The sequence below is a fragment of the Betta splendens genome, chromosome 2 (assembly GCF_900634795.4).
Source record: "Betta splendens chromosome 2, fBetSpl5.4, whole genome shotgun sequence".
Lineage (NCBI taxonomy): Eukaryota > Metazoa > Chordata > Actinopteri > Anabantiformes > Osphronemidae > Betta > Betta splendens.
In genome coordinates this window covers 12017356-12088923 of record NC_040882.2, presented here as the reverse complement: position 1 = coordinate 12088923, position 71568 = coordinate 12017356, and the positions used below count along the sequence as shown (strand labels likewise).

At 43.7% G+C, this 71568-nt stretch overlaps 3 protein-coding genes across 7 annotated transcripts in view; all 3 read left to right on the top strand.

The window, feature by feature from the left end:
* The first annotated feature begins 27225 nt into the window (after positions 1–27225).
* LOC114866598 (NACHT, LRR and PYD domains-containing protein 12-like) lies at positions 27226–55460 on the top strand. The gene is made up of 10 exons (XM_055506883.1): positions 27226–27412; positions 28814–28925; positions 29076–29201; positions 29868–29946; positions 30106–30331; positions 30967–32761; positions 32901–33074; positions 52272–52442; positions 54776–54822; positions 54928–55460. Exons 2-10 carry the CDS (start codon positions 28837–28839, stop codon positions 55458–55460), a joined length of 3240 nt encoding a protein of 1079 aa, XP_055362858.1. The 5' UTR covers positions 27226–27412; positions 28814–28836.
* A 2824-nt stretch (positions 55461–58284) lies between these two features.
* Positions 58285–70118, top strand: cd99 (CD99 molecule). 4 transcript variants are annotated; one of them, XM_029139503.2, is made up of 13 exons: positions 58295–58615; positions 59510–59542; positions 59897–59962; positions 60916–60948; positions 61110–61154; positions 61256–61288; positions 61459–61512; positions 61753–61830; positions 63247–63279; positions 64120–64140; positions 67781–67897; positions 68064–68117; positions 68538–70118. In XM_029139503.2, exons 1-13 carry the CDS (start codon positions 58552–58554, stop codon positions 68564–68566), a joined length of 660 nt encoding a protein of 219 aa, XP_028995336.1. In that variant the 5' UTR covers positions 58295–58551; the 3' UTR covers positions 68567–70118. The 4 variants fall into 4 exon arrangements, with proteins under 4 accessions (XP_028995344.1, XP_028995348.1, XP_028995336.1 ...); XM_029139505.2 differs by having other exon boundaries at positions 58298–58615; positions 61753–61824; XM_029139511.2 differs by lacking the exons at positions 67781–67897; positions 68064–68117; positions 68538–70118 and adding an exon at positions 64581–65652 and having other exon boundaries at positions 58285–58615.
* A 684-nt stretch (positions 70119–70802) lies between these two features.
* gyg2 (glycogenin 2) overlaps positions 70803–71568 on the top strand; it is a 6049-nt gene continuing 5283 nt past the window's right edge. Inside the window, exons 1-2 of one of the 2 annotated variants that reach the window (XM_029142919.3) lie at positions 70803–70984; positions 71408–71546. In XM_029142919.3, coding sequence (XP_028998752.1) covers positions 70978–70984; positions 71408–71546 — 146 coding nt within the window. In that variant the 5' untranslated portion in view covers positions 70803–70977. The remainder of the gene's footprint in view (positions 70985–71407; positions 71547–71568) is intronic. The other variant, XM_029142920.3, reaches the window with a different exon arrangement.

The window sequence follows — 71568 nt, the reverse complement described above, 5'->3', positions numbered from 1 at the left end:
ACTGGGGACTGGGCAAAACACGACTGAGCTGGAGACTGGGCAACACACGACTGAACTGGAGACTGAACAGCGCGCGGCTGAACTGGGGACTGAACAGCGCGCGGCTGGGCTGGAGACGGGGGACCGCGTGAGTGCAGGCAATCCTCCCAGCGGAACAACCATGGAGCTGGGCAGGTTGGTGCAGACACGACGGTCCGACGGGGCTGGGAGGAGGAAACCAAAACCATCGGCGGTGCGACCGGCGCTGGCGTGGTGCAGAGCGCGTCGCTTAATTCATCAAACTTCGCGCACAGTCGCTCATAGAGGCGATGAACACTGAGGTGATCTAACGCGGTGTCATCGTCCTCCAGCGTCAATATCGCCACCTCCACGGCGCTGCGCTGGTCCTCCGGGTTACTAGCCCGTCGGTAATCCTCCGCGAGGATCTTGAAATAATCACGTAGGTCGCTGGGTAGCTCGGCGCAGGTGAACTCCATACTTCCGCGGGAGAGTAATATTCGCCGTAAAAAAAAACAAGAAAAAACTGTCACTGACCTGACCGGAGGCTGAGTGCTGGCTGGGTCCAAGTCTGGCCAGATTGTTCTGTCAGGAGCGGCAGATGAAGGACCCACATGCACAGCACAATACAAGGTTTCCGATGGAAAGAGTACAGTTTATTCCGGTATGCAGAGTCAAATCCAGGCAGGGTCATACACAGGAGATCAGAGCGGGCTAAGCAGGATCAGGCAGAGACAGCGTCAGGGACAAGCACAGTCATACACAAGAGGTGAGTATAATACCAAAACGTCAGGCGTAGAATCGTGGTCAGGCAGGCAAGGTCGGCAACCGGCAGAAACAGGTAAATCCAAGCAGACAAGGCAGACAGGGACAAGGCAGGCTCAGAATCCGAGGTCAGAACAGGATACACGGCACACGACAAGATACGACACTGAACGCTGGAAAGTGGTGATCTCACGCAACAATCTGGCGGAGAACTAATGTGACAGGTGGTGGTTAAATACACGGAGTAGATCACTGATACAAAACAGGTGAGTGTAATGAGGACTGGGAGTGAAGCGGGAACTGCTGTGGTGTGATGAGAAACGGAAGTGCTTACAAAATAAAACCAGAAACTGGGATCAAAAACAGAAGAGTCCTTTCAAAATAAAACCAAGAACGAAAACCTGACACAATAAGTGAGTGTCCGTAATGCCATGATTGGGGTTGACTGGGCCCGGAATTCCAGGATAAAAGGGTAGGGGTTGACTGGGCCCATAATTCTAGGATAAATAACTAAGGGTTGACTAGTGTCGTAATTCCAGAGTTGATTAGGATCGACTGGGCTGACTGGAGCTGTAATACCAGCGTACTTGTTAAGACGTTAACAAAACGTGTGAATGATTGTATGAATGGGTCCATGTAGAGTGGAAACCTAACAGTGCTAACACAAACTCTACGCTTGACCATTGTCCCTAAGCGCATTTAACTCCTTAGTGGAAGTCACAGGGATTGTCCTGTTTGTCTTGTTTGTTTGACGTGAGTTTGGATCAAAGTTGAGAGGTTGGTTTGTTGGGACAGCTATATCCGCAGAAAACTAGTTTCTGTAGAAGCCTGGTGTAGTCGATGATCCTTGCAGACACTGTGACCGATCGTTGATCCTGACCAAAAAGAGTTTACACTTGAATGTCAAAAAGATTCAGAATGGGTAACGGGAAAAGCAAACCTGCCACCATGGAGGGTGACTCCAATTACATGGAGAAATTTTCACCTGGCAGTACTAGATTCTTGAAACTGTGGGAAAAGAAGTACGGGTTTGAGGGCAAACTGATGTACGGTCCGTGTGAGAAACTAGTTTAGAGATTAAAGGTTGAAGCTCTTAACACTCGCAGAGCTCCAAACAAAGAAAAACACCTGCAATTGTTGGAGGCTGTGAAGTGGCGAGAGCAAGCGCTTAAGCGGAGACAGGATATTCAGAAAAAGCTACAGTAGATATGAAGCGGGAATGGCTTGCCCCCACTCTGCTAGTGTCTGGCTCTCCTTCTCTTTGACATCAGTCATTATGGGTAACACAAACAGTCTACCATAAATGATCTCAAAAGGTGTTAAACCATTCCCTGTTGGAGTGATTCTCACAGTTTTACTAGGTCCAGGGACTCTGGCCAGTACCTCCCAGTCTGTTCCATAGTTTTCTTCAGTCTTAGTTTAGCCCTGCACTCGGCCCTACCGAGCCGGCATCGTTCTCGGCTCGGTAATCAGTTTTAGCTTTAATCACCACTGGTGTGGCAGTGGTCATTAATCCTACATCTGCTTTCCCTTTCGACCAAAAAGAATCTGGAACCTGCGATAAAATGGGATCAGGCAGTGTGCACGAAGCAAGTTATTCTCCCGTCTCATGTGGGACATCCAAATAGACATGGGGTGAGGTAGTAACCACCCATCCTGAAGGTCTCATATAGATGGAGCGTGTCGGTTCGTCAATCAGCCAACCATCCCTGATGTCCTTCCAACAGGGGATTTGTGCTGCTCTAAAGACGAAGCCCCCAATGTCATTCCACGTTTGCAGTGGAGCTTTGGTTACCAACACATGAGGGGTAGAACCCTGCACTTGGAAAAGTTTGAGTGCCTGCTCGGTGAGCTGAACTGCACACCCTGTCATGCTCTTTTGGTCAGTGTACATGGCATTCACAGTCACGCTCTGGGGGCCCAGATTAAAAATCTGGGTGTCATAATCAAAATCTGGCCCTGGTGAATGTTTGTACCTTAAGGTAATGTGAAACTGCTCTAAAGACTGAGGTGTAAAGGTTCCCTTCTGACACTGAATAGCTAGGGACAACTGTTCAGAAGTGTGTGTGTGGGGTCTGGACTTGGCAGATCTAATGTCCAGTAGTAATGTGGTTCTTCAATGCTGTGTAACGGTATGGTCAGTATTTCTTCGCCCTTGCCTATAGCAACCATACCTTTGGAAGTAGGGACAATAGAGATTTTAAATCGTGTCATCAAATCATGACCTAGCAGGTTTGTAGGACACTTTGGACACAGCACCACTTTGGCACGCTCAGACTCCCCAGTCTTAGGATCAGTGAACATAATTGGCTTTGAAAAAGAATCTTTGGTCACCAGTCCATTTGCTGATTTAACAAAAATGAACCGGGAAGAACTCTGGAGTCCGGGAATCTCATCTCTTAGCACAGTTTTGTCAGTTCCTGAATCACACAAAAAATTAAGTTGCATACCATTAAGAAGGAAATCTCTAGTGGGGAGGTGGTCAGCTGATGTAAATAAAAAGGAGTCTACTGACTGTGTGAGGTTCAGTCTCCCTGCATCATCACCTGCTGGTTTCACCAATGAATTATTTAAATCTAGTCAGGTCATGTGTGGATTTTGTGGGGGTGGTCTGTTAAACTCTCTAGGAGTTCTAAAGACTTTATCTGAGCGCCCAGGTCTATGGGGGCACTGTCTGGCATAGTGCCCTGGCTGGTCGCAGATGAAGCATCTGCCTATTTTTCGGGGGCGCATCCTACCTTTCTCCTGTTTAACCATCTTTCTCTTGTGGAACTGCTTTCCACGTACTGAGTTCTGATAGAAAGCGTTGAACTCTTCTCCTTCACCTTCATCTGACCTCCCAAACAACCCAAACACGGCTGCTTTGGCTTTCTGTTTCTTTCTTTTGATGATTTCAGACGCATGGTGAGCATAGTTCATGGTATTGGGGACATTACTGTAGCTGTGCGGTGGTTTACTACATGCTTTCGGATGAAATCAACTATGGTGTGGTGAAAACCCGCCATCAGCGCTTGTCTTAGCTGCTGCTGATAGGGTGAGTCGTCAGCGGTGTACTCAGTTAACCCGCTGTGGTTTCGAAACACTTCCTCTAACCACGCTCTGTACTCAAACACATCTTCACCTTCTTTTTGTCTGCATTGCGCAATTTTAGCATAGTCAGGGTTTTTTTCCACAGCTTTTTCATGTTTTCATGCACCATCTCTACTTGGTGTTTCAATTCACTGCTTTTAGCTGGAAGATTTGTGTCGCGTGCATCTTTTCCACTAAAGTCACCTTTCACTCTGCCCCAGTTGAAGGTAAGAGACTTTCTGAAAGTTTGATCAACTTCCCAGTCATTGAGTCTCAACCCAGGCATCCACATCTAATTTTGGATCACCTAAGCTTTTGCACGCTTCTGTGCAGTCTGCTTTGGTCCAGGGTCGGAAGACATAAACTGTCTCTGTGTCATCAAATGCACCTGCGGCTGTTGTTGCCCCATAATGTGGGTTTGCAACTTCTACGAGGGGATAGAATTCTCCATTTGCTCCCCCTGGGGTGGGTGGGTTGGGAGCCGGATAATCATAATTACTGTCAATTATGTCATATTGATTTTATTGATTATTTTATTTTATTTATTGATTGAGGGGTTTTAGATCAGGATAATGAATTGGTTCTCCTAACATTAAGGAGTGAAGTTCACTTTTGTGAGTTGTTCTGGTGTGGTTGGCTATGGGGTTAGCTCTAGCAGCTGCACGTTCATTAATGTCCAATTTTTCTACTGCTCTCTGGCAGTCGAGCAATTTTTCTTCGATTTCAGATTTTCGATCTGCTTTCTGTCCTCTCTCTTCACTAATTTACGCACCTTCACTAGCACAGATAGTTTCTTCGTCTGGCTTCACCACAACAGCTGCGTGCAGGGCAAGCCAGTCCCGCTTCATATCTGGTGGTATTTTCAGACCCAACAGATTATTATGATCAGTTGTATCAAATGCAGCACTAAAATCTAACAGTGCTATGATGTTTTCTAAATTCTGACTGAAAATCTTTGTACAAGTTATTCCCACTCAGGTGGTCAGATAATTGTTTAGCCACAGTTTTTTCAAGAATCTTAGAAATAAAGGGTACAATTGAAATGGGCCTATGTTTGGCTAGTTCCCCAGGGTCCAGAGTAGGTTTTTAATAAAGGTTTTACCACAGCCACCTTAAAAGCCCGTGGTACATGTCAAGAAACAACACCACTTCCGCCGAGCAGTGCACTGCAAGTGCAGCTGCACGCACTGATTGAACACAAGATGGTAAAGCGCATGCAACAGGGTCTAAACATTTGGAATAATAAGCTACAGGCTTGTAGCAGCCTCCTGTTTGCTGGGCCAACATAGAAACTGGCAGACCCACATGCACAGCCTCAGGAGACGTCAGGTCAGGAAAAAGAAGTCTTTAATCTACATGTGTGGTCACGTGACTAAAATGTAGAGCAGAAAAAGGCGTGACTGAACAGAAACCGGAAATCCTACAAAAATAAAACCGGAAATTCAGGCAAAAACCCCAGACTGTGACAGTATCCCTGTTAGGGAAATTGTTAGTTTCCTTGTAAATCTTAAATAAAGCAGACACAATCAGTTGAGACCTTCTTCAGGATTTTACTTGCAAGGAGTGAGCAGTTTACAGCAAAGGCAACTTCCTCTCACTGAAGAGAAGACAAGGATTCAGCTCATAATATGTATTCCATTCTGGGAGGTGCATATTCACACAGTATGTGGGAAATATTTTCTACACAAAGCAAGCATTGGTCTCATCAGATAAGGATGCTACACACCGGTACTCCCTATTTCTTGCAGAGCAGGAGGGAGAAAACTTTAAGGCTATAGCATAGCTAACGAGGCTTGAGCAGATCAGCAACATAAATTCCAACAATGTTTCAATGATTAAATGCAGTATTTTTCAGGCGGAGGACAGGCCGCAGACAGAAACCAGACAAAACCCAAACAAAATTCAAAACAGAGTCCAGAACAAGAGTCCAAAATGAAATTCAACTCATACGAGAGTCCACACAAGCGAAAACCAACACAGAGAACCCTCATCCTCTCAGCAAGGAAGAAGGTGATGCAAGACAAGACCCAGCAGCTGCTGGATCGGCATCGGAATTAGTCGCCTCCCGAGCCCCACAAGGTGTGCCAACGTCCTCCAGACAGGATGCCGTCCTGGCGATGGACAAATCAAGGCGGCCGGCAACACAGCAGAGTGCGTCCGGCGGCCCACAGGGACCGGCAACGTCCTCCAGGCAGCCTCCTGTCCATGGAGTCAAAGAATCGAGAAGGTCGCAGACGATGGAGGCAGTGCCACTCCCGCGGCAGGAGGAGCCGGGGGCAAGGCCGCCAAGCGGACAGATGATACGGCTGATCCGGTACCAGAGACGAGGGACTAACCAGGAATGAAGACAGGCGAAGATCCGGGGCCGGAGCCAGAGACGAAAGATAAGCCAGGGACGAAGACGGACAAGACACTGGCACCCGAGATGAACCCAGACGTGGAGGTAGAGCCGGCGTGGACATCGCTGGGTTATCCGGAGTCAGGACGGATGTGGTCGGTGCCGGACCAACAGGAACTGAGGCAGACGTGGTTGGTGCCGGACCACCAGGAACTGAGGCAGACGTGGTCGGGGCCCGACCGCCAGGAGCTGCACCTGCACACAATGAAGCAGAGGACACTGGAACCAGAAGTGACGCGGTCACTTCTTGACTCCCGGAGACTGGACCGCCAGGGGCGAGGACAGCCATGCTTATCCAAGCACCACAAGGCACTCTAGGGAGGACACCTGTACAGAAAAGAACAGAAGACCTGGAACCCCAGGCCGGCAGGAACCAGCCTGAACCCCCAGAAATCCCGAAGTTGTCTCCTCGTGGTCGACGGGAACTGAGACAGGAACGGCCTCTTGGTGGCCGATGGGAACTAAGGCAAAATTGGCCTCTTCGTGGCTGACCAGAATTGAGGCAGAAACGGCCTCTTCGTGGACGACAGGGACTGAGACAGAAAGCGTCTGCTCGGGTCCGCCACAGGGAATGGGTCCGGTGCAGCCGAGTGTCCGACATGTCGGGAGAACTGGGGTAGCGGCCAGGAGCCTGGGGCCTGGAACCAGCTGCGGCGCCAGCCAGGTAATGGACTGTGGTTCTGTGGCAGGACCAGGATGTGGTTCTGTGACTGGATCAGACTGCGGTTCTGTGACAGGCTGCGGTTCTGTGACTGGAGCAAGCTGCATTGCTGAGACAGGCTGGGGTTCTGTGCCTGGAGCGGACTACGAGGTCTGTAGAGTCGTAGAAATGGTGCATGCCAGGACGGTCTAGCCCGCTACCTTCGTCCTCCAGGATGAGCACTGCCACCTCCACGGCGCTCCGCTGGACTCTCGCCGGTAATCCTCAGCGAGAGCCTCAAAGTATGTGCAGAGATCTCCGGGCAAGTCGGCATGGCGTAGAGAAAAAAACCCTTCCATTAAACAAAAATGAAACAGAGCTTGAGACGTACCTGGGTCCAAGTCAGGTCACGGAGCGGTTTGATTGTAACTGGCGGACCAACATGCACAGCCTCAGGAGACGTCAGGTAAGGAAAAAGAAGGCTTTAATGTACAGATTTGTCAGGTACAGGCACAGGTCGAAACGGGTAGGCGAAATTGGCAGAGGTACAAAAGGCGGTTGGTCACAGACAGATAGATAGGTAGAGATGTCCAACTCGAGACCTCCCACTCGACTCAGCATTGATATTTTGAAACGGAAGTGTCGTCAAGCAGAATCTCAAGCGCGTTCCAAATCACGTGACTGCCGAGCGGCTGATCTGCAGTTTGAACGGACTGGTTGTTTGAATATGTCAGAGCTTTATAAACTTGGCAAGCGGACCAAAGATGATCTATAAGATAATAGATGATCTATAAGATAGACAGGTTTCACATTACAGACATCTGTAATGTATTTATGACAAGTTCAAAATGTAATTGAAGACTACAACTACATTTTGACAAGTCGCAATTCCAATAAAAATATCTTTATTAGTCAGACATCAGTGCCGTGCAAACGGTTCTTCTCCAAAGCTGGAGAGGTAGTGAGAATGTGATTAAGAACATTTTCTGTGGAAAAATAAAATGAAATAAAGCTCTTTCATTTAACTAAATGACAAACATGTCTCCTCAATATAGTAATAAACAGAGTTGCAGAAGCACATACAGTAATACAGCTCTTATAACATCGGACTTTTAAACATATTTGCCACATCAAGGCTACTTGTACATTATTATCCACAGAAAAACACACTTACACACCTTTGATTAAATAACTCGAGCAATGTGTCGATTTCAGCCCAACTGTGTCATAGTTGCGCAGTGATTCATGAGGCTTCGATCCTACAAAAATAAAACAGGAAATGCAGGCAAAAACCCCAGACAGTGACAGTACATAGCCTAAATGTAAAAATTGGTTGATTTGATTTAATATGGCCAAGCTAATTAAAGATAGAACTTCTTTGAGTAATCTGGTTAGGATTGGGTCTAAAAGACAAGTGGACAACTTGGAAGAGTTAAATATTGATTCCATATGAGTTATGGGGGAAAAGCTGCCTAGGTAAGACAGAGGATTTGGTAAATTTAAAGTTCATGAATCTAGACAGTGCTTTCTGACATTTGGAGGAAGTCGCTGCTGAATGTCTTCTCTAATGGTGATAATTTTATTAGTAAAGTAGTTCATAAAGTCATTGCTGCTGAGATTTAAGGGGATAGTCAACACAGCTATCTTATGACACTTAGTCAGCCTGGCTACAATGCTGAAAAGAAATCTGGGATTGTTTTTGTTTTCCTCAATTAAGGAGGAATAAAATGTTTTCCTAGCAGCACAAAGTGCTTTTTATATATTAGTAGACTGCCCTTCCATGCTATGCAGTTGTCTGGTCGTGTGCTTTAGGCTGCTGTGGTGGAAATTTTGCAATGAAGGCAAATGAGAGAGAGTTGTCCTTTTGTGCGATTTATTGAAATAATAGAGAAAATAAAAATAATGAGGAAAGCAAATAAAAAGCCAGCTGGGGAGATCAGAACATACACCACGGAGGTATAATGCAAAGATCACACCGTTCTGAGGTTGTCTCTGCCTTTTAACCTCTCTCCTGGGACCTGGTGGAATCTTCCTATCACACTGTGGGTGAAGATGTTTACATTACACAGGGAACACACAAGGTCTACAGCCTTGGGTCTGGTGGGGCATCAGATAGAAAGGAGCCAGAGACCAGGGGTAAAAGGCAGACACAAGCCATAAACAATCGGTCAGTCAAACACAACATTAGATGTCAGCACTTAATGTGCAACAGAACCTTGAGAGGAAGATAGATTGTTTGTCTAATAATGTTCAGTTCTGGGTCTAATCAACATGTACAGAATGCATGGTTATTGTACCGAGTGAGAAATGAACACAAGAGCATTAAAGTACAATTTTTCCATTACAATTCCCCCCTTTTGATTACACATTAATCAAACATTGAAAGAATAAAAATTGTCAATCGTGGTATTCATTCTGTAGTAATAAAGCATTCTCTAAAAATGATTCGTTAAATGTATTGCTTATAAAGATGTAAATGGCGTAGGGATAAAAGATTGTGAGCTGTTTTTGTGGGTAGTTATACTAGAATAACCTCTGTATGAGCATGTGAAGAAAATAAGCCCATTAGCATATTTGTATCAGATTATATTTTGTGATCAGATAGCCTAAGACCATCGTCAAAGTCATTAAGTGAATTAGAGTTGGGGTTTTTGAACATAGTGCATTGTGTCATTTTGTCAGACTCGGGCAGACGGCGGACCCACATGCACAGCACAGAGGCGCGATGATGGTAGAACACGGGTTTATTTGATAAGGCAGAGTCAGGCAGTCCAGGTCATACACAAAAGGGCTCGGCAAAAGTACAGGCAGGGATAAGGCAAACTCACGGTCAGATAGTTAGTCCAGGTTCTTTTACAGGCGGCGGTACAAACGAGGATCAGGCAGGATACACGGTCAAGACAATACAGGAACAAAACACGAGGATCACGGAACACGGAACACGGAACACGAAACACGGGAATGAGGAAACTCAGGGAACTCGGGAACTCAGGAAACTCGGAGACACAAGAAACTCGGAAACTAACGAAACTCATGAAACTCAACAATCTGGCAACTGGAGTCTGTGAGTGGTGGGACTATATACTGATTACTGATTGGTAACAGGTGTGGATACTCGGAACCGGAGAGTGACGACTGGGTGAACAGGAAGTTAACAAAATAAAACAGGAAGTAGTGTGACAACAGGACATGGCGTGAAACATGACAGACAACAGGACATGGCGTGAAACATGACAGTACCCCCCCCCATGGCGCCTTCCACGGCGGACCGTGACGAGAAACAGGAACCAGCGGCGTCCCCCTTGGACCACCGCAACGAGAAACAGGAACCAGCGGCGTCCTCCTTGGACCACCGCGACGAGAAACAGGAACCAGCGGCGTCCTCCTTGGACCACCGCGACGAGAAACAGGAACCAGCGGCGTCCTCCTTGGACCACCGCGACGAGGAACCGATGCAGGTGCGGCCGGAGCCGGGCCGCCAGGAACCGATGCTGATGCGGCCAGAGCCGGGCCGCCAGGAACCGATGCAGGTGCGGCCGGAGCCGGGCCGCCAGGAACCGATGCAGGTGCGGCTGGAGCCGGGCCGCCAGGAACCGATGCAGGTGCGGCCGGAGCCGAGCCGCCAGGAACCGATGCAGGTGCGGCCGGAGCCGAGCCGCCAGGAAGCCTGGAGGTCCGCCGGGACTGCGACGGGCGCGACCCCCTCCTGGAGGTCCGCCGGGACTGCGACGGGCGCGACCTCCTCCTGGAGGTGCGCAGGGACCGCAGCTGGCGCGACCTCCTCCTGGAGGTGCGCAGGGACCGCAGTTGGCGCGACCTCCTCCTGGAGGTGCGCAGGAACTGCAGCTGGCGCGGCCTCCTCCTGGAAGTGCGCAGGGACTGCGGCGGGCGCTGCGGCTTCGAGGGTGACAGGGACTGGAACGACCTCTCTCGGGTCGACAGGAACGGGGACTGGAACGACCGCTACAGGGCCGACAGGAACGGGGACTGGAACGACCGCTACAGGGCCGACAGGAACGGGGACTGGAGCGACCTCTACTTGGTCGACAGGAACGGGAACTGGAGCAGCCTCAACTTGGCCGACAGGGACGGGAACGCCCTCAACTTGGTCGACAGGGACGGGAACGCCCTCAACTTGGCCGACAGGGACAGGAACGCCCTCAACTTGGCCGACAGGGACAGGAACGACCTCAACTTGGCCGACAGGGACAGGAACGCCCTCAACTTGGCCGACAGGGACTGGAACGACCATAACTTGGCCGACAGGGACTGGAACGACCTCAACTTCGCCGACAGGGACTGGAACGGCCGCAACATGGCCGACAGGGACTGGAACGGCCGCAACATGGCCGACAGGAACAGGAACGGCCGCAACATGGCCGACAGGAACAGGAACGGCCGCAACATGGCCGACAGGAACAGGAACGGCCGCAACATGGCCGACAGGAACAGGAACGGCCTCAACAGGGCCGACAGGAACAGGAACGGCCTCAACAGGGCCGACAGGAACAGGGACTGGAACGGCCTCAACAGGGCCGACAGGAACAGGAACGGCCTCAACATGGCCGACAGGGACTGGAACAGGAACAGGTACGACGTCCTTACTAGAGCCGGCGGCGCTGCCCTCAGGCTCCTCACAGGAGCCGGCGGCGCTGCCCTCAGGCTCCTCACCGGAGCCGGCGGCGCTGCCCTCAGGCTCCTCACCGGAGCCGGCGGCGCTGCCCTCAGGCTCCTCACCGGAGCCGGCGGCGCTGCCCTCAGGCTCCTCACCGGAGCCGGCGGCGCTGCCCTCAGGCTCCTCACCGGAGCCGGCGGCGCTGCCCTCAGGCTCCTCACAGGAGCCGGCAGGGACCGAAACGGCGTCCTTACTGGAGCCGACGGGAACAAGAACGACCCCTAATGGGTCGACAGGAACTGGGACCGCGTCCCCTCCGGAGCCGGCATGACTGCTTACAGCTGCCGAGCTCGACGGAGGAGACGTCGGGCCTGACTGGGTGGAACTAACAGTCGTCAGACGGACGGTGCCCTCTGACTGGGACAAAGACTGAGCGTGATTGGACTGGAATGGGACGTGACTCGACTGGACTGGAACATGGGCTAGACTCGACTGGACCTGAGCGTGACCGGACTGAACGGGGCCCTGGACGTGACTCGACTGGGCTGGAACCTGGACTGGGCTCGACTGGACTGGGCTCGACTGGACTGGGCTCGACTGGACTGGGCCCGACTGGACTGGGCCCGACTGGACTGGGCTCGACTGGACTGGGCTCGACTGGAGCGGGGCTAGAGCCCGGACTGGGCTCGACTGGGCTGGAACCTGAACTGGGCTCGACTGGACTGGGCTCGACTGGACTGAGACCTGGACTGGGCTCGACTGGGCTGAAACCTGGACTGGACTCGACTGGGCTGAAACCTGGACTGGGCTCGACTGGGCTGAAACCTGGACTGGGCTCGACTGGGCTGAAACCTGGACTGGGCTCGACTGGACTGGGCTCGACTGGACTGGGCTCGACTGGACTGGGACCTGGACTGGGCTCGACTGGGCTGGGACCTGGGCGTGACAGGGCTGCGCTAGAGCATGAGTGTGGCGAGGCTGAACGGCGACTGGAGCCTGAGCGGAGCATGGCTGAACTGGGGACTGGGCAAAACACGACTGAGCTGGAGACTGGGCAAAACACAACTGAGCTGGGGACTGGGCAAAACACGACTGAGCTGGAGACTGGGCAAAACACGACTGAGCTGGAGACTGGGCAAAACACGACTGAACTGGAGACTGGGCAAAACACGACTGAGCTGGAGACTGAACAGCGCGCGGCTGAGCTGGAGACTGAACAGCGCGCGGCTGAGCTGGAGACTAAACAGCGCGCGGCTGGGTTGGAGACTGAACAGCGCGCGGCTGGGCTGGAGACTGAACAGCGCGCGGCTGAACTGGAGACGGGGGACCGCATGAGTGCAGGAAGTCCTCCCAGCGGAACAAACATGGAGCTGGGCAGGTTGGTGCAGAGACGACGGTGCGACGGGGCTGACTCTGCCGCAGTTGGCGCGACCTCCTCCTGGAGGTGCGCAGGAACTGCAGCTGGCGCGGCCTCCTCCTGGAAGTGCGCAGGGACTGCGGCGGGCGCTGCGGCTTCGAGGGTGACAGGGACTGGAACGACCTCTCTCGGGTCGACAGGAACGGGGACTGGAACGACCGCTACAGGGCCGACAGGAACGGGGACTGGAACGACCGCTACAGGGCCGACAGGAACGGGGACTGGAGCGACCTCTACTTGGTCGACAGGAACGGGAACTGGGGCAGCCTCAACTTGGCCGACAGGGACGGGAACGCCCTCAACTTGGTCGACAGGGACGGGAACGCCCTCAACTTGGCCGACAGGGACAGGAACGCCCTCAACTTGGCCGACAGGGACAGGAACGACCTCAACTTGGCCGACAGGGACAGGAACGCCCTCAACTTGGCCGACAGGGACTGGAACGACCATAACTTGGCCGACAGGGACTGGAACGACCTCAACTTGGCCGACAGGGACTGGAACGGCCGCAACATGGCCGACAGGGACTGGAACGGCCGCAACATGGCCGACAGGAACAGGAACGGCCGCAACATGGCCGACAGGAACAGGAACGGCCGCAACATGGCCGACAGGAACAGGAACGGCCTCAACAGGGCCGACAGGAACAGGAACGGCCTCAACAGGGCCGACAGGAACAGGGACTGGAACGGCCTCAACAGGGCCGACAGGAACAGGAACGGCCTCAACATGGCCGACAGGGACTGGAACAGGAACAGGAACGACGTCCTTACTAGAGCCGGCGGCGCTGCTCTCAGGCTCCTCACAGGCTGTCTTTCAGTGCCATATTGTAGATTGTAGGGCTTTCTGAATACCCCTGACACAGTCTGGTAAAGGTGTATGATTTTCCGTTGAATTCAAAAGCAAACCAGAATTGACTGTCTTTGTGAATGGGCACGCTGAAAAAAGCATTAGCCAAATCAATTACTGAAAAAAATTTAGCCTTGGGCGGAACCTGAGAAAGAATGGTGTAGGGGTTCGGTACCGTAGGCGCGCGTGGTTGGACCGCCGCATTTACTGCTTGCAGATCCTGGACAAACCTCCATTCTGTTGGCTGTCCTTTGTCTCTGATTTTCTTAACTGGAAGGAGTGGAGTCCTCACTGGAGAGTTGTCACATGGGACGATGACTCCTGCTTTCAAAAGAGAGTTAAACACCGGTGTTATTCCTTCAATTGCTTCTCTCTTTAAAGGGTATTGCTGTTTGCATGGTCTGTAGTCAGATTTCGGCGTGATGACCACTGGGTCACACCCTTTGATCAAACCTACATCATATTTGTATGTGGCCCACAGGGAAGCTGGAACCTCCTGTAAGGCTGGATACTGCGTCAGAGCGTCCTCCGACAAAAACACGTGGTGTGGAGTGTGTGTGGAATGTTGAGGTACCAAGTGCACTGTACGCTGCGCATGAAAGTTAGACTGAAAAAGTTTTTTGTAAGCATGCAAAGTAGGTGAATACATCACATTCGGGTCGGAAGTCGTTTGCCAGTCTCCTTCCCGTTGACATCTGTCCACGAAAGGACCCAAGTCCTGCCATCTGTCTCCGTCATGTTTGACAGAAGGACATGTGGATCTGTAGAATAAAGCATCAACAAATCTCTCTTGTTCGTTAGTGAGAGAAATCGCAAGCGCAGACCTATGTTCATCCCAAAAAAGAGAGGTTGAGGTCAGTTTGTCCGCATGTGTGCGTAACCATGATTTTTCAAACTTCTTATCAGGACCAGTGGACACATGTGCTGTACAAGACAGGTCAGATGCGTTTCTAAAGGTCGTATTCTGTGAGGAAACAAGCTGTCGAGCAGCCTGTATGAGGGCCTCAGTTACGGCCCCTCCCTTCAGCAGCCACTGATAAGAGTAGAGCAGCGGCTCTGGTGTGTGGCAGAGTGCAAACAATTCTTCCCCAGAGTTGTTATCTCCTTTTTTTCTGTTACTCTCATCTCTTTTTTGTTTCTTTTAGGGGTTTAGTTTTGATAGTTTTGCTTTTTCAAATCTCATCTTTTTGTAGCTAATTTTTTCTTTTGAGGTGCATATGTCTTTTACACAAGCGATTCTCCTTTTGAACCCATAACCAGTTTCCCACTCGTGGAAACATGAAACGCACTAATAACCATATTTACTTTTTACTTTTAATTACTTTTACTTTTGTAATGCTGCAGTCTGGTGGTGGAGACTTAGATCGCCCCGAACCATCTTTCAGAGTCCCGGCGGTTTTCTGCCTTAGACTTTTTTGTGTTCCGGCCGGAAACCTTTTTTCGAAATTTCTCTTCCACAGACGTCTCCGTAGAAAGGGAACCGCTCAGATCAGCGACAGGGTTCTCGGAAGTGGTCCCTCACCGTCAGGCCCCTCTAAGACCCGGTGTCAGGTTCTGGCTCTGTTATCAGGTTTATTTTGAAGGCACCTTGTTTTTCTGTCATATCATGTTTTGGGTTCCAGTTTCCACTTCCTGTCTTTATTTTGGTAGTCTCCCGGTTTCTGTTTTCGGTTCCAGCTTCACTTCCGGTCCCCATTAGTCACACCTGCTCCGTATCAAGTAATCACTTCTTGTATTTAACCACCACCTGTTTCCTCAGTTCTCTGCCAGATCCCTGGATTTGAACCAGCCTGCTCCACCGGTACTGAAGCCCAACGAACTTCTGTGTATGACCCGGACTGTCTGTGATACCGAATACTGGATTAAACTGTTTAACTCTCTACCATCTGCCTGCGGTTCTCTGTGCTGTGCATGTGGGTCCTTTATCTGCCGTTCCGTGACACCCGGGTCCCTCGTATCTCAAAACCACTTCCCCCTGCATTTTCACTCGCGCTCCGTATTTCAGAAGCCGTCTTTTATTTCTTGTCCACTCCCTTTGGACTGCGCTCAGATCTGCACACTGGTCTGTATCCTCAGTACAGACAAAACAAGCCCGTTCCACTGGCCAACCCTTAGCAACCATCGTCTCGGCCACCAGGGCAGACTTTGACCTAATTAATTTTTTACCCGAATATTAAATTTTTTAATTAAAAAAAAAATTGTTTGGTCCTATTTATTATATTTTAGATGTTTTCAGCCACATAGTCGTTTTAGAAATATTATTATCTCTTTTCCTAGTTATATTTTCTTTTGTCGTTGTTTGTTTTAGTCTAGTTGCGGATGTTTTAGAATTAATTGTTATTTGCCTTACTTTCCCTAAACCAAATGATCAGAGCCAAGTAAACCCGAATACCTGAAACCAATTTCAAACCCCGTTTTTCTTCAACAAGTCGCAACAAAACGGAATCTCTCTCACCGGGCCGAGCAGAGGTTGGATTTTGAGTTCGTTGGATCTCGTCAGAGGCGATCCAGACGGGTGAGCAGTCCTCCCACTCAGAACAGCTGTAGAGGTTTGGAGGCTGAGCCACCCTAGTCCTCAGGACCGCCGTTCCTGATCACGCCGTCCAGACGACCTGCCGCGGATCCTGTTCGTAGACGCCAATTTCTGTGGTGGAAATTTTGCAATAAAGGCAGATGAGAGAGAGTTGTCCTTTTGTGCGATTTATTGAAATAATAGAGAAAATAAAAATAATGAGAAAAGCAAATAAAAAGCCAGCTGGGGAGATCAGAACATACACCACGGAGGTATAATGCAAAGATCACACCGTTCTGAGGTTGTCTCTGCCTTTTAACCTCTCTCCCGGGACCTGGTGGAATCTTCCTATCACACTGTGGGTGAAGATGTTTACATTACACAGGGAATACACAAGGTCTACAGCCTTGGGTCTGGTGGGGCATCAGATAGAAAGGAGCCAGAGACCAGGGGTAAAAGGCAGACACAAGCCATAAACAATCGGTCAGTCAAACACAACATTAGATGTCAGCACTTAATGTGCAACAGAACCTTGAGAGGAAGATAGATTGTTTGTCTAATAATGTTCAGTTCTGGGTCTAATCAACATGTACAGAATGCATGGTTATTGTACAGAGTCAGAAATGAACACAAGAGCATTAAAGTACAATTTTTCCATTACAGCTGCAGAACTCTGAGTTATACCATGGAGCTAACCTCCTCTGATTCACTGCCTTCTTCTTCAGAGGAGCCACTGTGTCTAACATTGTACATAGAGAAGCTGCAGCATTATCTACAAGACAATCAACATGTTTATATGGATTAAGGTGAATGTTCTCCTCTGTGTAGGTACAAGACAATGAGGCAAGAGGATGGAATCATCTGCTTGAATCTGGCAACAGCGTTGTCAGATGAACATCTGCTATAGTAAGATTTCTTTCCAGCTGCAAGCTGTAAGGTCAATTACTGTATGGTAAATTCAAAAGTTAAAAAAATGGTCAGATAACAGAGGGTATTGGGGAAGAACTATTAAATTATCAATTTCAACTTCATATGTCAGGACAAGATTGAGGGTATGATTAAAACAATGAGTGGGTTCATTTACCTGTTGAGTAAAACCAATACTCTCAAAGACTCCCACTTTTGTTCCTAAAACATCGTAGTTGACTGTGTCATAGCCTCTTGTAGAACAGCCACTTTTCAAGTCTTAGCTGTCCTAGTGGTTAAGAAGGGTGTCTGTAAAGTTTTTCCTCTCGGGTTTGAGTCTCAGTGGGAGCACTCTTTCAATTTTAATTATTGGAAAAACAGCGTCTCATCATTATAGTTTGCCTTATTATAAGTTTGCCTTTGCGACTGTGAGCAAACGTGAGACAAACAAAAGCTTGGTCGAACTCAGATCCAAGTCATCTGAGTATGTGTTTTTGTTAAAAAAAAAGATTTTGCTCGGTTTATTGGTTTGTAAGGCGGTACTTTTATTCAAATCTGTTTGCCGCCCATAGCAAGAGAATGGAGAAGCCGGTGAAGGCGGATGGATGGGCGAATGGGAAATCAAAGTTTTGAAACGTACACGGGCCGAAATATCACATCAGCCACTGATTCAGTTACAATGACACGCACAGTCAAAACAAATTCTTGCTACATCTAGTGCGCCACTCCCCCGTTTTTCTCGGCCTGTATTTGCACATTCATACATTTGTGTATTGGTCACTCTCTGTTATGGGGTGCCAAATTGCACTTTCACTTTTTTTAACATTTAACATTTACATTTAACATTTACATTTAGACTTTTGCACATTTAACTAAATGTGAGAAAACATGTTGTGTCATTTAGTTAAATGTGAGAAAACTAGTTATAGGTGCTCCTTTTACATTTGGCACCCCATACTCTGTCTGGACACATGACGTGTTTGTGTAACTTTTAAGACCAAATTATAAGCAGAGGTAACGAGAGAACGACTTTTTTTGTTTTCCATTTGTCTCTAAACAAAAGAAACATCTTAACTCCAATTCCGTGTCTTTTTGTAAAAAAAACTAATATTTTTGCCTGGTTCATTGGTTTTTAAGGCGGTGCTTTGATTAAAATCTGTTTGCCGCTCATCGCAAGAAAAACGAAAACGCCAGTGAAAGTGGCAGAATGGACGGTTGGGAAATGAAAATGTTGAAACGTACACGGGCTGATTAAGATTGATTTCAGCCACTCAGTTACAATGACACGCACAGTCAAAACAAGTCAAACTGCAGTTCTGCAGACACAGAGTAAACACGTAGGAACAAACATGTTGTAATGCGTCGCTGTACATCTGCTGAGTATTGGCGTCCTGTAAAAGTTACGATCGACAACTGCTGTAAAACAAATTCCTATGATTATTACGGTTATTTACGTAAAATCTACGACTATTGGAAAACATTCATTATCAAGTCGTGGAAGTTTAAAACGTAAATAAGCGGCTGTAGTCACAGATGGACTGCGCTCTACGTCTTTACATGGCCATGCGCATTCAAATTATATTAATTAAACCGCGACGCATAATCACAGAATTATGTTAGGTCAATATGTTGTATCAGATGTTACAGCGGTGGGTGTGTACATATTCTTAAGAGACACCTGCTATTTAAAAACACGAATAAGCTGAGGAGAATGAAAACAAGAACGTTCTGCTGCTGTGGCACTGCCTGGTTTAAACCACACAGAACAATTATAACTTTGCAGTGAACAGATAATAACTAAGCCATCAACAAGTTGCTGTCCTTCATACTCCCCACATTTGAGCACACAACAGATACTTTATAGTAAAAACTTAATAGTAAAATAGGTCTGGTGTAATAAATGTGTGTTACAGGTAGAAATGAACAGTCGCACCTCAGTTACGCTGTAGTGCTTTGGAGGCTTCTAATCAACGCTGCGCCACCTGGTGGTTAAAACGAGACTAGCGTCCAGATTTTTTTCAGCCGGCTGCAGGATTAAAAATCTTTAGTCAGCGATGCACTCGCTGCACCGTGGCGACGCGATGGTACTGCAGTGAAAACGCTAGTCACGTTGAACCGCTACCACTGTAAGAGTTCAGAGAATTCAGTTAATAACTGAATATGGAGCAGGATGATGGTGTCATATTTATAAGTGTGGATATTCTCATCATTGTCATTTCCTGTTTTGTTTTGCACTACTTCCGGTTTTTGGTTTTACTTCTGGTCGGTTTCACATCACCTGTCAGCAATAGACAATCAGTTCAGGTATTTAACCACAAGTACTCACCTCAGATCTCCACCAGATTGTTGTGATGCATGTCCTCTTTCCAAGGATTCTCGTGTGTAGACTTGTTGCCAGACCTTGCCTGATCGTGAACCTTGTCTAGCCCTTTTGTACCGTTGCCGTAGATCTCTTGGTTCTGACCTAGCCTGTTTTTTGACTACCGATCTTGCTTGCTCCTGTTTACCACCTTGCTTGTTTTCTGGTGTAAACCCTGTTTTCATGAAAACCTGTAAGTCCATTAAAACCCAATCAAATCTACTTCTTGGTTTCCTGCGCCGTGCATGTGGGTCCGATTCATCCGCCCGCCTGACAGAACAATCTGGCCATCGTTGGACCCAGCACCGAGTCTGAGCGCTCCGTTCTCCATGCTCAGGAACAACGTCTCAAGGAGCTGGAGAGAAAGAACGACGTCGGTCTCCAGGACTTGACCTACTGTGCTGCGCGGCAAAAGAGCTCCGTGGCGGACCTCACCCAGCTGGTCAAGAGTCTGGCGGAGATACATGCGACCTCGACTCCACCAGTAGCGGAGCCGGTGGCGTCAGGTCAAGCGAACGTCGTCAGCCACCCCCCAGCGCCTGACGTCAGCTTGGGAGCACCGCAGCGCCTCTCCGGAGAATCGGGTGACTGTAGGACGTTACTCACCCAGTGTGAAATTCATTTTGAGCTGCACGCACCACAGTTCCCGACGGAGCGGTCCAAGGTGGCGTACACGGTTTCCCATCTCTCGGGAGCTGCCGTCAAGGCAAATGACACAACATGTTTTCTCACATTTAGTTAAATGTGCAAAAGTCTAAATGTAAATGTAAATATAAATGTAAATGTAAATGTTAAATGTAAATGTTAAATGTAAATGTTAAATGTTTGCCGAGTGTAAACTGAATATTCATGAATGGGCAAGTAGACTCCATCCCTACCCTCAAACAGCGCTGGTCTCAGATCAGAGACGCAAACTCAATCACCTCAAACAGTGCGCGCAAACCCCGCCCACATCTGATCTGGAAACTTTTGTTTTTAGCCTGGACGTAACTTCGACTAGCTAGTATAGTTAGCCAACTAATTCTCCACCGGCGCCACAGAAATATTCTTTTTAAACCTACTTGACTCCTCATTAATGGTGTTTACGACAGAACGGCAGTTTGAAGCGGAGCCTCAGCCCGCACACCTGCCGTTACAGCCCGTTCAATCTCCCCCAACGGGAGGGAGTCGGAGCTGGCGGCCATGATGGCTTCGACTTCAGGCTTCTCTCCAGTATTTTCGTGCACCGATCCAGAGTCAGATGTGGGCGGAGCTATGCGTACTGTTTGACGTGTTTGAGTCCGCGTCACTGATCTTAGACCAGCGCTGTTTGAGGGTAGGGATGGAGTCTACTTCCCCATCCATGAATATTCAGTTTTACACTCGGCCAACATTTAACATTTACATTTAACATTTACATTTAACATTTAACATTTACATTTAACATTTACATTTAACATTTAACATTTACATTTACATTTACATTTAACATTTAACATTTATATTTAACATTTACATTTTGTGTCAAACCGCCGGTTTGTTTCCCACTGAGCAGCCCCGGACTGTGCGCACACACAAACACACACACACGCACCAGCTGATTGGCCGCAGAGAGCGGGTGCACACGCAATCGTGCGGCCATTTAGACATTTCACCACCATTACATCTTGTTACGCCGTTAGACTAACCACATACACTTGTCACTTTTGTTGGTTTTGGTTTCTTGTGTCAGTACTTACGTGTCGGGAGTAGTCGGACTCCCGCGTCGCACGGCAAAACCGGACAGCTGGGCGACGCTCACTTTTGACGTCATTGCAGTGTCGCCTCGGCGCGAGGCGCGGGTCCGACGAAACCACTTTTGTTTGTTGTTATTATTTGGTCCTAGTCATTATTTGTGGGGTATTCTTGTGTTATGAATCTGAGAATTATTGTGGGAATATGGGTGATTGATTTATACTTGTTTAAAGGTGAATATTGGGATTATAAATGTTTAGTTTCCAGAACGTTCTGGAGAATGGTTCCACCCAGTTGAAGGGGGCGGGGCCAGGCCTTTAAGAAGAGTGGCCAAACTCCCATGTGGGGGAGAGTGGACTGGACGGAGAGCGAGTTGGTTGGTGAGAGAGTGTTGACGAAGAGAAGAGAAGAGAAGAGAAGAGAAGAGAAGAGAAGAGAAGAGAAGAGAAGAGAAGAGAAGAGAAGAGAAGAGAAGAGAAGAGAAGAGAAGAGACATTCCTTTTATTTGAGCAGTTTTTTTTTCAGGTTGATTTCCACATCCATAGTTGTCCTTATCATTCTGTTTTTTTTTTTTTTTTTGTCTGTTGCACCCGCGGGGTTTTGGAGCAACTGTAAATACTGCACCTGATTCTTTTCTGCACTATACTTTTGGACTGAATAAACTCACTATCTGCGAGCAAGCCATTTTTTTTTGGTTGTTTTTGCACGGTGTTCCACGTCTCGAGTGAGCAGCAGAGCTCACTCACCACACATTTATATTTAACATTTACATTTAGACTTTTGCACATTTAACTAAATGTGAGAAAACATGTTGTGTCATTTAGTTAAATGTGAGAAAACTAGTTATAGGTGCTACTTTTACATTTGGCATCCCATAACCATTAACACAGAAACCAAGAGAAGCAGCATGCATTACAAGTTGCATTGCAAGCCAGAGGAAGAGTATGCTCAGGTAGCAGAAGGAGTGAATGGAGCATAAAAAAAACCTCTTAGACACTCACTTACATACAGTAAACACCCACCCATACAAATGTGAATGCAAATAGTGCCACACAGCCACCCATGACTGTCCTTGTATTATTAGAAAAATGTGACAACAAAACTTGCTAAATGGAGTGACAGAGGGCTTCTTGTATGTGTCTGCAGGCTGTCAGGTTGTCTGATCACAGAGGAAGGCTGTGCTTCTCTGACCTCAGCTCTGAGCTCCAACCCCTCTTATTTAAGAGAACTGGACCTGAGCTACAATCGTCCAGGAAACTCAGGAGTGAAGCTTCTGTCTGGAGTGGAGGATCCACATTGGAGACTGGACACTCTCAGGTATGGAGAGAACTACAGACAGTGTCTGATAGAGGAGAAACCTGGGGATGTTATTAATCAATTATTAAGTACTTATTTCATCTAAACTGTGTATACTGTATGTTTAATCAAAGATGGAAGCGATAGAAGGCAAGGGTCAAAAATGCATTGTATTCCTCAATTTTGTTCACATAAAATACACATTGCAGTTTATGTAGATTTAATGACGCCATTTACCAAGAAACACGTCCATTTGTGAACCATAAACACTATCTTTTATCCATAGTGACTATAAGGAAAGCAGCATAAGGAGTGGCTTCACCAGTATGGCTTCTCATGTATAGTAACATTATAGTGCAGATAGTGTGGCTCTCTGTAAAGCAGCCTCACCATGTTGTTGGTTGGGATAATATTAGCTTCTATTGTGACTGGTTTACAAACAACCTGAGGTTTTCTATCATCTTTATACTGCATACTCTGCATGTCAATGGAAAGTATATGACTGGGAACCTCACATCCGTGCTCACCTCCTTCAAGCCATGGAAGAAGCTGCCTAGACATATCTGTAGATATATGCCAGGGGTGGATGAGGCATGCAGGAGGGTTATAACCCTGCTGCGTGGCTAGGGCTAATGTAGTCTGTGATGTGGATGGAAGTCTCTGACCTGACCCAGACCAAAGACAGGAACCTGAGGTGGAATTGTTTTTGTTGTTGAATGAATAAAAATGTGCCAGTGTACACATTGTGTTTTTAGGTTCCTGTGACAAGGTTTATACAGGAGACAGACAGACTTGCCAGTTTTAAAAAAAGTTTACAATTTTTAGCACCAGTTTTTTAGACTGTGTTGGATGTTGATTTGTTTGAGGGCCTGTGAGTAGTGTCTAATGGCAAAGTTTGATTTTGGAGACAAAGTTGAATGAAAATGCTTAATTTTGACCTGAAAATAGTACCTTTTGGAAATTTCGGTCAGATGATTGGTGGTTACTGTTACGGTAAGATCTTGTGAGAACTCGGGAAACAACAGGTCACTTGTGATGCAATTGTGTTTAAGTTCACATTTGTGACAAATCCATTTTTATATTACACATTTTACGAGTAAGTGTAAAAATTGATTACTGTAGTTGCCATTTTATACTAAAATGAAGATTTTAGGGAATGTGTAGGATGTTTAGGGTGAGTTAAATCCATTGCAACCATATTTGCTAATCATTTTTTCAACACACAATATGTGTGTGACCTTTTAGACAGTAATTAGCTCAAGGAAGTATGAATTTTCCTGAACGTAGAACTTCGGGGCTTGTATATTATATTAATCATTAGTTAACCATTAAAAACATGAACTGTCATTAAAATGGGATTTTATTTTTTTTATAATTCCAATGCCTATGTGGGTTTGTTTTTTGGGTGCTCTTCCCACAGTATGTGTGCCTGGGATCCAGTAAATAGGTTAAGATAGAGATTCACTTCCTTAGTTGTTGGTGCCTAAACCAATGTGTGTATTAGAGCCATGTAATGTCCATGTCTTCATGTCTCTGACCCCCTCCTTCTTTCAGGGTGGAGCCTGGTGGAGTCCATTGGTTGAGACCAGGTCTGAAGAAGTGTAAGTGTGTGTTTAATGAGATCAGCAACTTCAAACTGTCAGGAGTCATCATCAAACTGATGATAGAGCAATAACTGTAGCTGGATTGTGTTTTGTTCTCTCCATCAAATTTCTGTTAACTCACAATCAACACAAACACAGTGCACAGAAAACTACAACTGTCTGACAACAACAGGAAGGTGACACATATGAAGGAGGATCAGTCATATACCGATCATCCAGACAGATTTGACCACTGGCCTCTGCTGCTGTGTAGTGATGGTCTGACTGGTCGCTGTTACTGGGAGGTTGAATGGAGAGGATGGGTTGATGTATCATTGTGTTACAGAGAAATCACAAAAAAGGAAACACTAAAGACTGTTTGTTTGGAAACAATGATCAGTCCTGGAGTCTGAGCTGCTCTAATGGTCATTACTCTGTCTGTCACAATAACAGGGAAACATCCATCTTCTCTCCTGTGTCTAACAGAGTATCAGTGTATGTGGACTGTCCTGCTGGTTCTCTCTCCTTCTACAGAGTCTCCTCTGATGAACTGATCCACCTTCACACCTTCAACACCACATTTACTGAACCTCTTTATCCTGGGTTTAGGTTCTGGTCACCTGGTTCCTCAGTGTCTCTGTGTGATGTGTAGTAGTGGGAGAAGTCAGAGAAATTAACATGAACATAAAGAGTTAAAATAAATTCAAACTCTGGGTTCTGATCAACCTGTGATGAGCACTGTTGCCTTGCAGAAAAAGTGTTTCTTGTTATTATCTCTGGAGATATGTGTCAAATAAAACTCAGCTTGTTTCATAATGTGAATGTATCAATGGAATAAAGTGGCAAAGGAGGGACTAACATCATAAAATGTAGAAGGAAGATGACAAGCATGTTCAGATATTCACTGTACGTATCTATGAATCTGAATCGGGTAATAAACCTAACTCTGCTTTTGAACTAACATTTGTTGCTATGAGGTTCTTTTGTTTTAAGGTCTAAAGACTAACAGCTATTTTCTAGACACCACAATAGACAATTTATAGACAGATTAGTAAAAGGCTCACAGCAGGTTATCGGAGTGGTTCTATGTGGTATTGATGAACCGAAACAATATCTAGAGGATGAGGATAGGAGACAAAGTGAATGCGCTTAGCCTGAAATCAATCACAATGATAACCACATGCATGCATACTGTATATGTATTTGTAACATTCAGCCAAAGACTGGAAGGTTGTTGTTTCACATGCTGGTAGTTTATGGACAAAAGCTCCCCTCCACTCTCACTGTGGATTCAGGAGCACACAGTCAGACAGGATGTCCTGAATGTGTGTTAGTGTTGCTTTTTTTTAGTTCTGATGTCCACCAGGTGGTGACATTTGATCTGAACACAGTAGCTGACTCATTAAACTAGGTTGTCATTCCTAATTATTTGATTAGAATATTCCCAAGAGTTGAATGATTTGTTACAGATGAAAGTTTTGCCAAAATTTAGTGTCAGATCGGCCTGATGGTACCTGAACCCTGTGACGGAGAAGAGCTACAGTGAATGCTGCTTCATGAAGGTGATGATGTTTGTGTGACATTTTGGATCAGACCTACAGACTGAAGCCAAAACAACCATGTTGTCACTGGGTCCACGTGCTGTGTTGTTCACCTCTTCATCAGCAGGAGGCGCAATAAAGTTAGTTCAACAAGAAGATGGGAAGGAACTGAGAACTGCTGAGCAGAATTAAACAAATAACTGGTTTGGATGTTTCTCTGCTTTTGGGCACTTCTTTGTTAAACTTACACATTTCAAACATCAGCTGGATGGTCAGTAGTGTAACTGGTTGGAGTTAGCTTGGCCTCACCAACTGTTCGGGTGCTGCTGTGATTTATTAGAGACACAGTAGAAACACACTCCACTTCCTTCAGTCAGTCTGTGGGCCAATCAGCAACAGTATTAAATGCTCCACACAGTGATCAGTTGTGTGGATGCATATGAATCAGCAGCATTTACATAAACATATGAACATTTGACTTCATTCTTGCACTGTGTCAATTGGACTGTTTGTCTTGTTAAGGCAAAGTCAGGGACTCTGACCATGAGAGGGCGACATCAAATAGAAACACATACAAGAGGTCAACAGTTTAATTTAAATGTTTATTTAAAGACAACACAAACCAAACTGATAACATTGATTTACCATAAATAGGTCAGTATCAGTAAGTAAGTAAGTAAGTAAGTATTGTAAGGTGTGTAGGGATGTGTGTGTATAAGTAAATCAAACCAAGCAATGACAAAAGGCAACACAAACCCTACTGTAAACCATATGCGTGGGAAGAAAATGGCTGAATCCACCATTTTAAAAAGATGGAGGAGGAGCCAAGACAGGTTAAATCATTCAAGGATAGCCCACATAGGACAACCCACGAAAGAAACGAGCAGGGCCTGTCAAAATGCTTAGGTATGAGGAACCTTGGAAGAGCGCCAGTTCCCTGAGGCGTCCAACAAACAGATCCATCAAAGCGAAGGCCCTGTCCACTGGCCCCCAGAGAGGCAGCCTGCAGAGTCCTGGATGAGTGTATGTGACTGATGCAGTTAAAACTGAGGAGGATATTATTATGGGAGGGATAGTGGGTGTTACCACTTCCTAGTAGCCCCCCAGTCATACCATCAGCAGAACACCCCTCACAAACCTACGTGGATGAGTGTTGGCTAATAAAGTTGGGAAGCAAGGGCCCTCAGAGCCTGGTTCCTGACTGGCCCTGCTACCCTACCCACTATCACACACCACTCCCAGCAAGAAACAGGTAAGCCAGACCCAGGGGCCACGGTGCTACTACACAAGCAGCGCAGTCAGCCAACTAAACTCTCTTCCATTATTTAACTTGGTTCTGTTCACTTCGTTTTGCTTTGAGACCTTTTCTCCTCCCCTCAACAGGCAACAGGTTTTACATTTCTTTACAGTGTTCAGAGTTTTAAAACTTGTAGCTGTGGCTGCTCATTTATGATGTTTGGCTTCATTAGTTATGAAACCAGTTCAGTCAGGTCCACATTCCAGTCAGTTGGTATCAGTTTATCTCCAACAGTTAAGAGACAAAAACCCAGAGAATGTTTGTTCCACTGAAGTGAAAATTCAGGTTTGACCAAAGTGACACAGAGTGTCGCAGCTCTCTCCTAATCTTAGTGGGTCGGTACCAGTGTTCCCAGCAGCAGTAACCCAGCTCAGGCACCATCAAATCCACTAACTGGACTCTTTAATCTGTGAGAAGAACCAGGATCCAGAGTGTCTGCTATCAGCACCACTGCTGTAAGTGATGTTTTCAGTTACATTTGGAACCATTGTTTACTGTTCAATGGCTAAATATGTTCACGCAACTTCATCTTAGAAATAATCTGTTTGAAATAGATCTAGCTAGTTAATGAGTTAGCTATTAAATAAGTAAAATTGTTCACAGTATACAGTTACTTAAAATGACAACATATTGTGTTCATTTACCTTAGTATTAAACACTTATTACTGGTTTATATAATTATTTCATGTCTTATTTTACTTTATTTTATTTATATTCTACATAATGTGTATACAATGAGGTTGTCTGTGTCTATACAGTATGTGGCATTGTTAAGGTTGAACCTCGCCTCCCGTCTGATTATAAGCTGGGACAGGCTCCAGCAGCCTGAGATCCTTACGAGGAATAAACGACCAAGATAGAGAGTGAACAAGTGATGCCTGACACAGCTTAAGTTAAGGTTGAATAATTCTCTGAAGTGAATGTAACAACATAAAAATACTCCAGTATGAAGTTGTTTTGTTCTTTATTTTGTATTAATAACAGTAACACCCTGAAGAATTTATTGGTTTAAATTGACCACAGTGCATTTAAAATACAACAGCCTTGAAGGTTTCACAGAAATAACCAGGAAATAAAGCTGTGCAACACTGAGACTCAGTCCAACCAGTCGCACTGCATATTTTCATAGACACAAACGTACAGGAGAAGCTGAGTGAAGACGTGAATGGGGAAAGGTTCTATGGAACACCTTATAGTCCAAATTAGGTGCTGTTCCGGCACGGTCGCTCAGTAGAGTGAAGCTCCCTCCTGTGGCGAATTCAGAAACCTGTCTGGTTTTGCTCCTGTCTGTCCACTCAAACTCAACTAACTGTTACTGTAGCAGTGTATGCAAATAAAATGCATGTAGCCCTGTGTTTAGTCACTATCCTCATATACGGGCAAGATAAAAAATGTCACGGATGTGGTGTTATAGAAAAGCTTCTGTACTCGAAGTTACAAGATTGTAAGTTAGAAAACACTCCAGTAAGAATGCTTCATTCAGAGGATCCCGGCCTTCTGAATATTTTAAACTTATTACTTGTTATCATACCCTTTATCTTTGGATACTGGTTACCTCCACTAAGGAGCAAGTACAAGTATGACCTTAGGTTTGGTCAGGACAGGTTTAAATAATTTATTACACTTCACTTCTTCATCATCGTGTTTGCTGGGCTGCAGCTTCATGTCTCCATCTAGTGACCTAGTCTAGTTCTTCTGCTTCCCACTGTCTGAATGCATCTAGCTGAACCTGATATTAACCATAGAAAAAGAGACAATCAGTGGAGGAGGAGCTAATACTGGTACAGGACTAATGAAGAAGGGAGGATTTGAGTTGATGTGCAAATGAATGATTTTTGTTTCTTCTCCCAATAAAGGTAGAAAGAGTGAATTCAGCAGCATGAATCAGGATGAGGACAAAGAGGAAAGAGCACCTCCCTCTGAAACTAGTCTGTGTGGAGACCACGAGAGCCAGAACAAAGCTCAGAGGTGAGATGACTGAGATCATCTGACTGATTATGTCTCCAAGTCACAGACACTATTTAACATTTCATCATCACATATTTTCTATTATTAATCATTTTTGAAAGAAACTCTTACTGAAAATGTGAATGTCACCTAAGTCACCTTTTTTATCAGGTCCCAACATAAACAAAAATCTGCTGAACATGGATCTGAACCTGCACCTTGCTGTGTGTCCTTCAAGAGCAATGACTCTATGGATTTTGGCATAACTTTTAAAAAACAACCTGCATCAGACCCAGAGTGAGTTGTTATCAGTTTCAATCAATCTGATGTAATGTGAAGGAGAAGCTTCATTCACTGTTGCAAACACTTTTGATCATCAATGAAATTTCCATCACCAGTAGCTAAGGCTTTGATCTTATAGAAGGTCTCAGGGGCTGCTTCTCCTCTAATGAAGTGCTGACTCAAAGGATGCAGCTAATCAATACAAATGTTCAACTGCAATCATTCAGTTCTGTCTAATGACATACCTACATTACACTTTAGGTCAAATGTCTTAAAGCATATTCATTCCTGAAGTAAATTAAAATTACTACTGGGAGGAATTTAGTTGTTGATGTAGACGACTGTTGACCCCAGTGTTGGCACCACAGCCCCCACTTCCCACAATAATTGACTGTAGAAAGTAATTAAATGTTCCTTGTGTGAGCAGCAGTTCAGCTTCATACTCACAGTTCAACATATTCACACTGGGAGCTGCCCAGTGCAACCAGTCTGATCCCAGCAGACTCTGTTCCTCACTGTTCCAACACTTCAGCCTTGTTCAGTGATGGAGGCCAACTGACTGTGACAGTGAACCACCACTACAGGGAGTCTCTGACTCACTGTTCACATCAAACATCACTTCATGGACCTTTACCTTGTGTGTGTCTGTGTGTGGACTCATTCTTCATGGTTCCTCCACAGAGTGGACCAGCAGAGCTCAGAGGTTCCCAGTGACCAGCCTGTCCAGCAGCACCAAACACACCTGGACTCCATATTTATGGTTTGTACATGTACAACTACTACTGTTGATCTGTTGTGTTCACAATAATCTCATGCTGCACTTTTTAGACCAGTGGATTGTCAGTGAGTCCAACATGGATCTGATGTTTGGCTCCATGGTTTTAGTTGGATGCTGTCATTCATATGGTTTCTGTTCCAGCTGCTGGAGGAAAACATTGTTACGTTTCTGAAGAAGGAGCTGAAGAAGATGCAAAAGGTCGTGAGTCAAAATTACCCAGAATGCTTAGAGAGTCAGAGGGAGGATGAGGAGTTGGATGATGAGGATGAAGAGCAGAGGAGGAGCAGCAGAGACGCTTTTCTGAAGATCACAGTGAACTTCCTGAGGAGGATGAAGCAGGAGGAGCTGGCTGACTGTCTGCAGAGCAGTAAGAGGATTTATAACATTTAACATAACAGAGACCCAGTAACACATTTACTGATGTGTTGGAGGGTTTGTTAAATGTGAATCATGATAAAATTGTATTTCTTCTGCAGCCATGTAGAGCAGCTTAACTTATTTATATTAGTTTCTATTATTGTGTTATTACAGTTTTTTTTCATAGTTAATGGTGGTTGATATGAATTCTGCCTTAGGTCTGTTGGCGCCCTCTTGTGTTTTACTGGAGTTACTTGAAATAGTGCAAAGCTTTACATGTAATTGACAGCCGAGTGCAGCAGCTCTTGTACATAGTTGGCTCTACCTGTTAAAGATAAAGAGTTAAAATGAGAGATTTATCTGATTACTTATCCTATCCCCACAATCCTCTTCTTCTTCCTCAGTGGAACGACCAAAGGCTTCCTCCTACAGTATGCTACTGGTGGAGGCAGAATTATACTCCACTAGTTGAATAAGACCTTTTTGTTCATTTGAATGTTAGCACACAATTAACAGGGGCTATTGTGTTTAGGATTATATTAGGTTAGGATTAATCAGTAAATGGGATATTTTTTGTGTGCTTCACAGGAAGCAGGTTTCATTTTTATTACATTTTTTAGTTATAATTTTTGCTTGTTTATACAGGAGCTACTGCTACAATTGGTCAGGCTCAACTTAAGTCTCAGCTGAAGCACAAATTCCAGTGTGTGTTTGAAGGCATCCCTAAAGCAGGAAACCCAGTCCCTCTGAACCAGATCTACACAGAGCTCTACATCACAGAGGGAGAGACTGGAGAGGTCAACAATGAACATGAGGTCAGACAGATTGAATCAGCCTCCAGGAATCAATACAAAGCAGAAACAACCATCAGACAAGAAGACATCTTTAAAGGCTCAGCTGGAAGAGACGGAGCCATTAGAACAGTGATGACAAAGGGAGTGGCTGGAATTGGGAAAACAGTCCTAACACAGAAGTTCACTCTGGACTGGGCTGAAGACAAAGCCAACCAGGACATACACTTCATATTTCCATTCACCTTCAGAGAGCTGAATGTGCTGAAAGAGGAAAAGTTCAGCTTGGTGGAACTTGTTCATCACTTCTTTACTGAAACCAAAGCAGCAAGAATCTGCAGGTTTAAACAGTTCCAGGTTATTTTCATCTTGGACGGTCTGGATGAGTGTCAACTTCCTCTGGACTTCAACAAGACTAAAACCCTGACTGATGTCACAGAGTCCACCTCAGTGGATGTGCTGCTGACAAACCTGATCAGGGGGAACCTGCTTCCCTCTGCTCGCCTCTGGATCACCACACGACCTGCAGCAGCCAATCAGATCCCTCCTGGCTGTGTTGACCTGGTGACAGAGGTCAGGGGGTTCACTGACCCACAGAAGGACGAGTACTTCAGGAAGAGGTTCACAGATGAGCAGCAGGCCACAACCATCATCTCCCACATCAAGACTTCACGAAGCCTCCACATCATGTGCCACATCCCAGTCTTCTGCTGGATCACTGCTACGGTTCTGGAGGATCTGTTGAAAACCAGAGAGGGAGGAGAGCTGCCCAAGACCCTGACTGAGATGTACTTCCACTTCCTGGTGGTTCAGACCAAAGTGAAGAACATCAAGTATGATGGAGGAGCTGAGACAGATCCACTCTGCAGTCCAGAGAACAAGAAGATGATTAAGTCTCTGGGAAAACTGGCTTTTGAGCAGCTGCAGAAAGGAAACCTGATCTTCTATGAGTCAGACCTGACAGAGTGTGGCATCGATATCACAGCAGCCTCAGTTTACTCAGGAGTGTTGACACAGATCTTTAAAGAGGAGAGAGGACTGTACCAGCACAAGGTGTTCTGCTTCATCCATCTGAGTGTTCAGGAGTTTCTGGCTGCTCTTCATGTCCATCTGACCTTCATCAACTCTGGAGTCAATCTGCTGTCAGAACAACAGTCAACATCTCAGACATCTAAAGTTTCTTTATCTTCTTCAGATACGCAGTTCTACCATGATGCTGTGGACACGGCCTTACGAAGTCCAAATGGACACTTGGACTTATTTCTGCGCTTTCTCCTGGGGCTTTCAATGGTGACAAATCAGTCTGAGCTGACAAAGACAGGACATACTTTGGGAAACAATGAAAAGACAATTAAGTACATCAAGATGAAGATCTCAGAGTCTCCGTCTGCAGAGAAAAGCATCAACCTGTTCCACTGTCTAAATGAACTGAATGATTGTTCTCTAGTGGAGGAGATCCAACAGTATCTGAGATCAGGAAGTCTCTCCACAGATAAACTGTCTCCTGCTCAGTGGTCGGCTCTGCTTTTTATGTTACTGTCATCAGGAAAAGATCTGGATGTGTTTGACCCAGTCAAAAACTCCTCAAGCTTTTCAGAGAAGGATCTTCTGTTTGTGCTAGGTGTGGTCAAAGTGTCCAAGAAAGTTATGTAAGCATAAAGACTGAATTCTTTCATCATTAAAATCACATTTGAGCAGCAGACCATATTGATTTTTTGTTTTTGTTAATTTGCTTATTAATACATTTTAACATTTAATGCTTTTCTGCTCTACATCACTGTCTTTCAGACTGAGTGGCTGTAACCTCACAGAGAAAAGCTGTGAAGCTCTGTCCTCAGTTCTCAGCTCTCAGTCCTCTAGTCTGAGAGAACTGGACCTGAGTAACAACGACCTGCAGGATTCAGGAGTGAAGCTACTGTGTGATGGACTGAAGAGTCCTTACTGTCAACTGGAGACTCTCAGGTCGGCACATTTGCCCCCCACCCCCCTCCCCATTGCTTTTTGGTTGTGAATCATATTTTTTTGTTTACATGTGTAGCCTATTTAGCCATGATAAGATAAGAGACCTTTAGCAGCCAGTTTGACTAAATATGAGATTCCATTTATTCAATTCAATTCAATTTTATTTATATAGCGAATCACAACAAAGTTATCTCAAGGCACTTTACAAAGTAAGGTTTAGGACATCACACAACTAAACCCAACAAATCCCACATACAGCAAGCATTTAATTTAACAGCAACAGTGGAGAGGAAAAACTCCCTCTCTAACGAGGAAGAAACCTCCAGCAGAACCAGGCTGGATGTGGGCGGCCATCTGCCTTCACCGATTGGGGTGAGAGGATAGAGAGAGAGAGAAAAGCACAGCAACAACAACAAGCAACAACAGAGCACAGGCAGGATGGTTGGACCAGGGACTGGATACAGGCAGGATGGTTTGATCCACAGCTGTCCATCACAGACACCAAACTTTGAGTCCAATGACACCTGTAGGTGAGGACAGAGTGGAGGAGAGAAAGAGAGAGAGAGAGAGAGAGAGAGAGAGAGAGAGAGAGAGAGAGAGAGAGAGAGAGAGAGAGAGAGAGAGAGAGAGAGAGAGAGAGAGAAACTTATAAAACTTTAATTGTCCAGTTTAAATAACATTCACATAAGCAGCATTTCAGCAACTAACAATTCACAGTTCACAATATTAGAACCACAGTGCAGGAATGAATAAATAAATAAATAAAAGATCATTAAAAACTAGTAAAAGCTGACATTATTCAAAAAAAAGAGCCAAAGACCAATTCATCATCTATAACAGCAAATAATTTCCGTAGCACCAATCATCAATAAATCCAGGCATATTGTTCATGGCCTTGTAAAAATTAAAATCTACCCAAACTCTGGCCCTGACCAAAGCCGGGAAGACTGAGGTGGGCTCCTGTCTGATCTCATTTCTGCTTTTATAGATCGCCATGTTCGCAGCTGCCACTTTTTGGCATCATTCTTACTGTAGCCGGCGCCAAAGATGAAAAAAGCCATGTTCCAGTCTACCTTAAAACAATTAAAAACAACACATAATAACCTAAAAAGACGGTGCAGTCTGTTACACTCCGACTTCACAATCTGAAGGTCACCAGTTCTTTTGTTAAGAGGGAGTTTGTAAAAAATCTTCCAAACTGGCTGCACTCCATCGTCAACAGCCAGTTTTCCCCTCCACACCGTATCACTTCTATTGTTAAAATGCACCTTGTTTAGCTCTTTGACACAACACATATAGATGACCCTTCCTGTTAATGTGTGCAGGTCAAACAAAGTGCTACAGTCTCTAAAAACTAACTTAAAACCCAATTCAGTTAAAGGATCCCGTTCATCTGCAGTTTCTAAGCCACCGCAGTACTCTCGTGTCATCGTTCGCTCCTCAGTGGTGAGTTTCCTTGAAAACTCGTGTAGAATCCTTGTGCACATCCGAACTGACTTCAGGCCAAGCATAGAAGTCACAGCCTGGGTGTCTGTCAGATCAGGGCCCGTTAAGTCCACCAGATGTTTCAGAGTGGTCACTCCTGCTGATATTAGTGCGTGAGTCAGGCCTGGAGTCGAACCATCTTGGGCGTCCAATCTGGAACCGTGTATTAAAGGTTCTGCCAGAAGCCAGTATAGCGAGACTGAGGGCGCCAGTCTCTGCCACTTAAAAAGCTTCTAGGATCTAAGAACACTTTGATAAAACACAGGTTAAACTGACACATTAAGAACATTGGAGTCTAGTAAAAACAGTGCAGTGTCAAGCTTTAGCCCATCAAGTGTCTTTAAAATGGCAGAGGCCACAGGTTTCTAGACCACGTCATCTGGTCCAATCAGTAGCCGCTGAGCAAACTGTAGCCTGAAGGTGTCAGGTTTTGGTCTTGTTTCCTGTTTTATTTTTGTAACACTTCCGGTTTCTGTGCATCATGTTAGTTTCCGCTTTTGTTTTGAAAGGACTTAGTCATCATGTTTTTGGTTCCAGTTTCATTTCCTGTTTTATGTTGAAGGACTTCCGGTTTTTGTTCATGTCAGCTGTTTCCTGTCACTCCCGGTTTACCATGCACACCTGTCTCAGATCAGTAATCAGCCACCCGGATTTATGCACCAGTAGTCACCACAGTTATCGTGAATCCAAGCCGCCACGGTGTACTAGTTCTCTATTCATCTCATCCCGTTTCTGATCCTGTTACGCACTTCTGACCGCCGACTTCTGCTCAACCCGGACCGGTACTGTAGCCGCGATTTACCTGTTGTTGATCCTTGCCTGTCTCTGGACCTGATTAAGCCTGCCGTATTTGTACTTTAACCCTACGCTCTATTGTGTATGACCTGGACTGATTTGATGATTCTGGAATAAACTCTTTTTTTTCACCACCTACCTCGCACTGCGCACTTGGGTCCTCTCTCTGCCGTTACCTGACAGAAGGCAGAGACTCTGCTTTGCAGTTGGACTACGCCTTATCCTCCTTGATTTTTGGGGAGAAAGAGGACAGATTGTGGCCCCCAGTGAAGTCGGTCCCAAAAGAACTTTATCAGTATGGCCTGAAGTCTGTTCAGAAAGCCTGTAGGGGGCTCCATGCAGGCCAAGCGATGCCACAGTCCACTGGCCACAAGGTTATTAATAATAATGGTTCTCCCTCTGTATGACATTTGTGGGAGCAACCACCTCCACTTCTGCAGCCTCCCTTCAACCTTTTCCACCAGTTTCTTTTGGTATGCTCATCATCACCCAGAAACACACCCAGATATCGGAGGCCACCTTTTTTCCAAGTGAGACCCATGGGGAGGCTGGGAAGACCCGTCTTCCATCTTCCAACAGCCAAAGCCTCACTCTTTGCCCAGTTTACTTTGGCCGATGATAATTCACAAAAAAGTGTCATAATTTCGCCAAGTGTCTCAATTTCTTCTCCTGTCCTCACAAGGACAACAATATCATCTGCATAGGCTGATGAAGTGGGATTTGTAGTGCAGTTAGGTAAAACCAAGCCTTTGATGCTCGAGCGGATCTTACATAAAAGAGGCTCTATTGACAGAGCGTACAGCATCCCTGAGAGGGAGCATCCTTGTCTGATGCCCCTTCCCACACTAAAAGGAGCACTCAGCCCACCATTAACTTTCAGCACACTCTCAATGTCTTGGTACAGAACCTTGATCATAGTTACAAGACCAGGGTTGAGGCCAAAACTCTCCAGAGTTTTCCAGAGGTATTGGTGCTCAACCCGGTCAAAATCTTTTTCTTGGTCTATTGAAATCAGACCTAAGTAAATGCCCAATGAACTAGAGAGTTCCAAAATATCCCGAATTAAAATCACATTGTCCGTGATTAACCTACCGAGCACACAGTAGGTCTGGTCTCGGTGGATCACCTGGTCCATCACCTCCCGCAGTCTATTAGCCAGAGCCCTGGACAGGATTTTGTAGTCCGTACAGAGCAGTGAAACTGGACGCCAGTTCTTAGTGTCCTGCAAATCTCCCTTTTTTGGCAGTAGCGTGAGGACCGCTCTTCTGCAACTGAGGGGCAGGGAGTTCTCTGCGATACTTTCATTGAAAACACATAGTAAATCTTGGCCCAGTTCAGCCCAAAAAGTCTTGAAAAACTCCACCGGCAGTCCATCCAGACCAGGAGCCCTCCCCCCTTTCATGCTTTGCAGGGCCGTGCACAGTTCCTGTAGGGACAGTGGTTCTGCCAGTGCTTCATCTTCAGAGGCCTGAGGAGGATCACTGCAGAAATTCTGAAAACATTGATCATTCTCTTTGTACTCGCATTTGTACAAATCCTTGTAAAAAGCCACTGCCCTCTGTCTGATGTCAGCAGGTTCCCTCAGCTTGAGGACCTCAATGTTTCCTGTGAACTCTGTTTGCTGTTGCAGATTCACAATGTCGGTCTCTAGATCTCTAATGGATCTGGAAATGTCCCTAGTGACATTGAGAGTGTACTGCAAACAAAATTGCTTAATTTCCACCTTCCCACAGTCCCACCACTGTCTCAAATTTATAAAATCCGATTGTCTGGTCTTAAAATTCTCCCATAAGAACCTAAAACCATCCTTAAAACCTTCGTCAAGCAGTAAGAAGGTATTAAAATGCCAGTAAGGGCTCCTATACTTGACCTTGCTAATATAAACGTGACAGAGAACCATGGCATAATCAGTAAAACCAACAGGTGAGATAGAGCAGGATCTAAAAACGTTTAGCTGGTGTTTAAAACAATAAAACCTGTCCAATCTCGCCAGAGAAACTATATTGTCTCTCACATGTGACCAAGTGTATTGTCTTTCAGTATTATGGAGACTCCTCCAAACGTCTGCCAGCTCATGAGTTTCTCTAACCCGCTTTAAAACACTCTTCGATGCAGTCATTTTCCGTACAGTTAAAATCACCGCCTAAAAACAGGAGGTCATCAGAATTAAAAAGATTTAAAACAGTGTTAACTTCACTGAGGAACAAAATTCTCTCTGTCCCAACAGTAGGAGCATATACATTAATCAATGTAACTGTACGGTGCTCAAACACTGCCTGCACTGCCAATAGTCTGCCTGGAATGACTTTAACAACAGTGAGGGAGGTTGGAAGACAGGATCTGGTGAACAGAATGCCCACCCCTCCACTACTGCTGCTGCCATGGTTCAGTGTCACCTCCCGTCCCATTCTCTGTGCCAGTCCACTTCGTTGCTGCTGTCACTGTGCGTCTCCTGTATAAACATAGCATCAATGTGATTTAATTTCATTAGCTCAAAAGAAGCCATTCTTTTCTTAAAATCCCTGGCCCCATTCAGGTTCAAGGTGCTAATTTTAAAATTAATCATGAGAGAGGAGAAATCCTCACAAAAATAAAACACATTAGCAGAATGGCTAAAAGTGTGCGGTTATAAAAGACTACCATCATCATCATTTTGAAGTTCCTGACTCACTTTGTGCACCAGTTTCTTTCATCTAAAAACCTCTTGGTCAGTACATCCACCTTTACCCCTGCTTCTCAGCTGCCCACGAACTGATTTTACAAAGATTTCTTTGTCTGGGAAATAATCTTCAACTTTCACCCGCTTCATGTTCTTAGTCTGCAACAGAAATAACTTAACTTTGTCAACACTGTAGGCTTTGGGCCTCTGTGACTGTGATCTGCGGTCAGACATCTCAGTGTCTGTGCACAGAGAGACTTCATCCTCACTAACGTCGGATTCTGGAGGGAACTGTTCACTGCCCATTCTCCTCCCCTTTTTCACAGCCCCCAACTGGTCTTGGGAGCTGTCTACAGTGGCTTTGCTTTTCCTTTTTATACTTTCCTTTTCACCTCCTTCCATCTCCACGTTCTGTGCAGCGCTGCTTCCATTCAAATCCCCGTCACACCTCTCCTTCTCATGGTCAGTCTGCTTTTCCATGTTGTTTAACAATTCCACGCCGGCCTCTTCAGCCTGTATGTTGTCTGCTCCGACCACAGAGTCATGTCCACTTTCTGCTGAAGCGTCTTCACCACCAGCCTCCTCCTGTCCTCCAGCACCTCCTCCACCTTCCTGTCCGTCAGCCTGTCCTCCATGCTGATCTTCTCTGCCGTGGGTTCCTCCACTGCCTCCTGCAGCAGAGTGGGAGTTGCCCTCAGCTTTGTCTGGACAGGCTCTGATGAGATGTCCCTCTTTACCACAACCAAAACACTTGATTGTTTCTGAAGTGATAAACAGAACATAATCGTACTCATCCACTCTCAGTCTGAACGCCAGATTCAAGTCTTCCTCTTTGTTATTGAGGATCATAAATGTTTGGCGTCTGTGGGAAATCACATGACGCAGCTCCGGTAGTTTGCATCCAGATGGCAACTTTTTTATGGCAGAAACTATCTTTCCGTGTCTCGACAGTTCTTTCCGTAGCAGGTCGTCACTGATGAACGGTGGGACGTTGGACAAGGTTATTTTTTTAGCGGGTTGTGTGAGAGGAGAGACGGAAATGAATTCGCCGTTAATTGCGATGCCGTGTTCGACTACTTTGTGGACTTTGTCCACACTGTCCAAAAATCACCACTGCTCCATTCATCCTCGCCGCCGATTTAAGGCTGAGCGGACCGACCACCGCAGCCACAGCGACCGCATACTCATCTACAGAAAACCGGGAGGCAGCGGCGATCTTCAGGCCGTGCTTCCGCGTTAGCTCGGTAAACCCCCCTACCCTATCTAAGAAAACGACAAAAAACACCACAGTGAAAAAAATATTGACAAAATACAAGCGAAAAGTTTGAGAAAAACGTTAGTCAGTCTGACAATCGCCCTGCCCTCACTCACACGCCGCCTCACTCAGAGAGAGAGAGAGAGAGGGAGAGAAGCACATCTACTGGAGAGAAAGAGACAAGGTTAGTTAAACATGGGACAATGATGGGAGGTTATTGGACAGAGGAGGTAGAAGGAAACAGAGGAGCTCAGTGTATAAATTTCTTACAAAATTCTTTAGCAAAAAGGAAGGTTTTAAGCCTAATCTTAAAGGTGGAGAGTGTATCAGCTTCTCGAACCTGAAAAGGGAGCTGGTTCCAGAGGAGAGGAGCTTGGTAGCTAAAAGCTCTGCCCCCTGTTCTACATTGAAACACTCTAGGAACCACAAGTAGCCCAGCGCTCTGAGAACGAAGTGTTCTGCTGGGAGCATAAGGAAGTATGAGGTCTTTAAGATAAGAAAGAGCTTTATCATTCAGTACTTTGTGGGTGAGTAGGAGAATATTAAATTCTATCCTACATTTTACAGGCAGCCAGTGCAGAGAAGCTAATGTAGGAGAAATGTGATCTCTCTTTCTAAGTCCTGTCAGAACTCTGGCTGCAGCATTTTGAATAAGCTGTAGGCTTTTTAAGGAGCTGTTAGGACATCCTATGAGTAAGGAGTTACAGTAGTCCAGCCTAGAGGTAACAAATGCATGGATCAGTTTCTCTGCATCGCTCTGAGAGAGGATGCTTCTGATTTTAACTATATTTCTAAGATGGAAGTAGGTGGTTTTGGAGATTTGTTTAATGTATGATGTAAAAGAGAGATCCTGGTCAAAGATGACACCAAGGTTCCTCACAGTAGAATTTGAAGCTAATGTTATGCCATCCAGGATGGCTATCTGACTCAATAGGGTCTCTCTCAGATTTTTAGGCCCAACAATAAGAATCTTGGTTTTATCTGAGTTTAGTTAAAGGAAGTTTTGGGACATCCAGGATTTGATGTCTTTTAAACAACCCTGAATTTTGACTAGTTGATCTGTGTCATTTGATTCCAAGAACATATATAACTGAGTATCATCTGCGTAAAAATGAAAATTAATAGAATGCTTTCTAATAATCTCACCTAGAGGAGACATGTATAGGCTAAACAGAATTGGACCAAGCACAGAACCCTGTGGTATTCCATAGCTAATTCTTGTGCATGTGGAGAATTTCTCATTAACATGAACTAACTGGAATATGTTCAACAAATAGGATTTAAACCATCCCAATGCTGTTGCTTTAATCCAGATTCTATGTTCTAGTGTCTGTAATAGAATGTTATGATCAATTGTATCAAATGCAGCACTAAGATCTAACAGGACAACAGGACAAGGACAAAAACTAGACCATTGTCCGAAAGCTAATAGAAGATCATTAGTAACTCTAACCAGAGCTGTTTCTGTGCTATGATGTTTTCTAAATCCTGACTGAAAATCTTCGTACAGGTTATTCCCACTCAGGTGGTAAGATAATTGTTTAGCCACGATTTTTTCAAGAATCTTGGAAATAAAGGGTAAATTTGAAATGGGCCTATAGTTGGCTAGTTCTCCAGGGTCCAGGGTTGGTTTTTTCAATAAAGGTTTGACCACAGCCACATTAAAAGCCTGTGGTACATAGCCTAGTTGTAAAGATTGGTTGATTTGATTTAATATGGACGAGCTGATTAAAGGTAGAACTTCTTTGAGTAATCTGGTTGGGATTGGATCTAAAAGACAAGTGGACAACTTGGAAGAGTTCATTATTGAGGTTAACTCCATATGAGTTATGGGGAAGAAGCTGTCTAGGTAAGACAGAGGATTTGGAATATTTAAAGTTGATGGATCTTGACAGTGCTTTCTGTCATTTGGAAGAAGTCACTGCTGAATGTTTTTTTTAATGGCGATAATTTTATTAGTAAAGTAGTTCATAAAGTCATTGCTGCTGAGATTTAAGGGGATAGTAGACTCAACACAACTACTGTATGACTCTTAGTCAGCCTGGCTACAGTGCTGAAAAGAAAAGAAAAGACCAGTAGAGGGAGCACCGTACACCCGTATGCTCCAATAAGGTGCCTAGAGGAAGTTCGCTCTTTTCCACTGGCATGGGCACGGGATGTGGGGATTAGAATTGCAGGCTATGCAAACGGGTGGCTTTAACTCAGGTATACCAGTATTAGTTACACAGCTGACAGGAGCAGATATGACAGGCGGTGGTTGGTATACAAAACTGAATGTATGACAGGGCACAAGAGATTAGTTGTTTGTGTAAGAATGTTCAGTTCAGTATTGCACCTAACCAGCACATGACGACTGTGTTGGATAAGAAATACCACAAAGGCACAATTTTTCCATTACATTGTGCATTACCGCCACCTACTGTATCTACCCATCAACTCTCTTTAAGAACTTCACAAAAAAAAGTGAAGTTAGTTACTGTTGTTCAGTGATCTAACATTCCATTATTCGTTTATCCAGCCCTGTATCCTCCAAAAACCTCAAAACAGCTTTATACTCCATATCACCTGCTTTCAATAAGCAATTCAATTCAATTTATATTACATACAATTCCAACTTTGTTTTATTTACTCTTAAGCAATCCATCATCCTTTTCCTTTGAATCAAATATTTTGGACAATAGACTGTTGCATGCTCTACTGTTTCTTCTGCTGTACATTCACACTCTTCTGTCCCATGCTTTTTTCTAGACCTGTATGTTCAAACCTCATTCTGAAAATCAGATCATCCCTCCTTCGATTCCCACTACATCCTACTAGTGTTGCCACTTTCCTTTGTATGTTGTAGTATGTTCTTCCTTTACTTCGCTGCCAATTAATTTTTACTCTTTCTTCTACTATACTATTTATTTCTCCTTTACTATACTTCATTTCAATATCCACACTTTCTCTTCCTGCTGCTTTTTTGGCCTGTTTGTCATATACCTCTATTCCTATATGTTTTATTATCACCCTTTGTGGCCTACATATCTCTACCCACTTACATGCATACAATATTCCCACTAATTCCGCTGTAAACACCAATAACCCGTCACTAATTCTTCATCCTTGCTCTACCTCAATCTCACTCCACTTGTTGTCCTGGATGCCTCCATGTATATTTTTATATACCCTCTATACCTTATATCAATGTATTTTTCCACCTCTATATCTTCTATTACCCATGGTGGAACTACTGACAGCGGCATCGCTTGTCTTGGCTCTTTGGTTCCTACTTCCATTATGTTCAGCAGCTCTTCTATTACCCACCCAAAACTCCTAAATTTCCCTAATCTGGTCTTCTGGTCTTGAAATTGTCTTAACACTACAGTACCCTTGATGGATGACTTTCCACGTGTCCTTTTAAATTGGCCCAGTAATTAATTGGACAATTAATTGGACATTTTGATGTGTAAAAGTTCATATTAATGTTGAACCAATCCTATTTTTCTGTTTCCCCCCTCTTCCTGGTGATTCAATTCAATTTCAATTCAATTTTATTTATATAGCGCCAAATCACAACAAAGTTATTTCAAGGCACTTTACAAAGTAAGGTTTAAAACCTCACACAACTAAACCCAACAAATCCCACATACAGCAAGCATTTAATTTGACAGCAACAGTGGAGAGGAAAAACTCCCTCTCTAACGAGGAAGAAACCTCCAGCAGAACCAGACTGGATGTGGGTGGCCATCTGCCTCGACCGGTTGGGGTGAGAGGATAGAGAGATAGAAAAGCACAGCAACAAGCAACAACAAGCAACAACAGAGCATAGGCAGGATGGTAGGACCAGGGACTGGACGCAGGCAGAATGGTTGGATCCGCAGCTGCCCATCACAGACACCAAACTTTGAGTCCAATGATACCTGTAGGTGAGGACAGAGAGGGAGAAAGAGTTGGGGTTGGGGGGGGGGGGGGGGGGGGGGGGGGGGGGGGGGGGGTGGAGAGAAGCACAACTACTGGACAGAAAGAGACAAGGTTAGTTAAACATGGGACAATGATGGGAGGTTATGGGACAGAGGAGGTAGAAGGAAACAGAGGAGCTCAGTGTATAAATTAAGTCCCCCAGCAGTCTATGTCTATTGCAGCTTAACTAAGAGATGGTTCCTGTGACTAACAATAATTGCCAGTGACCCGAACCATCTCTAACTATAAGCTTTATCAAAGAGGAAGGTTTTAAGCCTAATCTTAAAGGTGGAGAGTGTGTCAGCTTCTCGAACCTGAAGAGGGAGCTGGTTCCAGAGGAGAGGAGCTTGGTAGCTAAAAGCTCTGCCCCCTGTTCTACATTTAAACACTCTAGGAACCACAAGTAGCCCAGCGCTCTGAGAACGAAGTGTTCTGCTGGGAGCATAAGGAACTATAAGGTCTTTAAGATAAGAAGGAGCTTTATCATTGAGTACTTTGTATGTGAGTAGGATAATTTTAAATTCTATCCTACATTTTACAGGCAGCCAGTGCAGAGAAGCTAATGTAGGAGAAATGTGATCTCTCTTTCTAAGTCCTGTCAGAACTCTGGCTGCAGCATTTTGAATGAGCTGTAGGCTTTTTAAGGAGCTGTTAGGACATCCTATGAGTAAGGAGTTACAGTAGTCCAGCCTAGAGGTAACAAATGCATGGATCAGTTTCTCTGCATCGCTCTGAGAGAGGATGCTTCTGATTTTAACTATATTTCTAAGGTGGAAGTAGGCGGTTCTGGAGATTTGTTTAATGTATGATGTAAAAGAGAGATCCTGGTCAAACATGACACCAAGGTTCCTCACAGTAGAATCTGAAGCTAATGTTATGCCATCCAGGGTGGCTATCTGACTCAATAGTGTCTCTCTCAGATTTTTAGGCCCAACAATAAGAATCTCGGTTTTATCTGAGTTTAGTTGAAGGAAGTTTTGGGACATCCAGGATTTGATGTCTTTTAAACAACCCTGAATTTTGACTAGTTGATCTGTTTCATTTGGTTCCAAGGACATGTATAGCTGAGTATCATCTGCGTAAAAATGAAAATTAATAGAATGCTTTCTAATAATCTCACCTAGAGGAGACATGTATAGGCTAAACAGAATTGGACCCAGCACAGAACCCTGTGGTACTCAATAGCTAATCCTTGTGCGTGTGGAGAATTTATCATTAACATGAACAAACTGGAATCTGTTCAACAAATAGGATTTAAACCATCCCAATGCTGTTCCATTAATCCCGATTCTATGTTCTAGTGTCTGTAATAGAATGTTATGATCAATTGTATCAAATGCAGCACTAAGATCTAACAGGAGAACAGGACAAGGACAAAAACTAGACCATTGTCCGAAAGCTAATAGAAGATCATTAGTAACTCTAACCAGAGCTGTTTCTGTGCTATGATGTTTTCTAAATCCTGACTGAAAAACTTCGTACAGGTTATTCCCACTAAGGTGGTCAGATAATTGTTTAGCCACGATTTCTTCCAGAATCTTGGAAATAAAGGGTAAATTTGAAATGGGCCTATAGTTGGCTAGTTGTCCAGGGTCAAGGGTTGGTTTTTTCAATAGAGGTTTGACCACAGCCACCTTAAAAGCCTGTGGTACATAGCCTAGTTGTAAAGATTGGTTGATTTGATTTAATAAGGATGAGCTGATTAAAGGTAGAACTTCTTTGAGTAATCTGGTTGGGATTGGATCTAAAAGACAAGTGGACGACTTGGAAGAGTTAATTATTGAGGTTAACTCCATATGAGTTATGGGGGAGAAGCTGTCTAGGTAAGACAGAGGATTTAATAAATTTAAAGTTGATGGGTCTAGACAGTGCTTTCTGTCATTTGGAAGAAGTCGCTGCTGAATGTTTTTTCTAATGATGATAATTTTATTAGTAAAGTAGTTCATAAAGTCATTGCTGCTGAGATTTAAGGGGATAGTAGACTCAATACAGCTATGACTCTTTGTCAGCCTGGCTACAGTGCTGAAAAGAAACCTGGGGTTGTTTTTGTTTTCCTCAATTAGGGACGAATAATATGTTTTTCTAGCAGCACAAAGTGCTTTTTTATATTTCATTAGACTGTCCTTCCATGCAATGCAGTTTACATTTATTTTGTTGGAACGCCACTGTCTTTCTAGTTGTCTAGTCCTTTGCTTTAGGCTGCGGATGTCTGAGTTATACCACGGAGCTAACCTCCTCTGATTTACTGTCTTCTTCTTCAGAGGAGCCACTGTGTCTAACATTGTACGTAGAGAAGCTGCAGCATCATCTACAAGACAGTCAACCTGTTCATAAGGATTAAGGTGACTGTTCTCTGTGTATCTACAAGACATTGAGGCAAAAGATGATGGAATCATCTGCTTGAATCTGGCAACAGCATTGTCAGATAAACATCTGCTATAGTAACATTTCTTTCCAGCTGTTATAGGGTCAGTTGTACTAAATTCAAAAGTTAATAAGAAATGGTCAGATAACAGAGGGTTTTGGGGAAGAACTATTAAATTATCAATTTCAACCCCATATGTCAGGACAAGATCTAGGGTGTGGTTAAAACGATGAGTGGGTTCATTTACCTGCTGTGTAAAACCAATAGTGTCTATTAAGGAGTTAAAAGCAGTGCTGAGACAGTTGCTGTCAACATCTACATGAATGTTAAAGTCTCCCACTACAATGACTTTATCTGTGCTAAGAACTAAGTCAGATAAGAATTCAGAGAATTCAGTTAAGAACTCTGAATATGGAGCAGGAGGACGGTAAACAATACAAAATACAACTGGCTTCTGAGTTTTAGAGTCTGGGTGAGAAAGGCTCAGAGTGAGGCTCTCAAATGAGTTATAACTATGTTTAGGTTTAGGAGTAATTAATAAATCTGATTTATAAATGGCTGCTACTCCTCCACCTCTACCTGTACATCTTGGAACATAATAGTTGATGTGACTCATTGGAGTCGAGTCATTTAAAGTAACATATTCATCCTGCTGCAGCCAGGTTTCAGTGAGACAGAACAGATCTATGTGATGGTCACTTATCAAGTCATTTATTAAAAAGGATTTAGATGAGAGAGATCTGATATTTAATAAACCACACTTCATTAGCTTACCATTACTTTGTTCTGTAAGAGGAACTGTTTTGATGTTTATTAAATTCTGGTAAGTCACTCCTCTTTGATTTGTTTGTGACTTGTATAATTTAGGTGGTCGAGAAGCAGACACAGTCTCTATGCGATAACTAAGACTAAGAGTGGGTCGCGGCTGTAGAGAACATGCAGAGAGGCGTGTAAGACTGCGACTCTGCGTCCTGGGCTCCACTCTGAGTTGTCACGGAGTGGGGGGACTAAGCAACATGGCCATATTACTAGAAAGCAGAGAGGCTCCGTTCAACGTGGGATGGACGCCGTCTCTTCTAATCAGCCCAGGTTTTCCCCAAAAAGTGCTCCAATTAGCCACAAAGCCCACATCGTTTGCAGGACACCACCTAGACAACCAGCGGTGGAGCGATGACAGCCGGCTATACATGTCATCGCTGGTCACATTGGGGAGGGGTCCAGAGAAAACTACGGAGTCCGACATTGTTTTGGCGAACGAACACACCGACTCAATGTTAGTTTTAGTGACTTCCGATTGGCGTAACCGGGCGTCATTAGCTCCTGCGTGTATTACGATCTTAGCGTACTTACGTTTATCCTTAGACAGGAGCTTAAGATAAGACTCAATGTCGCCCGCTCTGGCCCCAGGCAAACACCTAACTATGACCGCTGGATTCTCTAACTTCACGTTTCGGACTATGGAGTCACCAATGATCAGAGTGGGTTTCTCAGCGGGTGTGTCGCTGAGTGGGGAAAATCTGTTTGAAACGTGAAGCGGTTGGTGGTGAACCGTGGGCGCCTGCCTAAAGCTACGTTTCTTACGAGCCGTGACCCAGTCGTTGCCCAGCTGTCTGGGACCTGCCGGGGGACTGGTAGCAGCTAAGCTAGGAGGCTCCGCACCGGCTAAAGGGACCTGGCTAGCTGGCCTGTTTTCTAAAGTGCGAAGCCGAGACTCTAAGTCTAACAACCTCGCCTCCAACCCTGCAACTAGCGTACACCTATTACAGATACCATTACCATCACTAAAGGAGGCAGAGGATAAGCTAAACATAAGACACACCGAGCACCGAACGGAGCGAGAGGGAGAGGAAAAGGGGGAAGCCATAGCAGGAAAGTAAGCTAGGAGCTACGCTAGCGGAGAAAACACTTAGATAACAGTGTAAATCAGCAGGACGTTTAATGAAAGGAAAAGATGCTTGAGTGTTACAAGCTTGTTTTGCAACGTTCAGCAGTCGCTATCAGATATAAAACGATAATATTTAGAAAAGAGCGGAGAGTAACGCTGTACACACACAGCGGCAGCAAACCTCAGTAACCGGAAGTGACGCGATACGCTTACCGTCAGTCAGCCAACCACCGTTGGACTTGTTGAGATGATGTTAATATTTTGTGCTGTAATCCTATAAAAGTTTTAACGAACTTTGGCCTAAGTGTTGCCATTCTTATTGGCTGCCAGACCTGTCAATCTCGCATTGGTGGGAACCTTTTTTTGATCCTGGAGAATGAATATTAGATCAATATGATTAAACATTAGTTAGATATTTATATATAAGATTTGTTTTGGTTATGTTAATTACTTTTATAGTTATAGACATGAAAACATTTAGAGTTTTACAAAAAGCCTTTGCAATTTTGTTCTGCTTAGTGTTATAAAAATTATTTCTTTGTTGAGATGATGTTAATATTTTGTGCTGTAATCCTATAAAGGTTTTAACGAACTTTGGCCTAAGTTTATTGAGGTTTTATCATACTGTACTGTAGGTGCATTGATAAACCAATCATTTGGAGAGTTGCGAACTATCCCTAGACCCTGTCTAAAGCCTTTTATTTGAAGTAAGTTATATTGGGTGATTTTCCAAATTGCGACGCCCTTGGCAATGTACACCTAGGTTTGTGTGGCCATTCTTATTGGCTGCCAGAACTGTCAATCTCGCATTGGTAGGTACCTTTTTTTGATCCTGGTGAATGAATACTAGATCAATATGATTAAACATTAGTTAGATATTTATATATAAGATTTGTTTTGGTTATGTTAATTACTTTTATAGTTATAGACATGAAAACATTTAGAGTTTTACTAAAAGCCTTTGTAATTTTGTTCTGCTTAGTGTCCAGAGGAGAGGAGCGTGGTAGCTAAAAGCTCTGCCCCCTGTTCTACATTGAAACACTCTAGGAACCACAAGTAGCCCAGCGCTCTGAGAACGAAGTGTTCTGCTGGGAGCATAAGGAAGTATGAGGTCTTTAAGATAAGAAAGAGCTTTATCATTCAGTACTTTGTGGGTGAGTAGGAGAATTTTAAATTCTATCCTACATTTTACAGGCAGCCAGTGCAGAGAAGCTAATGTAGGAGAAATGTGATCTCTCTTTCTAAGTCCTGTCAGAACTCTGGCTGCAGCATTTTGAATAAGCTGTAGGCTTTTTAAGGAGCTGTTAGGACATCCTATGAGTAAGGAGTTACAGTAGTCCAGCCTAGAGGTAACAAATGCATGGATCAGTTTCTCTGCATCGCTCTGAGAGAGGATGCTTCTGATTTTAACTATATTTCTAAGATGGAAGTAGGTGGTTTTGGAGATTTGTTTAATGTATGATGTAAAAGAGAGATCCTGGTCAAAGATGACACCAAGGTTCCTCACAGTAGAATTTGAAGCTAATGTTATGCCATCCAGGGTGGCTATCTGACTCAATAGGGTCTCTCTCAGATTTTTAGGCCCAACAATAAGAATCTTGGTTTTATCTGAGTTTAGTTAAAGGAAGTTTTGGGAAATCCAGGATTTGATGTCTTTTAAACAACCCTGAATTTTGACTAGTTGATCTGTGTCATTTGATTCCAAGAACATATATAACTGAGTATCATCTGCGTAAAAATGTATATTTTTATATACCCTCTATACTTTATATCAATGTATTTTTCCACTTCTATATCTTCTATTACCCATGGTGGAACTACTGACAGCGGCATCGCTTGTCTTGGCTCTTTGTTGCCTACTTCCATTATGTTCAGCAGCTCTTCTATTACCCACCCAAAACTCCTAAATTTCCCTAATCTGGTCTTCTGGTCTTGAAATTGTCTTAACACTACAGTACCTTTGATGGATGACTTTCCACGTGTCCTTTTAAATTGGCCCAGTAATTAATTGGACAATTAATTGGACATTTTGATGTGTAAAAGTTCATATTAATGTTGAACCAATCCTATTTTTCTGTTTCCCCCCTCTTCCTGGTGATAAACCAATCATTTGGAGAGTTGCGAACTATCCCTAGACCCTGTCTAAAGCCTTTTATTTGAAGTAAGTTATATTGGGTGATTTTCCAAATTGCGACGCCCTTGGCAATGTACACCTAGGTTTGTGTGGCCATTCTTATTGGCTGCCAGACCTGTCAATCTCGCATTGGTGGGAACCTTTTTTTGATCCTGGAGAATGAATATTAGATCAATATGATTAAACATTAGTTAGATATTTATATATAAGATTTGTTTTGGTTATGTTAATTACTTTTATAGTTATAGACATGAAAACATTTAGAGTTTTACAAAAAGCCTTTGCAATTTTGTTCTGCTTAGTGTTATAAAAATTATTTCTTTGTTGAGATGATGTTAATATTTTGTGCTGTAATCCTATAAAGGTTTTAACGAACTTTGGCCTAAGTTTATTGAGGTTTTATCATACTGTACTGTAGGTGCATTTTTTCCAGGTGAGGATGGAATTTTTTCTTATTTTTATGTGTTCCAAGTTCATTAACTTTTCACCAGTAACACATAAACTAATATTTACAACGCAAATCACATCTCACCAAATGCAGTCAAATAGCCCTTATGGTTGCAGAAATATCTGTATGTCCATCTGACTATGCAACACAGCTTAGTTTTTCTTTCACATTGTGCTTTCCTTTAAAATCCATTTATCTTTAGGTATGACTTCATAATACATAACGTCGTATGTAACATGCTGCTGGTGGTATTTTCAAGATTTTACATTTTTTTCTTTTCAGTTCTTTTCCTTAGTAGTGGCAGATGCTTTACAACAAACAGCTTCACACCGGCTCAATGATCTGTCACTATTGAAGGATATACATAATATGACCTTTCCTACCCCTGAGGGTTCACACATGTTCACACACCTAGTATTTTCATCTAAATTCTAAAAAGAAACGTTTGATAAAATGAGACACTCTACTCTAATATCAAATCGAATGGTGTGCCTGCTTTCCACCACCCAGACCCAGCACAAAACAGTATTCTAGCCTCCATTTGAAACCTGATTGTGATGTGATGTGACCTGTGGTGATGAAACCAACTAATAACTCAGCAGTATCTTCTAACCAACCCCTAACCTTTTAACGTATGCCTTGTAACATGAGATGTCCACTCAGCGGCAGTCCTGGCCAATTTGACGCCCTGGACAAGATCATGATTTTGTGCCCACGAACTTTGAGGGGAGCACAGAGACCAGCTTTATTACATGACAACATTATTACCAGTAATATGAGATATCAAGATTTTTTTTCAAAAGAAAATGAGACTAAATTACAGTTTATGTTCACCTCTCTGGTCAAATTAACCCCTCCTCCTATTTACTGCATGGTTCTGTCCATCTATCTGGATCCTATAGACTACTGATGAGATATTCAGATGTTAACAGTTAAAGCAGCAATGTCCTCACGGTCAACGAAGCATAAATCTGTCCATCAGACACAAAAAGAACGATTTAACAAAGCAGAAATAGACATGAAGGGCCCATAATAACTCTCAAATTTTTTTAGTTAGTGATACCTTTATTTCACACCCTATGTATTGTACTTGCAGCACGTGCACAGCTACACAGTCAGCCAACAGAATGAAAAATGTCTACACAAGGCGTTCATTTTCGCATTATATTAAGTTGTAGAACATGAGCTGCTACTGTTTTTTCTTCTAAGCTGAAGCTCGCTTACAAACGGGGAAAATAAGTAAAATAAGACGTGCTATTTGAAGAACTACTTTGCAACATCCAAGAATGAAGCTCTCATCCTGACTGGTTTACAAAATCAATCTTTTAACACGTTTCCTACTCACATGAAAGGCGTCACAATTCAATAACGTACATTTTTCACTATTGAAAATGAAATTAATTTTGACTAAATACTAATACATTTTCGTCCAAACAAATGATAATTTATCACACAGCTACAGTACTGTATATTCAAACTTACAACCTTAGTATTACCAGTACTGTATTCTAACCTGCAGAAGATAGTGATCAGTACAATTGAACAGTACACGTTTCGATTTTGCATTTTGGTGCGCTAGGCGACATCGCGATTTTACACCCTCCTCCCCCTGTATGCGTATACGCACATGTTTTTGTTGGAGGCTTGGAACTGGTGGGCGCCGGGCGGCCATGCCTACAGTAAAACCGCCACTGAGTCCACTCACACTTCATCCATATGTTATTGTGGTCAAACCAACTTATTAATAACCAAATGCCCTGTGACCCCCAGGAACAACCACGGTTAAAAGGTTGACATAAAACAAAGGCACATTCCTCAATATCTAACTTCCGTACTAGATCTAATTATGCTCAATGTTCATCACTGTCTTTCAGACTGAGCATGTGTAACCTGTCAGAGAGAAGCTGTGAAGCTCTGTCCTCAGTTCTCAGCTCTCAGTCCTCTAGTCTGATTGAACTTGACCTGAGTAACAACAACCTGCAGGATTCAGGAGTGAAGCTACTGTCTGATGGACTGAAGATCCCTCAATGTCAACTGGAGACTCTCAGGTTAGGATTCATTATCCTAAGTAGCATTTTACAGTTTGTAAGTGGTCATACTAGCATGACATGGTTAATAAATGGTTAAAAAGTCATCTTCATTTCATTAATTGGGCACTGTCCGTGGTCTCAGAGCCTTATTATCACATTGCTGATGTTTTTACTGTAAATGTGATTTGTGTGTCTTCAGACTGTCAGGTTGTCTGGTCAAAGAGGAAGGCTGTGCTTCTCTGGTCTCAGCTCTGAGCTCCAACCCCTTTCATCTGAGAGAGCTGGACCTGAGCTACAATCATCCAGAAAACTCATGGGAGAACCTGCTGTCTGGAGTGGAAGATCCAACCTGGAGACTGGACACACTCAGGTATCAAAAAACTGACTGAGGAAAGTAGGAATGTAAATATTTTTGTCATTATATTTTACCTGTGATTAGTATGGTGACAGGTATACACATGTGGGCTAAACTGTTCGTATCCCTCTGTTAATGAAGGAAACCCCACAGTGGTCATAACCTGAAAGTGACAAAAGTAATAATAAATCAAAGTTGACTGAAAATTAACCAATGAAAATAAGACATTGTTTTCAATTTCATCTGGCACAGGGTGTCTTGAAGCATTTTTGAACATTATTCTGCACTAGAGCGAGCTAAAATTGAAATTAATCTGCCTAAGATAGTCATTATGTGAAGAGAAGAAAATGAACAAGCACTTCAACTAAACCTCCCTAGTAAACAATAGTACCACTTCACAATCTTACTTTACAAATCAGAACATGTAGAGAATGTTGGACAGGAGGATAACACTCAGTACATGGAGAGCAGGGTTTGGTCAATCAGCCAGAGCACATGGCTGCACGTGTATGTGTGTGTGAGCTGACAGAGAGGGGTGTGGCATGTAAATGTTGGTGGCAAGAAGAAACTAAGTGGAAAAAAGGTACTTTTACATGTTGACATTAATACTTAGCCGGCTAAACCAAGTTGGATCAGTTACTATCTTAAGCTTCACTTTTCAATTAGTTATTTTAAAATTCTCTTACTATGAAGAAAATTAAACTGTTCACACCTTGAGGTGCATTTACTTTTAATATTCATCATTGCACCAATATTTAGTATAGAAGGAAAAATTATAGCGAAAATCACAGCGATATGGTTCTGGGTTCGATTTCCGGAGGCGGCCCTGGTGCCTTTCTGTGTGGAGTTTGCATGTTCTCCCCGTGTTTGCATGGGTTCTCTCCGAGTTTTCACAGTTTTTGTGCATTATTTTAACAACTGTCCCAGATAAGCAGAATTTTCCAACATCTGGGTTAACAACTACAGGGAACAATATACTGTGACTCCATCATGCAGACCAGTTCAGATGTAAATGATCTTCTATAAAACCAGGTGTTTGTCTGGACACTGCTGGCAGTGCAACCTCTTTACATTGGTCCCAGCCGAGCAGAACTTTCCAGTAGCTGGATTAATAACAGCCACAGTATAACAGTTTTCATGCAGATTAAAGTGATTATCTGGCCTAAAGTGAATGCCGCATGTTTAGTCTGATCTAACGTTTGCTTCAGCTGCTGTTTTTTGTGTTTATTACTTTTAGCCTTTTTTTCATTTTATCTGGACAACCATTAAATATTCACAGGCTCCACACTTCATTCTGCTAAACAGAGTTGTATTCAAGAATCCTATTATACAATATTGCCTATTAACTATTGATTGTGAACATTAAAATTTCCCTTTAGTAGTTAACACATGTGCCTCTGTAGGTGTAACAGGCAGGTACCAAGTAACAAACCAAACCCACTCTGTTTGAAGCTTTTATTTAAAAATAAAAAGATGCACACATGCAATTGGCAGCTCCATGTACAGTAGAGACAAGCACTTTAGAAGCTCAAATCTTCTCAGTCTGGAATTACAGAAAGAAATTCATACATTGTTACATAACAGAGGAGATTATAGTACAAATTAGTAATGCTCAAGTCCAGAAATGGTAACACCAGAGAATGGACCAAAGAATACAGTGAAGAAAACTAGAGTGCGACATCTGATGCTAGTTATACAATCTTAGGTTGAAGTCTTTTCCAAAACCTTGAGACAATGAAACTTGAGAATGCAAATGATTGCAAATGTTAACCCGGTTGTCAAAATTCAAAACGTGGCCAAAAAGCTAAAACACTTCCTATAAGTGAAAATCCACAAGATGAATCTAGAAAAGAAGGAAACATGTGGCTGAGTGTTCATGCGTTGGCATGAAAAGAATTTAAAAGTACGTGGCATTAGATGAATATCCATGAGATCTTTGTAAAAACGTGATGCGTGAACAATTGACACTCAAATGCAGTCTAGAATTACAGTAAAGGACAGACTCTCACAAAATAAGTTCGTACATGGGTTTATGGGATTATATTTACGCCAAGACAATGAAAGTAAAGACACTAAGAACTGGAACTTTTATGAGGTGCCGTGAGGGACATTATTCAGAATCATCCTCTTACACACACAAGCAAATCATTTACCTGCTATCTGAAAAACAGGTATAAGGTTCCTCACGTTGCCTCATGATATATTGTATCTCATATAACTCATCACCTATTGCTTTGTAGATCCCAAGATAAAGATCCATTTTTGTGTTTGTGCTTCCATCTGAACACAATCCATTAGAGCCATGTAATGTCCATGTCTGCATGTCTCTGACCCCCTCCTTCTTTCAGGGTGGAGCCTGGTGGAATCCGATGGTTAAAAACAGGTCTGAGCAAGTGTAAGTGTGTTTTTACTGAGATCAGCAACATTCAACCATGAGTCGTGATCAAACTGATGATAGATCAATAACTGCAGCTGGATTGTGTCTTGTTCTTTCCATCAGATTTCTGTCAACTCACAATTGACACAAACACACTGCACAGAAAACTACAACTGTCTGACAACAGCAGGAAGGTGACACGTGTGAAGAAGGATCAGTCATATACCGATCATCCAGACAGATTTGACCACTGGCCTCAGCTGCTGTGTAGTGATGGTCTGACTGGTCGCTGTTACTGGGAGGTTGAGTGGAGAGGATTGGTTGATGTGTCAGTGAGTTACAAAGGAATCAGAAGGAAAGGACAGAGTAAAGACTGTGTGTTTGGATACAATGATCAGTCCTGGAATCTGCGCTGCTCTAAGAGTAGTTACTCAGTTTGTCACAATAACAAAGAAACCTTAATTTCTTCTTCTTCCTCTGAGTCTAACAGAGTATCAGTGTATGTGGACTGCTCTGCTGGTTCTCTCTCCTTCTACAGAGACTCCCATGGCAAACTGATCCACCTTCACACCTTGAACACCACATTCACTGAACCTCTTTATCCTGGGTTTAGGTTCTGGTCTCCTGATTCCTCAGTGTCTCTGTGTGAAGTGTAGCAGAGTTTAATCCTGTTGGAGAAATGTTGTCACTGTTGATCACATAGTTAAATCATTTTCTTTCTGAACCAGTTCTGTTCTATGTATTTAATGAGCTAATTTTATAAATGTCATATGCAAATGTAAATCATCATTAGGTTGATAACACAATTGTGCTTTGCCTCATGTTTGATAGACTATGGGACAACTGACAGCATGGATCATTGCACATAATCTGGTTCTTTTACATGTTTTCTGTTAGGAGGAATTTACTATTTTTGGGTTTTATGTTTAATCTGCTGTAAGCACTAGTGAAGTAGACATTTATCTTACTGCTGAACTGCTGCCCTGTATGAACTCTGTTAACGTTTGCATTAACTACTGTATGTCAAGCACAGGGCTCCGCGCCACGGAAACAGACACTGACTGAAACTTGGTTGCAAGTGAACACACGACGTTACTGTCACGCCATCGCCTAGAACATATTGAGCTTGGCGTTCTCTTTCCCTTTCCTCCGCAAGTATTCCTGTCCAGATCTTCAGATACTTCTTGAATATCCTCATTGTCTGTCTGCGATGCCTTTTACATTACCTTGTTTCACTCTCTTCCTGACATCAGGATTATTAAGCAAATGACAGATGTACTTTTATTGTCAATACTATTGCAAGATTTAATAAATACTGTTAATACTTTTAACCAGTTCTGAAGTCCATTTTAAATTAAATTACATATATAAATATAAATTATAAATTATAAATATAATATAAATTACAGTACCCACACTAATTACTCCACAAAAAAACTGACTGAAAAATATGCTTGAATATGATATTGGAAGCATAATGCATTTATAGGACAAAGTTACAGAAATCTTGTGGTTTATTTGTGTTAGGGAAATTGTTAGTTCCCTGCAAATCTTAAATAAAGCAGACACAGTTGAGACCTTCTTCAGGATTTTACTTGCAAGGAGTGAGCAGTTTACAGCAAAGGCAACTTCCGCTCACTGAAGAGAAGACAAGGATTCAGCTCATAATATGTATTGCTTTCTGGGAGGTGCATAGTCACACAGAACGTGGGAAATATTTCCTGCACAAAGCAAGCATTGGGCTCATCAGATAAGGATGCTACACACCGGTACTCCCTATTTCTAGCAGAGCAGAAGGGAGAAAACTTCAAGGCTATAGCACAGCTAACGAGGCTTCAGAAAAATATGTTTCAATGATTAAATGTAGTATTTTTCCAATAATTTGAATACAGTTTTATAAGCCTTTCCAGACTTATGTGCAGTTATTAACATCTTGCCTCTAGGCACCAGGTAATGATTAGCAGCATCTAGCTGCAGTATAACAGCACAGTGAAAATGTTATGTATTGTTGTTTGATGTCTATTATTGTACAAATAAATAATAATAAAGCACGTTCCCTAATAGAAGATGGATGTATTAAAGAATGATAGATCAAACAAAGCTCAGATGCAGGACTAAAAACGACATTATTAAAGTAGTATGTTAAATTGTTTTTGAAAGAAATAATGAAGGGTGGCACGGTGGTGCAGTGGGTAGCACTGTCGCCTCACAGCAAGATCTGGGTTCGATCCAGGAGCGGCCCTGGTGCCTTTCTGTGTGGAGTTTGCACGTTCTCCCCGTGTTTGCGTGGGTTCTCTCCGGGATCTCCGGCTTCCTCCCACAGTCCAAAGACGTGCATTAGGTTGATTGGACTCTCTCCATTGCCCGTAGGTGTGAGTGTGTGAGTGAATGGTTGTCTGTCTATGTGTTGCCCTGCGATGGACTGGCGACCTGTCCAGGGTGTACCCTGCCTCTCGCCCGTAGCCAGCTGGGATAGGCTCCAGCACCCCTGTGACCCCGCACTAGGGAGTAAGCAGTTTAGAAAATGGATGGAAAAATAATGAAGTTTTACAATGATTGGACCTACACCTTCATCATGTATACAGATCTGAGCCAGAAACCATGCATGGATGGGGCCAGAGGATGTGAAGTGTTACCCCACACACACAAATCTTTACACCTCATATCACATTTCAAGAGTTTCCCCTACATTATGACACCAAATGCTTTCAAATAGCCCTGAAATTGACATTTTTGAGAAGACCCCCCAGAAAATAGGCCTAGGGTGTAAAGGTTAACTCATCACTGTTGAAAATGTGTTCTCAATTCCCCAGAAAATTCACCTTTGATGATAATTTTAAATTAAATTGAAACACTAATTTCAAAGAAATATTCATCCTATAAGTTTATTATGTGAAATTGAGTGAAGATTATCAGCCACGGTAAGAAATGCACTATTTTGTAGACATCTTATCAAAGGTTTCCCTTTATTATGACACCACAACAATACTAATTTTATTATGGATTTCAGGAAGCTATACTGGAGCCTATAAAGATGTTTCGAAGAGCAGATTTAGAATGGACACAGATCATCAGCTGCAATAAACCTGCCTCCACTAGGTGGCACAAAGCACCATCAGAATCCAAACCCTGCCACCATCTGCACCTCCACCAGCACCTTTGTAGAATGTGTTCAAAACGAAAGATGATACAATGCAGTAAATCATAAAATACATTTATGTTTTATATAATACACATGTGTAACAGCTCCACCTTTGTTACAAAAGTACTTTCAAAATAAAATGATCAAACTAACTTTATTATTAAAAAAAGATCTTACTGTAGTTTAGTTTGTTAGTATAGTTCATGTTTGATTGCTTCACCGCTTGTTCTCTGCTCACGTTCCTTTTAATAACAGTAAAAATCAATTGTTGTGATGCGCTTAAAGGTGCCGCCCCTGGCACAGGCCGACACACCCAGTCTGCGCTTAACGTTGGTTCTGCACACACCGCCTAGAGGCCCGACACAAGAACCGGGCTCAGGTAAACTCTTAGACCACACGACTGGAGCGGAGCGGGACGGACACAGACTCCATCGTAGAAGCTAGAAGTTTACAGTAGTTTTTTGGTTATAGGTCAGCGCTTGTTCATCCAGGCTGCAGTGTAAAAGGACACCAGCGCGCCTTAAAGCGACGCACGGAGACTAAACTTAGACTGGTTCATAAAAGCAAGGAGAAGCTGCGACGGAACAAACAGCGCCAGACTCGCCATGAAGTTCGGTGTGAGGATTATTTTACTGGTGGTTCTGGTTACCGGGACGTTGACCCAGGAAGGTGAGAAACTGGTTCTGATTGTTGTAGAAAATGACCGTGTGCCGCTCAGTCAGTCTTTTTTCAGACTTTATTTAGCACGACTCACATCTGTGACTGAAGCCTTGATATAGAAGTGTCTTTTGCTTTATTTCGGTCTGGTGCATTGTTTCCTGTGTGAAACTGAGCCGTGACCACAGGCACGCAGAGCGCAGCGCCGTGGCACGACGTGTGGGCTGCCAGTTACAGCAATGGCCCCGTTATGGTTTATTCTAATTCCTATTATGGATGTGTTTGTGCTCATTCTCCACCATAAAGGTCTTTCAACGAAATATTGTTTTTTCCCTGCTAATGGGCCTTTACTTAGATGGAGCTTCACAAATCCACATCTTAAGATTCTATTAAAATACAACCAGAAGCTCAATTGTTCTTTTGAAGTTCAGTTTGATACTAACACACACAAAGTCACAGTGTCCACATGAGCTGTTCCACTTCCACTAAAGTTTGTTGGTGTGTGTTTCCGAGCGTCTGCATTAACGTAGTGTGTTACAAGTGTCTGGGCAGAATGTGTTGGAGTGTTTCTTTATGGAAACCACTCACTGGCTGCTGCAGTGACTCATGCTCCAAAGCTGCCTGTGTGTGAGTCAGTGTTGCCACAGCAGCCAGAAAACAGTGTGTCCGACTGACACACGTGTTTCACTGTGGAGGAGAGAACACAAAGCAGTAACAGCTGGTTAGTGAAGCGCACAAAAATACTACAGGTACTCACAAAAAAATGAACCTTGATTAAAAATAGAAGTGCTTTGGTAAAAATACACTACAAACTCTTATTAAATCATTTACAAACTTCCTGCTTGGTGTAAAAAATGTTGCAAGTTGTGCTGATTTGTTGTTGTTTCTCACATGTCTCTCACTCAGGATTTGATCTGTCGGATGCTCTGGGCGACGCAGGTGAGTAATTACCTTAAAACTGCAGATAGTGTGGATGATTGTGGGAATTTATTCCACTGTTTAATGTGATCAGGACATATTACTGGCCCAGGTTGGTCTGTTGTGTTCCTCTAGGTTTGTGTTCAAAAGAATCATGAGAGCAAACTAGAAGCGTAACCAAGGAGTCACTGTTCCCTTTAGATATTGATTTAATGTTTATTTTTAAATTATTTATTCACTAAAATGTCTAGAATAAAGAAGTGATTGATGTCAAATAATTTTTCCTAAAATACCCCAAACAGTGTGAAGGTGGAGAGCATTGGAGATGTTGTGTTGTGTTCAGATACTAATACATTATTTCCTCTAATTGTTCAGATCCAACGCCCGCAAAACCTGCAAAACCCCAAGAGCCAAAGAGCCCAGAGAAGCCTAAAGGCGGTGGTTAGTATCCTCTCACCTTGTAACTCTGATAACAGCACAGCAGTGACTGTTTGACTATTTGATGTGTTGTTTTTATTTTGGTTATTTGTTAGTTCTTATCAAAATCAGTCTGCTACTGTAGATTGATTTGTTAAAAAAGTAAAGTTTTAGTCTAAAGTCTAAATTGTTAACTTTTTAAACTAAGCACCTGGAAGAGAGTCAGTAAGTGGATTAGGATTTAAAACAATCTCTATTTGTGATTAATGCAAATTATTATACTAAAGGTTGTCCGAATTAATAATTATCTCATTAACTTTCTGTATTAATTTTAATTCGTAGTGAGACACTGTATTTACATTTACAAACTAAAGTTACGTGAGCAGATGACTAATCTTATTTCTTCTCTCTCCCCTTGATTTTTATTGTTTAAACTATTGGTTCCTTACTTTTTTTTGAAAAATAAGTCTAGACAGTTACTCTCTGCTGAGTAAGAGATTTTGTGCGGCTTCTAGTTAGATTGTGACAGTAAATTCCCTTTCCTGGGTCAAGCTGAGTGTAAGCAGGAGTCTGTGTGTGGGTGTTGATGGGTGGGGTCTTAGTTTCCCTACTGTGTTAACAGTGGGCACAGACCATAATACTCTTATCACTGTCACTTGAGGCGTTGCTTAGCAACCATTAGCCACATAGTTTGCCTTTTCTCCACATACTCATGATTCCCAGAGGATGAGTCACAGCAGGGACCTCGTGATCATTCAACATTACACTGAAATCTCCATCTGCAAAAACAAATGCAAAATGGAGGTGAAATTAACACTGCATCTGCTGTTTGCTGTCAGGGTGATTGAAACAATTGTCAGACATGTAATTATGATTATTACTATTAGTGTAAGTTGATCAGCGATGACCTTTATTGGGCTGGAACACCTGTTTGCTGTCAGCATGTGTGGACTAATCACACTTTCCGTCCTCTTCAGGTGAACTGGACCTTCTGGATGCATTTGGCCCAGGTAAAACTCAGATGTCAGTACAACAGGCAGAAACACATCACTGTAGCTGAAGTTAAGGATCGGCTATCAAACCTGAACTAAACAAACTCTAGACAATTCTGGATGTGACACTTCCAACGTGGATCTGCCTCCTTTTCTTAATCAGTATTTTTGGTTTGCAGCTGCACCAACTCTGAAACCCAAGAAGCCAAGTTCTGGAGATTCAGGTTGGTTGAGTGATCCGTTTGTGAACCAGAAAATGTTACAAGAAAAAAACTTGATTTAAAAAATGTGGTTTATGTGTGACCTTCCTCTGTTTGCGTCTCAGGTGGATTCAATCTAAATGACGCTCTGGGTCCAGGTAAAGCTGCCAGACTCTGAAATTACAATGTTTCTGACTAAATCATGGTTCAGCAGTCGAACGGGATTAAACTCAGAAAACACTGCTACCTGTAACTCCACTTTAGTTCAGACTGACTGTGACAATTCCAGTTATACATTATTTCAAGTTTACAATTCCTGTTCCCACAGACACCAACCCCAAACCTGACAAACCTGTCATCAACCCACCAAAGAGCGGAGAAGGTTAGTGGCCATCACTGCTGCTCTGTCTCGTTGTTCCTGTCATTAAATCCCAGTGCAGTCCTGAGTGTGTCCTGTTAGTTTGGGTCTGTGCTGTAGAGCTTTACTGTCATTCAGAAAGTTTGGAATCGCTCCTACTTTGATTGAGTCCAGTTTGTATTATCATGCTGTGACAGATGGATTGTTTGTCTTTATGACCCTGTAGTAGGTTTTGGCTCTGATGTTTTTTTCCAATCGTTACAGGCGGTGGAAATTTCGGTGACTCTGACTTGGATGATGTCACTGGAGGAGACTACAAACCTGACCGCACAGGAGGTAAAGGTGCGACCTCTCTCCTAGAGTCCAGCTCCTGTCATTTCTGTCTGCCTGAAGGCTTTCTCCTCAATAATTATAAGGATTTCCCTCTGTTGCTGCGTATTGAGGTTCACAACCACTGACTCACCCAAGCTCAGAACTCACCCTGATCATCGTGTGTCATCGATGTTTCCTGAAGGGAACTGAAAACCGCAGAGGACGGTGACATTGTGTGTTTGACTGAACCAAGTTGAACCTTCAGGCTTCAGCTCACTTCCTCTCAATCATGTGTGTCCACAGTTGTGCTTTTTTATTTATCTATTAATTATTTACCTCCCATGCTTTAAATAGACTTGTGTACCTTAACTTTTATCAAACACTGACAGTTACACTAGACCACAGAGCTGAGGCAGATGATGATGTGTTGATCCTGCGCTTTTTGAACAACCAATTGACTTCCTGAGCCACAGGAGCTCAAATGGACACAGGGTCCATGAACAGGGAGATGTTACAGGTATCATCCTTTTCCAATAGTAAATGGTTACGAGTGAAATCAGAAACGTGTTTACTTAAATGAGGCTAAACTCAGATTCCCAGTTCCAGTAGTTACGCTCTGGGTGAGCGTGTGGAGCTCGTCTGCTCGGCATTAGAGCCTGAATCACACTGGACTGACAAAAGAGTGAGTTCATAGAAGGAACTCTGTGATTCCTCAGCCTGGACACATCTGAGCATTACTTCAAAGCTGAACGTGTAGTTTGGTAGTTTAGTTAGGTTTGACACTGGCCTCATATTGTCGAGCTGCTTCAAAACTTCTATGTGGGATTTTAATGAATTGCCGCCATTTTAAGCATCTATTATTGCACACTCTTTGTTTGTTCATGTAACTCTTCACACTGTTTATCAGGTTTTCTTGCCAATAACATTTCTACTATTTGACTCCTTCCAAAAACACAAGAATACTTAATGTATATTCTAGATATTCCAACTTATTTAAAACTTTTAGATTGAAGGTTTCAGTGTGTGAACGATTACACACATTAAAGTTTGTCTTTCTGTTGATCACTGTTACAGTGACATTTCTCGCTGCGCAGCTTTAGACCAGTTTGTACGTGGACTTGTTGTGGTCGGACGCTGGGAGGACGATCCCTGTGCTTTTCGGCTGCAGAATGGGAGGAATTAAAGAAAGGGAAGGACTGAAAAGCCACAGGCCTCCAGTGTAATTAAAGGCACATGCTTGTTTTTCACATTTGATCCAGCATGAATGAAGCAGCAGCTACAGTAACCTATTATTAACTGCAGCGCTGAGTATTTCAGAGGGGACTTTACCCACGGTGGATAGAAACCCAGCCTGTACTGTATAAAAGCACAGGTAACTGATCTGACGTCTGCCTCTGTCCAGTAAACGTCTCACTGACTCGTGTCTTTTCTCTGTTTTGAATCCAGGCCGTGCGGTGGATCCAGGGTATGATCCTCAGGGTAGGTGTTTGATCCTGTGTGTTTCTACCATATGTCTAGTTAGCGCTAGTTCATCCGTTGGGTTCAGTTGGGAAGGAGGAGGAGCGTCCTCATACGCAGCTCCTGCTCAAGGCCGCGCTTCAGTCTGCTCACTGCTGATAATGTAACTGCAGGAAGGTGTGATCTGCTGCACAACATGGCTGAATAACTAGAAAAACTAGTCACAGACAGGCGGGAAGACAGTTTTTCCTGCAGCACAGACATATGGTGTGTTTTATAGGAGGACAGTTACTATAGTAGTTATTTAAACATTAAGGTTAGTTACATATTTAGGGCTTTATATTTTTTATTGGTTTATTGGGCTTTGGTTCAAGGGTTTCAGGACTGTGACAGTCTCATTCCTTTCTTACAGGGCCTTTAGTTATTGTGTTCAGTGTGTTAGCAGTGTGTTTGTACTAGTGCTACAGTATCAGCAGGTCACAGGTCCTGTTCATTTGTGCAGGAATGCTGGGTCTGAGTCTAGCTATCACTAGGAGATAAGAGGGTACGTGTTGGACAGGTCACCAGTTTATCTCAGGCCGCGGAGTCAGATAAACCTTTAAAACCCAAAACAATCAGATCAGCTGAATGGAGCCGACTCAGAGAAGAGGCTCCAGCAGAAACATGTTATTTATTGCATTGTGGGAAATGCAGGAGCTGATGTTTTTTAGTCTTGACCTATTTTAGGGATTCAGATTAAAGACATTAGTCCCTTGTGGTTCCCCAGGCAAAAGTCAAATCTCATGATAGTTTTGGTTTTCGTTTGGAAACGTCTGACCGTCACTGCCACTGTAGTTAATGTGTCGTCTGTCTCTTCCTCAGGTGGAGCCGATCATCCTCAAGGTAAATCCACCTCTTGTTCTGACCGTGTTCTGTGCTCTGCTGCATGTCCTTCCTGTCTTCGTGTGTAGTCTGTCAGCGTGAGTGTGGTCCCTGTGGAAACAATCTGTCCTTCTGCTTCTATTGGACGTTTCCTGTTTCCCGTCATTGAGGAGTTTTTTCTAACTGGTCCTGTTTGATCGAGTCCATCAGTTGTTGTGCTGGTGTTGTGTTTATTCCGCGTCCTGTCATTTAATGGGTTGTTTGTTTTGGCTTGATTCGGACTGGTCAGACTCTAGTTGAACTGTTCAGGCAGAGCTGGAGCGCTTGAGGTCTATTTACTCTTTACCAGGCAAAAGTGGTCGTTGAGGGCGATTTAACACTCACTACTGTAAGACCTTAATGTCCGACCCAGGGTCTGGTACCTTCAGGCTAAAACCCTGCTGCGATGTGTGTTGTTGCAGATGCAGGCCTCCCATGGGACCAGTTCCTGAAGATGCTAAATGCTAACATGCCAGAGGAATTCTATATGTGGATATCCAACTTAAAGCAAATCCTGACGCCTCTGGTGGACAGGGTCAGAGATCTGCTGCAGGCTATGCCCTGAGCTGTAGGTCCTGTTTGGGCTGAAGCTGTGCTCGTTAGCGGTTTACAAATGTTGGGGTCAGTGGCTCCTGCACATGATTCGGGAAAGAAATGTATATTATGGTGTTTGAGTTTGATCAGGGAAGTTGCTTTTTAATGATTTGAACAGTTTTTTAGTGTAAATTTAATGAGTTTGTAGAACAGTTCAGGACTCTGTACTTGACATTTTGGATTTATTGCTGTTTGTTGTTTCATCATATTAACCTTATACATATTAGGTTGATTGGACATTGTAGGAAACAGACAGAACCGCATACGGTGCTTTATGAGCATCAGGCACTCTGGTGCGTCTGTGTGTGGGTCACAGGATCACAGCTTTCATTAGTGAAGTGTCTTAAAATGATCTGAAAACCATGTATGTATGTGTATATTACAGCTGAGTGATATGAGGAATATCAAGCAGAGTTTGCTTGTGCAGCCAAACTTCTGTCATTAGTTGCGGTTCTCAGAGATCACTGACCCTGTGACTGTGGTGAACTGGAGGCCTGGCTTATTTGATGCTTTAAAAAGGTACATCAGAAGGAGGCTAAGGAAACAAACAAATACATGAACTCTATGCTCATTTACCTTTTTAGCACTTTTAACTTGCGTAGAGTAGTAGCTTTAAATTTGACATTAAGTACAGCAGGATGTGTATTTGTAATGAAAGCAGCTTGTGTCAAACCAGACTTTAAAAAGGAAAAGCTATAATATTTAAAATGTTTAAAATGTTTTCTTTAAGCATACGATAACTCTGGCAGAACTATTTTAGTTCAAAATTGATAGATTTTCTGGATTGTCTATATATTGAATTCTGTGAGGTCTTAAATTTGACTTTGTAAGATGCCTTGATGTGCCTTTTGTTGTGAATTGTCTCTACATAAATAAATTAAATTGAACTGATGAACCTGATATGAAGCACAGACAGATTTGGGAACACAGATCCAGACCTACTCTGGTTGCTTCACATGGATCCTTCTCTGTTATTTCACATAACAGCAGCTACTGTAGCTCACGCTTTCTGTTGGTTCAAATAGAGGCACTTGCTTTGACCTTTGACCTGTGGCCGTTCACAGACAGATGTGTTTAAACTGTGAATCTCTCATCAGTCAGAGGGTTATGGTTGGTTTAGAGCTGCAGCAGCACTAGTCTAATACCACAACAATGGCAGACATGAGCCATGCTGTGAGTCCTGTGATGGGCGTGTGTATGAATTCCTCTCCCCACCCTGCTCAGCTTCATGACTCATTCATCTGTTGTTAGTTCACATGCATGCATTAATGTTAAAGTGCTGCATGAACCTGTTTTACCTTTCATTAAATTACCTAAAGCACCAACTCTAAACACTGCTCAGCTTCACAACTGACAGCAAAGCTCCTGAGTGTTTGTTTCCTGAGTTCACTTGGTTTGTGTCTGTGTCTGGACTCGCCTGGTTTCCCTCTATGGGTCCTAACAGCTCGATCCCTCCAGTCTTCAGCCGGATCACACATTCTTCACATAGCCGGCGTTTTAATCACCGCGCTGACATCTGCTCTGAGTGTGTGAACGTTAGCTCCTACCTGTTGGATCAGTTGAAGCTTCTGCCTGAGGTGATGGGTTCTGTTTCTGTTTCTGCACTGACTGCTGTGTTACAGCCATTGAGCAAAGTAATAAGATACTGAAGCTGAGCTGTGGGAGAGTCAGCACTTAGTGGACGCTGTTTGATGTATAGTCTATAGCAGACATTAGAGGCCTCTAAAACTTAATGAATAATTAATTGTGAATATATTTCAGAGTAAGCATCAGTGAAGAACAACTGAGAAAGCTACAAACAGTGTGTCATACTTTTTAACAACAGTGTTTCAGTATTAATCCACTTAATTGCTGTTTCCATGGATACCGTGCAAACAGGACGTGAGAGCCAGCTTAGTCTCTGTACATTGTTCTTCTTCCTGTTTCCTCAGGAAATCAGTACTTTTAAGACATAAATGACTTTAGATGTTTTCTCATCATCACACTAATCCTACACATGCTGCGTCTCCCCGCTCTGTATCTGTGTTTTGCATGTGTGGCCATGAAATGAAGACCTGCAGACTCAGTGGAAACACACCAGGCTGCTAAGGGTTAAATAAGTTTGTGGAGGATCAGATGTCTCATAAACACACATAGACACAAATGGCTGCAGGAAAGGATTTAGCAGAAAAGCTGCACCACGCCTTCAGGTGTCCTGAAAGAGTGCGGGAAAAAAGAGTGTTGTCGACGTGCTCAGCAGTTTCTGTTGTCTGTTTGTTGAACACCATATGTTGGTAGCTGCATCTCCAAAGACACATGACTCGCCCGTGACTCACTGAGTTTTGGATCGTGCCAACTAAGAGAACAGCCAGGCCTATTATTCATGAAGTGTGTGTGTGTGTGTGTGTGCGCGTGTGCACGTGCATGTGTGTGTGTGTATGTGCGTGCGTGCGTGTGTGTGTATGTGCGTGCGTGCGTGCGTGCGTGCGTGTGTGTGTGTGTGTGTGTGTGTGTGTGTGTGTGTGTGTGTGTGTGTGTGTGTGTGTGTGTGTGTGTGTGCGTGCGTGCGTGGGCCACACCCTGCCCTTGAGGTTGGGTGTTTCTGCTTTTGTGGACGCCGCCTCCTTTTTATTCTTCTTTGTTCACTCATTCCTGGCCCCGTTTAACGACTTCTGTGCTGCTTGAGCTGAAAATGTTAAAAGTCTGCGACTCTGTGCAAACGCTTGTTTACCTCCTGCTGAAGTTCATTTTCCAGACTTCTTTGCAATGTTTTCCAGCCTGTTTTTCCACTGGACGTTAATTCAAGCTGGCACTAAAATGCTGTTTGCTGCCACCTTGTGGAGACATGAGGCCATGACAGTTTATAGAGGATATTGAAGCCCTGTAAAAGAAGCTCAAACATTAGGATTAAATGTATTTATTTTACTGATGCATCCTTTTGAATGTCTGCTTGGACATGAAACCAAAGCTCCTACTCTTCTGAACTCAAATTGCTTCAGATAATATATGTTGAATTCTTGTGTTTGAGGTGAGTGTTTTTGTGCTGCAGAGACTGGATCCGGGCCCATTGCAGGAATCGTCAGCGCCATAGGAGTCGCTCTGGTGGGAGCAGCATCCAGTTACATGGCGTATCAGAAGAAAAAGCTCTGCTTCAAGCTGCAGGGAGGTCAGTGACTCCGTCATAAACCGTGACATCAGTGATCAGCCTCATGCGACACGTGACCCCTGTCCTTCAAACCAACTGCTGCTTTTGATACTGTGCCTGATTCACAATCAAGTAGAAGTTTAAGTGGCAGTAGAATCATGACACTGATGATATGTTCTTTGTTTAGGTGCAGATCCAGAGAGTGGTAAAGGGCAGCATGGTGCTCAGTCTGACCCCCAAGGTAAGTTACTGCATGACGGGAAACAGCTCCAGGACTCTCACTGGCATTTATCACGAGGGAGGCTGTAGATCAGTGATTCATCAGTGGGATCAGACGTTTTCCTCCTGCCCTGCTGATCTGGAGTCAGACTCAGCCTGTTAAATGAACGAGTATTTTTACAGAGTAATGGATTATTACTTGTAAAATAAGATGTAAGTTACATATTAGTGTCTAAACTGTATCAGTCTGATGAGATCAGATCAGTTTCTCTGTAACATTAACAGTAATATATATTCACCAGAATGACAGTGACTCCATGTTAGTGTTTGAGACTGAAGGTGGGTCTGACCTGACACCTGCTGGTGAACCGCTGATAGTGAACTGTCTGATTCAGTTGTGTTCTTTAACCATTAACTTGTCGTTCTGTCTTTTAAATCCTAGTTTTCAGCGACCTGCTGAGAACCAACTAGTCGTGATCCCACTTCAGCCACGACTTCATTCAGCCTAAATCAAGTGTCGTGTGACCTTTGTCTGGACTGGGAGGCGTTCTCTGGGTCCATGTGCTGCCAGATTAAACTACAATTTAGAAACTGTAACATTTTGATTTTAAGTTTTAGAATAAAGGATTTTGATAGTCTTTTGTGTTGACGTGCTGGAGCTGTGTGTTTTACTGTCCTGTTAGTTTTAAATAGAAGCCACCTGAGTAGAATGTACTGCATCATGCAGGTAAAGGTCTGTTACATGTTTTAGCTCTGTGTTCCTGTGGTGACACAGCTGGCAGCAGAACACAAAAGTTGTGTGTTGTTTTGCTGTTTTTTTAAGTCTTTGTTTTTGCACCTTGAATCTTAAACAGCTTAAACTATTTTCGGTCTCTCTCTCTGGAGATTATGGTTTTATATGTACAGGGTTGAATAAACGTCTTGTTGCCTCCACCTCGGCCCAGTTGACACGAGTAGATTTCAGAATCCACTTATTCTTTTAATTGAAAATCTTCAAACTCAGAATTTGAAAGAAATAAACCCACAAGCACTGGGCAGAGGTTGAGTGACGTTTCATTGTTTGTTTGTCATCTGCACCAACTCAACGCTTCCTGTAGGTGTTTGTGGATGTAATGAGTCAGGATGTGTTGAGTTCACTGACAGTATGATAGTTAAAAAGCTGCAACGTGTAAATAATTAGAAACGCTGAAAACATTTGTTTCTATAGATTTTCTGATGCTCTGTGCTGTGGACACATGGATTTTAATGTTGCTTTTCTTTGTACACACAGATGAAGTGAAGTGAATGAATTGAAACTAAACCAAAGTGTTCTGTGTGGTTCAGGGAAATAACTGTGGATCACTTCCAGCAGTTCAGGCTGCTGCAGTGACAGACATGAATCAGGAGCTTTATCATTATCTGAGGTAACTTTTTCACAGACTGTATTTAAACATGACATGTGCTATGTATGAGCTTTTTGCTTATTATTGTGTTGGGGATTGACCCGTTTTACTTTGCACTGCAAAACTCACGTCTTTCTGTAATTTAGGCCTTTAACTGCTTTTGTTTTTGCATCTGTAATAATAATATTCTACATGATAACTACAGCATGTGTAAATTCAAACTTAGTATTAGCCTCTTTCAGTTCATTGTTTTAGTTTTACAGTCCAGAGTTCACATTAAATGAAGACAACGCATGTTACATAGCTATTAAGCACAGTGGGCGTTTAGGAGCTGAAGGGTTTTTCTCAGGAGCCGTTTGAGGATCAGAGCAGCAGCCGTGAGACACTGAGGCACAAACACTCAGCATCTCATTGTATTTCTGTGCCTTCATGTAAAGAAGCGTCATGCAGCTGTGAACTGTGCAGGTTCCTCAGTGTCTACGTGGTTCTGTTCTGGCCTCAGCGCCTCAGATGTGTTTTGGGAACATTTTGTTTTCACACTAGAGAACAGGTCTCACTCTGTTATTGTCTCTGATGATTAGATGAATGTTTCTCTGTGATTGATGTGTACATGATTTAAATAAAAATGGTGGTGTATTTTATTTCTGTCTTCTATTTCTGTTTATACTAAGATTAAACTGATTTACTGTTCTGCACTGGTTCAGTCCGGTAATCAGCTCTTTATTCTTCACCTGTGGGTTTGGGTTTTGTACTTTGTGTGGATTTGATTAAATTCTTCGAAACATTAGAGATTTTGAGAGGTTTGGAGAATCTGTGTTTCTGTGCGACTGACTCTGGGCTGGATTGTAAAAATCTGACAGTTTGGATTCTTCTCATTACACATTGACTGAATCCAAGGTCTCCTAATTGCGCCTGTAATGTTTTCCTTACGTTTTTTAGCTTCATCTTTCAAAACCAACCAGACTCTCCAGGAGAACCCTGACCACCTGGTCCCCTCAGTAGCCCTCAGTTATTTATTGTACTTAGCTCACAATTTCATGTAATTAACCTTTATTATTTTTTATTAATCATTTTTTAGCTGCTTTGATCAATTTTTAGAAGTGTCATACTGTATGAGGCTATGAGGCTAAGGTATTTTGAACAATTTTTACTGTCCTGTACCAAAGCATCCGAGCTGATTGAAGCTCCAGTCTGTTGCACAACACTGATCAATGTTCCTGGTTCAGTGGCCACCTGAACAAACCGATGAGCCGATGGCTTCCCTGTGCTGTTGGAGCAGGATGGGGGTGTGTCTTCATACTGCAGCGTCACAGTGATTCATCCTGTCGGAGCCTCTTTCTAACTGCAGGACACTACCACCAACAGCTGCTGCTGCTGCTGCAGGATGAGACGTCGTCTGGACCCTCGTGGATGAGTCTCGTGCACCAGGGAGCCTCAGCAAACGCGTTCCTGATCGCTGTGGTGGATTAAAGTGACAGGGTTCTGATTAAAGACTCAAAAATGTCAAGTAAGTGAACATTATTTTCCTTTAGTCCGGAGAATGTGAACTCCAATTATAATCTAGTACTGAAGAGTAAAGTGCCTCAGTCAGACATTTGACCTCTACACGTCCTGTACCTTTAATAAGTCAAACACTAACCCAAAGCCCAGTTTCAGCTCTGATCCTCGATCAGATCTGAATCTGTCGGTCAGTTTCTAAATAAAGAATACAGTGTCCGAACCCAGAACCGACTCCACTGCCAGCTGACATGTGACACCACCACAAGGTTGGGTTTTCTCAGCGTCTGACTGCGGGCCAGCAGAATATAACCATGACCTGCCTGTTATGTTGACACTACAGGCAGACGTTTAGCATCTGTAGCCAGCTGGCATGAAGTAAACATGGCTCTGCCTCCTCCTGCTGCTGAGTAAACGCGTGACCTCTCTGCAGCTGCCGAGGCCTTTGTCACACTGGCCACCACAGACACCTACTGCATGGGGGCAGCAGTCGTAGCCAGGAGTCTGCGGCGGCACGGGACGACTCGCAGCATCGTCACCATGGTGACGCCTAATGTGTCCCAACAGTCAAGGTGGGTGTGATGTATCTTGCTT

What these genes read in the sequence shown, in the direction of transcription:
- cd99 (XM_029139503.2), top strand. Translation starts at nt 58,552, where the DNA reads ATGAAGTTCGGTGTGAGGATTATTTTACTGGTGGTTCTGGTTACCGGG. An exon ending in CGGGACGTTGACCCAGGAAG is followed by an intron (nt 58,616 to 59,509) that starts GTGAGAAACTGG and finishes TCTCTCACTCAG; the next exon opens with GATTTGATCTGTCGGATGCT. An exon ending in CTGCTTCAAGCTGCAGGGAG is followed by an intron (nt 67,898 to 68,063) that starts GTCAGTGACTCC and finishes TTCTTTGTTTAG; the next exon opens with GTGCAGATCCAGAGAGTGGT.
- LOC114866598 (XM_055506883.1), top strand. Translation starts at nt 28,837, where the DNA reads ATGAATCAGGATGAGGACAAAGAGGAAAGAGCACCTCCCTCTGAAACT. An exon ending in TGGAGACTGGACACACTCAG is followed by an intron (nt 52,443 to 54,775) that starts GTATCAAAAAAC and finishes TCCTTCTTTCAG; the next exon opens with GGTGGAGCCTGGTGGAATCC. An exon ending in AAAAACAGGTCTGAGCAAGT is followed by an intron (nt 54,823 to 54,927) that starts GTAAGTGTGTTT and finishes TCTTTCCATCAG; the next exon opens with ATTTCTGTCAACTCACAATT.